This window comes from Tamandua tetradactyla, chromosome 26 (assembly GCF_023851605.1).
Source record: "Tamandua tetradactyla isolate mTamTet1 chromosome 26, mTamTet1.pri, whole genome shotgun sequence".
In the NCBI taxonomy this organism is placed as follows: domain Eukaryota; kingdom Metazoa; phylum Chordata; class Mammalia; order Pilosa; family Myrmecophagidae; genus Tamandua; species Tamandua tetradactyla.
The window spans coordinates 32,193,358-32,265,446 of NC_135352.1; the positions used below are offsets into that span (position 1 = coordinate 32,193,358).

At 36.3% G+C, this 72,089-nt stretch overlaps 1 long non-coding RNA gene across 1 annotated transcript; it reads left to right on the forward strand.

Moving 5' to 3' along the window:
- The first annotated feature begins 36,304 nt into the window (after positions 1-36,304).
- On the forward strand, positions 36,305-49,252 carry LOC143669886 (uncharacterized). The gene is made up of 3 exons (XR_013169107.1): positions 36,305-36,395; positions 39,613-39,665; positions 49,048-49,252. It is a non-coding gene; the product is annotated as an uncharacterized LOC143669886 (long non-coding RNA).
- Positions 49,253-72,089: the final 22,837 nt, after the last annotated feature.

Sequence of the window (72,089 nt, forward strand, 5' to 3'; positions counted from 1 at the left end):
CCTTGGATCAAAACTATGAGAGCACAGAGATCCAGGGATCCATGCAATAAGTGGTATTGATAACCTCCCATCTGAGAAGCAGCCCAGAAACATACAAGAAACTATGAAAGAACTAACCCATTTAAAACAAAGGGGAATAAAAAGCTATTCTCTCCCGGGTGGCCCATGGTGGCTCAGCAGGCAGAGTTCTTGCCTGCCAAGCCAGAGACCCAGGTTCGATTCCCAGTTCCTGCCCATGTAAAAAAATCAGAATATTGAGAATACCCTTAGAACCCAAGTAGACAAATATTCTTCTTTCTTTTTTTGGGGGGGGGGGGAGGAAAATAATTATTTTAAAAAATGGTTTGCATTTTTTGAGACTCGATTCATGGTAATAGACCTGACAAATATATCTTCCTCCTAATTTACATACTAGACCACTGACCTATAAAATATGTGCACAGCAATCGGATGCAGTATGAAAAAAGATTTCACCTATAATTATTTTGGACTTATATTATATCTAAAGAAAAATATGTCTATTTCAAATTAATGATTTACTCAAGATGTAATTTCTGTCCTAATGTACAAGAATAATTAATATCACTTACCTTAATGGATTTAAATGCCAACAATAAGTCAAAGCTATTTCAATATATCATGCATTATTTTTCAACCAATTCATCAAAAGCCTATCCTTTCTTATAATAACCTAGATATACACAGTATGTTGAAAGCAATGGGAACTTTTTAAAAACCCAATCTGTGAAATCTACATAAATTCAAATAATCTTTTAGCTATGAAAAGAATGAAATGAATGTTACATTTTTTCTTTGCTTAATGTGTAATGTGCTCCTCATCTTCTTGTGCCTAAGGGTTTATCAAATTGGAAACTATTATATAAAATCTATGAAGGAAAAGCATTTCTAAAACTAAGAATATATGTAGCCAATTAACAGTAATAATGAAACATGGCTCAACACTGAAATGGTTTTCTTTGATCAGATAGTTAATATTCCTTCTGTCTTTTCTATTTAAATCATATAAATGAGGATTTTATTTAAAACAGATTAAAGGTACATATCCTGCAAAATTTAAAAGATAGATATGTTCAATATTGCAAATCAGTTTTGTAATTGCTACATATAACTAATCTGCAGCATTGTAGTAAACCTTAACAACTGTTCAAAAGTCTCTACAGCAGAGCTCTGAGTCCAGGTCTAAACCAAATGCCATAAAACTCTTTCAAAAGATCATGGACAGGGCCTGAGTTTTCTGTTTTCATCAGATTCTTATACATTGATCTGTTCAGGATCCATTAAATAAGTTGCCATTCCATCAGGAAGGAAAAAGATTCAGCTATATTAGCCCTAATCAAATAAATTGCTGGATATCATCCAGGTGACTTTGATAATACATATCCTCCTCTATTTATTATAATTTGAGTAATGTATCAAATTATATTTTTTTCCATAATGCAACTGGGAAGAGTTCCATAATTTTGAGCCACAAATCAGAGTTCTCAGAGATATCTAGTTGCTGCTGCTTTTCCTCTAACTTTCAAAAGCATGAAGAAAATGCCTTTTGAATTAATCTAACCTTATGATTTTGGGCAATGGAATATGAAAATTCTGCAAACCATGACTAATGAGTGAGGTTTTGATATGTGAAATCTGAAAAAAGCAAACATATTTTATTTAATATCAGATGACATAAAAAATGACAATGAGATAAAATGCCACAAATAAGGCCATCCCTTGAATACATATTTGGAATGGCTGAGGAAAGGGCGATTTTAAAGATTGTTGCCATAATAAATATAAGAAACGTGAATGTGCTTTACACAAAATGATTCTATGTTTTATCAAAGTGAGGCTCTGAATATCAAGCTCCAGAATTAATCAAAGTGGCTACAACACATTTGATCAGAACCAGAAGTCTGACTAAGATAAATTGTTCCAAGAGGAGCTGCTTCCAATTTTAGAACAAAAAATTACAGTCAGCTTAATGAAGGAAGAGGATTATGTGTAGAAAGCTTTGTAACTTCCTTGAAATTTCCGTTTGCTGAAAATATGTCCATCTTCATCCTAGTTTCATGATCATAAAGTTTTATTCTACCTAAACTTCTCATTGGTAAAGTTGGCAATAGTTGGCAGACATGCATCCACAAATACACATGCACACATCTCAGAACAGTAAAGAGACACTCACTAGCTATTACGTGACAACAAAAATAACAATCCCATCATTTGGAGCTGCGATGCAGACAGGATGATAAGGAAATAACCAAATGGCCCCAGCAACTTCCAGCCCAGAAGAATGGAAATGCGTAGAAAAGATCAAGGGAAGTTGCACATCATACTGAACAGTACATTGATACCTATTCTAGAAATGAGACTCTACCTTCCATTCTTGCCCTTCTCTCTCTTCTCTCTTTCCTCCTTCTTCATCATTATTCATAATTTGTGCTCAACAATTCAATAACATTTGTGTAAGTAATAATGGCAATATTTACTAAATATACACCATGAGCCTTATATAAATAATTTGAATTAGCACTAATTAAATGAATTGAATTCATGTTAAAAATATAAAGGGTAGTTCTTTTCTTCCTAGAATAGGTATGACAGGCTCAATAAGTTGGCCACTCTAACATTTCATGCCACATGGAGGGTTGGTATGTTAGACACTAGCACATGACCTGCAGTGTAGGGGGAGGGTAAACAGACAACAGTTTCATGTAATGAGAAGGGCTATGTGAGTGGTGAAAACCAATGCAGTGAGAGCCCAAAAGGAGCTACCAGTGCTGTCTATGAGTAATAAGGCTTCCCAGAGGATGTGACACTTGAGTTTAGTCAGGAAGGGTGAATAGGATCTCTCCACGTGGAGAAGGGGCTGTGTGTGTGTGGGTGGGGGGGGCAGGGAGGGTGGACATTCTGGGAAGATAGAACAATGTATGCAAAATTACAAAGCTGCTAAAGCAAATGACATGCTGTTGAATGGAGAGAGTTTCGTGTGAATTAACATGAAGGTACATGAAGTAGAGGAGTAAGAGATGAGAATGAAAGTGAACATAGAATCCCTGAGAAAATGTTAAAGTACCAAAACAAGAGGTTGGATTTTATCAGTGTAGGAGTGCATAGAGTTTTGAGCCAAGAGATAAGGTGGTTAGATGTATTTTTAGAACAGTAAGTCTGGCAGAAGTGTAGAGTGGGAAATGGTTCAAGGAGAGACAAACACGCAGAGATCAGTTGGGTAAGTCAAAGGGGTGAAGCTGAATCTTGCATGAGGACAGTAAGGTGGTTTGGTATTTTAGCACTAGAAACATATACACAATGTACATTTATCATTGTTTCAAAATTGCAGTGAAATAGCAAATAAGAATGTGTTTTCCATTGCTCTGCTCATCAGACTTATGTTTAAGAATGAAGAGAAATATATGAGGTGAAATTAAAGTTTTTAATTATTTTTATTTGTTTATTTATGCATTTTACAAATAATAGCCTGAAGGAGGTATTCTTCTGGAAAACAATTTGTGGAATATATTTACAAATTAATAGTGTTCTCAAAATTCTTTCATGATTTTAATCCTAGAACCGATATTTAAACAAAGAGAAGCAAAGATGACCTGCCAGTAAAAAATGTATCTCTTTGCAAAAATATGCGGTCTTTGCATAATAAAAAAGAAAGAAGTAAAACTTGTGGGAAACTAGGTTGCTTCTGCTTGATTTCCATGCATTTCTCTACAGCATACATTTCAAATGGGGTGCCATGCTGTGGGGTGGGGGGTGAGGGAAGGAAGCATATGGACTAATTGATGACGGTTTTAGAACATGAGTAAATATTATGAGTGTAACTTATGGCTAGAAGACTATAAAATAGGGCTGGGCATGATCATTTTCGTTGATTACACAACATATATCTTAATATGCTAAGTTCTTTTTTATGGTGACTCATTTAAGGCACCACAAATTATTAGCAATATTATTCTGGAAAATATATCTCACAATTTCTGCAGATCAGGATGTTTCACACTGTGACACATAGTAAATATCTATTAGAGAGCATTTTCAGCAACTCTGTGCATAATTAATAGGATGGGGAGCTGTGTTAAACCCACACTACCTGTCAACAGTTGGGCAAACTGATATATTTTTATTTGTTTATTTACTGTAAATCCATGTTCCCCTAAATTCTGCTTATACTATGCAGCATCATTAGGCATATTCACTGTATAATCATTATTTTTGGATTGGATTCATGACTGGGACAAGAGCAATGTCAAAATAAAAATAACCTTTGAATACCAAAAACTTGCAAATTGGCCTTTTATCAGAGGAGTAGAGCTAGAGCACTCTTAATTCCTGGGTGGATAACAAGGTTAAGTATTTCCCCTTTCCCCTTTATCCTGTACCCTTAGTGATAGCTGCCAGATACTACGACAGAATTACTGCCTCACAAGAGCGAATTTTGGTTTCATAATAGTATTAGCTATGATTCATTGAGTCCCTGCCATTTATCAAGCACTTGACACAGAGTACATATAATTTATAAACACTTTTAAAAACAACCCTGAAGTAGGTATTTTTATACCGTTTTAAAGTTGAGTAAACTGAAACACAGAAAGGTTAAGGTTCAAGGTCACAGAGAGCGAGAATCAGGACTTAAAATCCATCATCATCTTCCCACTTTGTCAATTGCAGCTCTGAAATGCCTAAAACACTTACATAGGACTGGCTATTCTTATATTTTTTACGTCTACAATTCTTGGAATCCCTCAGGAAGAACTGTGTGGTTTTCTCAAAACACCTTTCTTGCACTAGTGGTTGAACATCTTGCCTCTGCCCTCAATAATGATGACTAGAAACAAAAAAATACATAAGGACTTGAGGGACTTTAGTGAGTGTCTAATCCTTTCCATTTTTCCCAAATGAGAAAATGGAAGCCCAGAGAGAAAGCCGTTTATCCAAAGTGTTAGGCAAATTAGAGGCAGAGCTGGCACTTAAGATACCAAAACTTACTCCAGGTCCATTCTCTCCTTCTGCATGCCTAGTAGCATTTTTCTAATATTAAGGTTCACATGAAAAAACTTGAGTATTCAGTGAGCATTCATTGAGTGCATGGTATTTATTGGGCTGTATGTAAATATCTGTGATACAGAGATATAGAAGAAAGAGCTCTTGGCTTCAAGGAGCTCAAATTTAACAAATAAACACAATCTGGTAAATAATGCCATGTGTCTGATATGGACACAGAGGATCACCAGATGTTTGATAGCAGAGGTGACACGCAGGTTAATTTCAAAAAAAAAGAACAGCAGTTAGGCATGTGAATAGGAGAGCTCATTACAGGAAGAAGTTATACAGGGGTTGAGCTGAAGATAATCAATGGATCCAGATCCCTGGTAGACTTGGGCTGAGATTACTGTGCTATATCCAGAAGACAGGTGAAGGGATTGCCTTAATGTATGATGGATTCCTCCTCCACTATGCTATAAAGAGAGCAAGGAAATTAGGAAAGAAGAGGTAGATCTGAAAATGGATGTGTAAGGAAGAAATAGGGGAAGTGAGTATGCAGTTGAAGAAATTCTTTCTTATGGCCCATTCCAAATAGGCATAACTACAGTTAAAAAAAAAAACAAAAAGTGCTGTTTTACTATACTGTAGTAGATTTTTCAAACATATAGGTCATTTCTTTTCCAACCTACTCAACAGGCTTATGATAATAAAAGCATCCAGTTACATCCTCTTTAATATAAATAGCAACTTTAAAATAAAAACATTAAAATATTTTAATGAATAGTCTGAAACAATAATGTTATCACTTTTCAGAGAAATAGATATGGGGAGACTAGGGTCTACTTGGATGATATTTGGCTCATTTATGCTAAATGTATATAACGTGTATATATTGCTGGATTAGGTAGAGGCAGAGAGAGAAAGAAAGAGACAATTCCTTTTTCTCAGCAAACACGTAATGTCCTAGAGAAAAAGATTCAAGAGGACTAATCAAGGTGTGATTGGATAGTCGATATAATAGAAGAGTTCTGAACAGGGGAATGACAATAAAGAAACTAGAAAGTTAATCTAGTGGTGATGAGTAGAAGGGGTTAAAAGAGATAAAATCTGAAACTAGAGGTGTCCTTAGAAGGCCATTGTAATGATCTCGGCATAACAAGAAGAACAGATTTCTACCAGGAACTACTCTGGCCTCTATTTAACAAACTTATTTTTTGTCTTATTTGCCAACTACAGGTCTTAATTCAACCCTTAATAAATGTGTTTTTATTTCGAAAGTGCCCTTGGCATATATAGGTTGCCAGTAAGAAGATGCATGAGAAAGTAATCTACCTTTGCAACTTTATAAAACCATCTGAATCATTCATTCATTCATTGGTACATTTGTTCAACAAACATTGATTTCCATTCAAATATGTATCTGACACTGGGGAAATAAGAACAAATAAGAGATCATTATACCTGACATCTAAGAAGTTTACACACTATGATCTGCTCAAAGAACACCTAAACGGAAAAAATTATGTGAATGAAAGCCCATGAGGGTTGGGAGAAAGGAAAAGAAGGGATGGCCGTGAAAGACATTAAATAATAAAAGAGAGAGCATTAGTTTCAGAAACTGTCACTGACAAAAAGTCTCCCAAAGCAAAAGAATGAAAATTTATTAAAAATATAGCAACACGACACGAAAGAATAGCTTGAGAAAACTCAACAGAGAGATCATTTCTCCTTCTTTCTTCTCTTCAGAATCTATCCCATCTATTCTCCTTCATTTTGTTCCCTCATCAGAGAGAAACGATTGTACTGATCCAGTGTGTAACATCTGGCTTTACAGCTCCCCTAAGGGGCAAGAAGAAATACGCAAAGGGGTAGAGTGACAAGATTTGTACCCTTGGCTTTTGAATAGCAACATGATTTCCCCAGACAGAGGAGGTGACCATCAATAACAGAGGTAAGTAAACAGTATCCAATCAATTTATTTAAGTACCTGGCTAGGTGTCAGTTAAATTTCTGAAAAGAAAATGATAGGGAATAACTTTTACAATTTGAGACATTAAAAGTCAGGACATAAAATTCAATCTCCTGCACCCTGTCTGAAATTAACATTCTATTGACCTTACATTCCCTCTTTATAAAAGAAGTACACAAAAAAAATTGTATTCAATAACAGAAACAGAGTGGCACTGCTGTTTTAGTTTGCTACCTGTTGGAATACAATATACCAGAAATGGAATGGCTCTTAAAAGGGGGAATTTAATAAATTGCTAGTTTACAGTTTTAAGGCCCAATTAAAACAAGTCTATAGAAATGTCCAATCTAAGGTATCCAGGGAAAGATATCTTGGTTCAAGAAGGCCAATGAAGTTCAGGGTTCCTCTCTCATCTGGAAGAGCACATGGCCAGCACAGCGTCATTTGCTAGGCTTCTCTCCTGACTTCCTGTTTCATGAAGCTACCTGGGAGCTGTTTTCCTTCTTTATCTCCAAAGTGCTGGCTGTTGGAGTCTACTTCATGGTGCTGCAGCATTCTCTGCTCTCTCTGAATCTCTTGCTTTCTCCAAAATGTTTCCTTTTTTTTATAGGATTCCAATAAACAAATCAAGACCCACGCCAATGGGTGGAGACACGTCTCCACCTAATCCGGTTTAACAACCACTCTTAATCGAGTCACATCTCCAGGGAGATGATCTAATTACTGTCTCAAACATACAATACTGAATAGGGATTAGAAGAAATGGCTGCCTTTACAAAATGGGATTGAGATTAAAGCATGGCTTTTCTAGGGTACATGCATCCTTTCAAACCGGCACACACTACTTTACAGGGATGTTCATTTTCTTATGTTTCACGGTTTCCCAATGAAAAGCATCGCATTTCTCCGCACATATTGACCACAAGCCCACTTCCAGGGCCTTGCAGAATCCTGGAATTCTGTGAGCTGGAATGCCACTCCATTTCTCACTGTTTCTGCTTCGAGTTACTGTTCATGCCATACCTGCAAATTATGGCGTTTTCTTCAAAACACCATCCCCTTTGTGAAACATCATGGCATACTGATATATTTATTTCTGTCATACAAATCCAGATCAGAAAATTATGACATTATTGTATGTATCCAGTATAAAATCACAACCACAACCACATGTCTATAGACACAAAACAAACTGCATGACTGTTTCTGAGTTTTTCAGTTAATATTCATTTGCTACTTGTTCGTTCATTTTATCATCTGCTGGCTTTTGCTAGCAGGCAAGTGGGAGTAAGTGCCAATGGTTTAAAAAGACGGTACAGAAAAAAATAAACTGGGGAAATGCTGCACATTTTCTTAATTTTATTTGAAGAGTCAGGAGGAGATCACCACTTTCCTTCTTTCAACATCTTGGTACAAGTAACAGACCAAAGGCACAGCATTGAAGGGCCATTCCATAAAATACAAGAACTATTCCCTTGTCCTTTGTATCCTCTTCCCTGGTAGGCAAGTCCACAGCATTCACACTTCTCTATAATTCATTTTCTTTATTACATCACATATTTTCTAAATAGCTCCTCAATTGAAAAGAGCAAAGCTTGTGAGTCTAGGCTCTAGACTTACAGTGTCAGTTGGTGGAAACTGACCTCCAAAACCAATAATGTGATATTTTTAATTTTACATTAGTTCATTTGTGTTATGGGGTTAGTGGGCAGAAAACATCATTTATCTTGACATCAGGCCTAGCCTCCTTCTTGGAATATTTCAACAAGTTTCAGTGTTCTCCTTTGGTCACTATCTACAAGTATCTCATTAAAATTGATTAAAGGTCCCAGTCCATGCACCTCCCAAAAAACAAACAAACAACCAAAACAAACCAAAAAAAAATAATGAATAAACAAACAAAGCAAAGAAATTCAACAAATGGTGATGCAATAATGGGATATTCACATGGAAAAATAATGAAATGTGACCCCACCATACAGCATACAAAAAACAAACAAACAAAAATTGATTAAGGGATCCCTGAAAGGTTTCAGTTGAGCTTTACTACATTTCATAGGGAAGATGACCATAATGGCTTTTGTGATATTCATGGATTTGGGAATTCTCTAAGGCACCAGATCCCATGCCTTAGTTTTAGTTTCAAAAGTCTTACTTTCTGTATCACATTTGTTCCCTTTAAACTGCATTCATCCATACATGCAGCCTATACTAGTTTTGTAAAATGTAGAGCCTAGAAGGGTCTTTTTAATGCTGGATCACTGCTGGATGGGAGACTACTGTTTTACCAAATATACGTAATTTGCTAAAAAATTTGCATTCTATTCATAAACATGTATGACAAGATTGTGTAATACTGAATCCCTGCTCCCTATTCTCATCAGGATTCTTAAATTATAATGAGTTTTTTCTCCCGACAGTCACAACAAAGTGCTGACAATATCGTATTTAGTTTGCATGATCTGTATGCAGCCCTTTGATGCTTAAGCATTACTTTGGTAACTGTTGCAAAGTATCAAAAGAGATTTGCAAATGAAGGGTGATTTTTCCCAACTGTTCGTCATGCATCACATAAAATACATTTTCCACCTAGCAGTGGTTGAATTGGTAATACGATGATAATGCAAGTGGTAAAATACAATGCAGCAATGATAAGTGCAAATGATTATACTAACTTCTAACATTTGAGAAGTGGTTCATTCGATTTCAGTGACTATGCTCTATTTCTCTACATTTAAATTCAAATTTTATTTACTTAGAGACTCATTGGTTCATCAGTCAAGTCACCTGGACTAGAGAACACATCTGTGAGCACAAAGCTCTTATCTCAAATGTAGACGTATTTGTTGTCTCTAGGGATTAATTCAATATTCATTATAGGTATAAAGACACATTTATTGATAATATATATTCTGGAATATGATAGCAATAATTAGGAGGAGAGGAAAGAGCTAACCTGTGTACAATGTCATTGGCCAAGGCTTTCGCTAAGCATGTTAAATGGTTTGGCAGATTTGGACCTAAAAGACTATTAAATAAATTTATCTCCATTTTCAAAAGAGGACCTGGAGACATAGATATGTCAAACAATTTGAATAGTCAAAGAGCTACCAAATGGTAGAACAATTCTTAACTACCATAAATATTGCCTCCCTAGAGATGCTTAGAATTTTTTTTAGAACTTTCACTAAAACAAAAGTATATCATATTCCAAACAAGAAACAGATACATAGCTTTTTCTTGATCAAATCAGCCCCTCAAACATATGTATAAATGTATAGCCTCGTGTATTTTCAGATACGTACATGTGCCCATAACCTGATAAGAGATTTTTATATACTTAAGTTTATTTTCACCTCTACCTTTCTTCTAAGTCTTTTCCAAATCAACCATAAGTCTTTCCTTTTTGAAGTCTAAGATAGAAAAACTACTAAGAATTTAAACAGAAATGTATATAATGGGAAATCCAATATGCATTATTTATTTCTGTGTATGTGGTTATATATTGTTTTTCACTGTTGCACTTATTCCTTTAATGTCAGTATTAACTAATGATTTCAGGTCTTTTAAAAAAATTCCTTGAAGTCACCAAATCTTTTTTTTTTTCTAATGTTTTTGATATTTATCCAGGTGTAACATATTAAATCACTGGTATGCTAATATCTTATTTTGCTAGGCTAGCTCTCTATCCTAGAGAACCCAGGATATGGGTTCTGGAGTACGATCAGAAACTTGCTACTTCATCATTAACTGTGTGATCTTGGTCAAGGAGATGATTACTTAACATCCACGTTTCAGTTTCTTCCTCTATAAAATGAGGTTAGCACTATAACCCACCTCTGGTGTCTTCTGTGAGGTGTATATTAAAATAAACACAGCAATCAGAGCAGTGTTTGGCACCGAACAAACACTTTTGGAGTGTTAGCTTAAAAAACATTTACACCAATAATTGCTACTATTATTGCACCATTTTCTATGCTATTTTAAACCCACCCCTTCCTCTAGCTCCCTGAATCTTCCTCTCATCCCTCAGTCACAACAGCTGGCCTCACGTTCTCCAAAGTGCCGGAGAAAATCAAGGTCACTGGGAAAAGAACTTTCAACTTCTCATCGAAACCCTTTCAAGTTAATATTCAGCCACTAATGGACCTTATCTCTTTCTGTCTGTCCATCATGAAGGAGGGTTCTTCTATTGTGCATTTACTTTTGCTCTTAAACCTAATTTTAAAAGAAAATGCATCGAGCGGGGTTGCAAGGGGAGCTCAGTGGTGGAATTCTCCCCTCCCATGTGGGACACCCAGGCTCGGTTCCCGGCCCCTGCACTTCCCACAGAAACAAACAAAACTAACAGATCAACAAAAAACAAACAAAAATTCAACAAATGGTGCTGCAATAATGAATACTTACATGGAAAAATAATGAAATGTCACCCCGCCATACAGCATACAAAAAAGAAAGAGAAAAAAAAAAACAAAGGAAATACACACACTGAAAAAAACCTCTTTTGTAAATTATTGCCTCGTTTGTTCCTCTTCTCTTTACAGCCACGGTTTACTCAAAAGAGAACCAGGATCTCTTCTTTCTTCCTGTGTCTACACTTTTGATTCACTCCTTGGGCTGCTATCATCTGACCTCCTCTCCTGCCACTGCTGTAAACTGTTCAGTGGATAGCTTCATCATGTCTTAATTCTTCATATTTTATAGGCAGATTTTATTATTTGTCATAGTGACCTCTTGGTTTATGTAACATGGTTTGACCATGTCTTTCTTTTTGAAGCACACAATTCTCACTCCCAAGACCCCATGGCTACAGTATCGTTTTTCTCATTCCATCTCTTTTACCTAACACTCTTTCTCACCTCATTTCATATATTGATATTTTCAATATTCTCTCCTCCCCATTCTCTTTTCAATTTTACACTCTGTATGATTTTAATTTACTTTTGAGCTGAGGTTCTAGAAGTCTTCCCTGATCCTGACCCATCTATTCAATTATACGTACTCTTATATCCATCTGCTGAGTTTTATAACAGTGCTCTCCCACCTCCACGCATAACAGTGCACTCCCGCCTCCACGTATAACAGTGCACTCCCGCCTCCATGCATAACAGTGCACTCCCACCTCCATGCATAACACTACACTCCCACCTCCATGCATAACAGTGCACTCCCACCTCCACGTATAACAGTGCACTCCCACCTCCATGCATAACAGTGCACTCCCACCTCCACGTATAACAGTGCACTCCCACCTCCATGCATAAGAGTGCACTCCCACCTCCACGTATAACAGTGCACTCCCACCTCCATGCATAACAGTGCACTCCCACCTCCACGTAAAACAGTGCACTCCCACCTCCACGTAAAACAGTGCACTCCCACCTCCACGTATAATAGTGCACTCCCACCTCCACGTAAAACAGTGCACTCCCACCTCCACGTATAACAGTGCACTCCCACCTCCACATATAACAGTGCACTCCCGCATCCATGCCTACCATCACCACTGACAGAGGCACAATGATATAATGAAAGGACCAAAGGATTGGGAATTCAGAACTGAATATGATCTATGTTGCATGTAGTATCTTGTTCCAGATTCTTATCCTCTCTGGGCCTCAGATTGTTGGGTTTTGTTGGGTTGTTTTTAAAAATCACTGTAATTGGACATAATGACTCCAAATGATTAAGGGTTTGATGAGGATTAAATGATATAATCTTTTAAAAAGGGCCACAAAACAGTGTTCAGAACTTAGTAAATAATCGGTAAATATGTTTCCTTCCACTTAGAATTAGCTTTTGTAAATTCTTGTCTAGACTGAAACAATGCCTTCATAATTAGCCTCTTTACCTCTACTCCCCCTTCCTTAAACTGTCTTCCTGCTCCAGCTAGATATATTTCTAAACACAAATTTTACCATGCCACTGTTTGCTCCATGGTTCCTCATGGATTAGGCTAATGCTCTTCAACTCCAACTCATGGTCTTTCATGACTTCTTTACTAGCATCTTGTCCTGCTAGATCTCTGCTAACGTTAGCCCTCAAAATTACCTGTTGATGCCTGAAAGCTCCACGTTCCTGTAGGCTACTGTGCTTATGGAACTCTTCTCTCCTCACTAAGCCCCTCATGTCCATATGGTGTTATATACATGGACCAAAGATGTCCCCTATATTGTTTCCTTCTTCAGAGCAGTTTAGGACCATTAGCACCAAAACCTACTGGTACCAAACTCAAATTCTCACATGTTAAATTGTTTGAAATATAGCCCAAATAATGATATTTTAAACACATTTAGCACCAGCCTGCTCTGCATAGCCAGTGAAACTACACCCAACATCTGCTAGCCTTAGAGTAGACAAACCCTGGAGCTATAAAGACGCAAACCGTTGTAATTCTTCATAGCTCTCTGATCCAGAGACTCTCCATTATGCAACCGAGGGCCATCGTCTAGACATGTCCCTCTTCCCTGGGAGTTCCCTTGCCCTGCTCCCCTTCCAGATATCACCTCCTACTGCTGCTTCTGGAAGATCCTTTGTGAGAGGGACTTCCTGCTCTTGCTCACCTGTGCAAGTACCAACCAAAGAAAGCTCATCCCATGCTACTGCCATCTCATGGTCAAGTTTTTTCTTGACCAACCATAAATCATGGAATTTACCTCTCCTAGCAAAGGTCTTGCAATTTTTGTAAGAGTAAGCCCAGGTGTGTCTCCTTTCTGAAGTTTTTCTTGAAATGACAGAACTACTTCTGCTATATTGTGACCCCATTCTACTCTGCACACCCTCAATTTTAGTTCATATATCATCGGATCGTCATTGTTCATATATCATCATGGGCTATCAGTCCCAGGGAGTTAGCTTATCACATCTACCGTTCTCATCCTTGAAAGAAAGTAGACATGACCTAAATATTTGCTGAATGAATTACGAGAAGAATAAGTGATCGTATCCAGCCCTACTACACTGCAATTTTATGATATATTTAACTTTGTACTTTTTTTTTGCATTACTTAGCACATGGAAGGATCTCAGAAAAATAGCCAACATTTATTGTGCATTTCATTATGCACAAGGTGTGATTCTAAGTACCTCACAGCATTCATTTAAGTCATTCACTAACTTTGTTAAGTATATGGCATCAGTGTCCTTGTTTTTAAGATGAGGAAAAACAATCCATAGATAACTTAATAGATTCACTTATGTCAGACGTCTTGGATTGGAATGCTGCCACTTGACTCCAGAGTCTGGATTTTCACACATTGCACAATATTTCAACATGACTTTAGAAAGCATACAGTTTTCAAAAGAAGCAAATGTTTAAAAATCTATGACTATATATATATAGTCATAGATATATGTTATGAATTCATGTATATATATGTTATGATGTATCCCAGAAATAATTTTGAAAGGAAAACATATTCTGAGCATCTAAGAAATTTTTCAGTTCCAAATTAAATAATTTGGGTTATCTCACCAATTTTAAATTCTTCCTTTTACATAAAGCCTCTAAGGAATCAAATAGTTGGGAATATATTAACTGCAGGATTTAAATTAACTGTGTAGTTTAACACAAAGAAATTAATTGAAAAAGTTTTAAGAAAATCTTGTTCTTCTCCAATAAATGCTGCTACCTGGGGGCAAAGACTAGCTGGAGGGTTTATCAAGAATAAAGTTTTTCTAAACTAATCTGGGATTTGCTGTAAATAATATATGCACCTACCATGTTAACCTTTCATTTTCTTTAAAATTCTATACAAATATAATGAATCTTCTCATTAAATTTCTCTAGAATAATACTCTCATACCATATTACTTTTAAAAAAGCTTCTTCTTTTAAAAACTTTATAGGGGAATATATTTCTTTGATGCACATTTATATAACAGTAAAATCTTGTTACAGGGAACTTAACTTTTTGTCAAATGTGAGTTACACTCTAAATGGTATTTACAAACACAGCTCTAAGATCATTCTATAACTCTCCAAAGAGAAATCTCTGTATTACATTTACTTCAAAAACAGAACAAAATAAACAAAAAAACTTTGCCTTATTTATGAAAACATAAAATAGAAAACAAAAAAGTTTGTTCAATTAACAAAAGAAAAATAATCAACATATGCTCTTGGTCTGGTAGATATTTACATAAGAAAAGCAATTCCATGTACTTTAATAAGTATTTCTTCCAAGATCTATATTTCTTTGTGGACATTTGGAAAACAATATAATCTGGCCTTTTAATAGACCAGTGCTTTAAATCTAAAATTTAACTCATAATTATCTTAGTTCAGCACTATGGGAAACATAATTTAAGACATCATTCCTCATCTCAACATTTCCAAATTTCAATTCATTTATTTACTAAGTTTCCAAGAGAAAATTATTTGCACGAACCTAATGATTAAGAACCATGAACGATATAATTTTGAAGCTGAAGTAATCAACGTATCATTTAAAAGAATGTCATTTCCAGGACTGAGTTAGTGTACCATGGCAATAGTTACCAATTCACAAATCGATACATCATGGCAAATGACTTTAAAGGGCTTCTTCAGAAATCTATTTATGTCATGATAACCAATTTAAATATTTACTCAATACCTTTTACAAGCCAGGAACTGCACTAAGGGCTCGGGTAGAGAACCACAGGAAATTACATTTTTGCGAAAGGAGACAGTCCCCTCACACTCGTTTTTGTTTCAATCTAGACAATGAAATCTAATAAATCTCCTAAAGAATGTAATTATAACTTAACTGCTTCAATTGAAATAGGTTAATGGATTTGTTAGCTAGCAAAATAAAGGGTGATAAATACGGTTAGGGCCAGAATCAGCCTATGCCTACTAATTTAGATGTTTTTCAGGACCCAGGGATCCTATGTCTGATGTTCATACGAGCAGCTAAGAAAATTTGGTCTTTCCTTGCTAGTACCAACATCTCAAGTGCAAATTTAGTTGGCGCCTTTTTACTGACTAAATATCTATAACAAGTTTTCTGTATTAACAATTTATTAGCAATTGTAGACATGTACCTTATCCCAAGAGACTCAGACAAACCTAGGAATTTTGCAAACTTTCTTAACCTGAACAAATCTCCAGTTGGTCTCTCAGAGATAAATTGTGATTTATACCAGATTATCTTCTCTTGTCTGAAAGTTTCCCTGAGTCATAGTCTACCTACCTTTCACTAGAGTCTGTTAGCATCTCTCAGTGGGCTGCCACGTTGCCTCTGTGAGTTAACTATTGAAGCAGGTCCTTTGGCTGACCTCAAGATCTCACTCCTCACTATTAACTGAACAAGGAGGAAGGAAAATCCCCTTTGGGTGACCCCAATTTCTGTTTGCATAATTAAGATGAGGGATCCATTCAGGTCAATTATTAAACATTTGTTCTTCTGTACAAGACTAAATCCCACGTGCTGTGAAAGAATGATAGATGTATACAACTATCTAGAAATGGATAGTTCCCAAATTTCATTGAACCACTTTTTAGTTTCACACTTACTCGGGCAGCAGAGGTATTTTTTCCATAGACTCGGGCAAGTGTATGATTAATCTATTAATTAATAGAAATGCCAGACAAAGCAAAGAAACAAACAATAGTTGGAAGCAATTACTCATTTAAAAATATATTTCCAGATTATTATTTACTAATGTAAACGGAAGCAAAAGAGTTTCTGTGTATCAGCGATCTTGAGGGTGGCAGCAGGAGAGGGCTGTTTGATGTGGGAGTCTAAAAAAGCCAGGATCTTTGGTTAACCTATTCCTTATATTTATTCTCAATATGTGAACACAGCGATTCCTGGTAAGATGTACCTTAGATCATTTTACTTTATCTTCTCAAAACTCTCCATTGGCTTCCCATCTTATTCCTACATGATCTGGCCCTCATCTCGTTTTTGATTCCGTCTCTCCCCAGCTCACACACTATAATCACATGGGTCTCTTCACTGCTGTTCCCTCTACCTAAAAAAAATGCTTTGCTTAAGACTTCCATGTGGCTCAATCCTACAGAACTTTACGGTACTTATTCTTACTTTTTCTCTATGGGATTTATTACCACTTTACATATCACCTAACTTAGTTATTTATTTTTGTTTTCTCTTCCTCCACTAAAATATAAGCTCCATAAGGACAGAGATTTTTGCCTGTTTGATTCATTAATGTATCCACAGCCAAGCACATGGTTAAAAAATATAAAACATTTGTTCAATTGTATATTGTGAATATACAATTTAATTTTTGCAAAAAATTCACTTTTGTCAAGCTCAGCCAAAAGCTGCCATTGTTAGTTCTTTCCATCTTCCTTACTGTGAAGTTTTGTACTCATAGCTTCAACTTGTATATGGGTCTTCCAGGCATTGCGTCTATATCCTAGGAGTGAGGATGACCAATGGGCAGGGGTAGAAGCAAGGAACCCAGTTCAAGACTAATGTAATCATCTGGATAGATGATGGTGGCTTAAATTGGATGATAAAGCAATGGAGGTGGTAAGTATTGGTGGGAATCTGGATGAATGTTGAACTGTGAGCTAAAGGATATTCTGAAGGATCACGCACATCTGGATTGCAATAAAAAGAGGAAAGTAAAGGTAAACACCAAAACTACTTACCCGAGGAAGTAGAATAATGGAGTTGCAAGTTACTGGGATGAGGAAGATCCTTGGGGAACAGGCTGTGACCAGAGGGTTGGATTTAAATATAGTAAATGTGAGAGACCTATTAGAATAGAAATGTCACGTAAGCATTTGGATATACAGGTCTTAGAATAGAGGTGAACATTTGGAGGTTTAAGCACATTGATGGCATTTAAAACTGAAAGATTGGAATGAATATAATAGGAAAGAAAAGTAGTCACTTCAATATTTAGAGAATGGAGAACTGAGAGAAACCCACAAAGGATATTAAAAGGAGCAGCCAGAGTAGTAAAGGAAGAGTTCTGTATCCTGGAAACCAAAGGAAAGTGTCTCAAGAAGCAGAGAGTGATCAGCTCTGTCGAGCCCCGCTGCGAATCAAGTTAAGATGATTTAACCATGAGGATGTCAGTGATGACCTGTAAGTTAAGTGGTAAGGGTGAGAGCTTGATTGGAGTGGATTCGAGAGAGAAGAAAAGCAGATAAAGTGCAGACCAGTTTTTCAGACAATTCTGAAGAGTCTGACTAAAAACAAAGGAGGAAAATCATGTCTGGATGAAGATGTGGGATGACAGAAGTTTAACAATATTTCTTGTTTGTTTTTTAAGATAGGAAAAATAACAGCATATTTATAAAAACATGATGATACTGTAAGGCCTGGCCCGGTAGCCTCTGGCTGGAAGGCGCCCACCTGAACTAAAATTAGTGCACATCCACGCATACAGCTGTTCAAACTCAGCCAATCAGGACCTGGTCAGACAAACAAAGGACCCTCACTGCACACAGCCCATACCTATGCCCACTGCACATGGCCCGTACCTATGCCCACTGCACACGGCCCGTACCTATGCCCACTGCACATGCCTGTAGCTATGCCCACTGCACACGGTCCGTACCTATGCTCACTGCACATGGCCCGTACCTATGCTCACTGCACACGGCCCGTACCTATGCCTACTGCACACGGCCCGTACCTATGCCCACTGCACAGGGCCCGTACCTATGCCCACTGCACACGGCCTGTAGCTATGCCCACTGCACACGGCCTGTACCTATGCCCCCTGCACACGGCCTGTAGCTATGCCCACTGCACACGGCCCGTAGCTATGCCCCCAGCCCTAAAGCGCACGGAATCTCCCAACCTACCACAGGAGGCCCCGTAGGCATCGTCAGCACCCCCACTAGCTAGCCTATATCTAGCCCCACTGCTCCTAGGGGGGCGCGACTTCCCCGGCCCACACCCTGAGCACCCCGACCCAGGAACCTCGCCCCGGGACAATAAACTTTTTTTAAACTCGGACTCAGTTCCTCTGATTTTTCAGTCGGCTACCATTGAAAAACATAACAGATAGCTTTTAGAGAAAGGAGAAGTGTTAGAGCCACGCTGTTAAGCAGGCAGGAAGGGATAAGGTTTAATAGAGTGTAGAGGAGTGGGCCTCTGCTGGGGAGACAGGGGGTTTGCCCATTGTAACTGGATGAGAGCAGAGCGTACAGGAACAGGGGCTTGTACATGGGTAGGTGCACGAGTGGGAGCTGCTTCTAATTGCTCTTGGATTCTCAATAAATCAGGACGCAACGTCATCAGCTGAGAACGAAAGTTGGCAGGAAGTGTTGGAGATTCGAAAAGGAGGGACAAGAAATGATGTAGTCATTTATGAAAGTGGGAAGTTGATAAATGAGATATGTCATATGAATTCTGAAGAGCATCCAGAGCCCACCTGATGTAATAATCCTGATTTCTTCTTTTAAAAAAGAGGGATTAACATTGCTGCATGTCTGTTGTAGAGGTACAGGCATAGAGAAGTGCTGAATTTAACCTGGAGGTTTATCCCAGCAGAGGTTCTGGGAAGTATGAAAAGGGCATGGGAGTTGGTAGTTCAAGCAATAGAATGATTATAACGACTTACCAAGTTCTTTCTAGCTGGGTAAGGAGAAAGAACAGGTCATGGGTTAGGGAGGGTGGAGAAGAGTGAATGAATGCTATCTTTAAAAGAATGCATGTTCCCCCAAAGTTAGAGCACTGCTGGCATATAGGTGGCATACTGAAGCGTGAAATACTAGAAACTGAAACGACTGAATGGTTATCATTTTGGTAACAACAAAGTCACGGCATGAATATGTGACTGAGATGAGGTCAAGGTAGTGAAACAGTTGGGGTATATCATCTACACTGATGTTGAAATCACCAAGAATTCCAACTGGAGAGAATTATACTGATGATAAGCCAGAAACTAAATTCTTCAAAAATGAGGAGTGAGGAGGGCAAGGCTCTGACGACACAGGGCCAACCAGGACCTCCCTTGGGCGTTGGAATTGTGCTGTATCCTGTTTGTTGTTTTGATGACAAGAAAGTAGTTTTGGCAGGACTCATCACTCTGCCAAATAACTGGTAGTAAGGAAGAAGGGGAGTGGACATTGTTTAAGCAACTCACAATATGCTCCATAATTACCAGTTCTATGAGCTCAAAATGGAAATTAAGTGTTTCACAAACTACATTCTAAGGAATTTAGAATTAAGGTCTAACAGTTCCTTAAGTCTTCCATCAAAAAAGGATTCCATGATCCTCAGGGTAAGGAAATCCTGGGTTAATAAAATTTAGATTGGTATGTTTATATCAGTACTTCACACAGTTTTTAATATTTTAATGGGCAGTATGAATCACTAAAAGAGAGATTCAGTATATAGTAGTTTCCAAACTTTATTGACCATTTCATAGTTTTATTCAAGAACACTTATTTGCATCCATTATACACTAGCTTTCCTGAAAACATAGATTGAAACGGGCAGTTTAAGATCACATCTAGTGATATGATCAAGAGCATGGAGTGGGGCGGTTTGGGTATGCCTATTAGTTGCTAGTGGGTTTATAAATCAGTATGAAAATTTCTGAGGGAACATTTGATCAAATAAAGTATATACCTTAAAAATATCATCATAGTCTATGATACAGAATTTTAAAAGGAATTATGGTCATGTGCAAAGTTTGGTTATAAATATGTTAGTATCAGCATGTAGTGAAAATTATTAGAAATAAAGTGAATGCATAGAACAAATGGTTGTTTAAATTAATTATGGTGAATCCACATGATGGGAATCTATGAAGCTATTTAACACGTTGTAGTTTAAAACATCTAATTATTTCTAAATGTATTGATAAATAAACAAAGGCAGGTTATAAATGATATTTATAGCATAGGACCAATGTTTGCTTTTAAAAATGTGTATGTGATTTGATGAACCAGGAAAAAAAGACCCACAAGATATATATCAAAGACAGTTATTTCTGCACAATAGAATTAAAGGTAAATTTTTGTCCTTATTTTTTATTGTACATCCATTATTTCCAAAATGTACAATTAATATGTATTAATTGTACAACATATGATATTTAGAGAATGCTTAAATTGTGTGTGTGTAATTTTTGTTGATTTTTCCCCTGCAAACAATGCTCAAATTTATTGCTTTAATCAGTATTTCAAAGACTGAGTTGGCATTTGGGGGACAAATCAAATGATAGGTAATTTTCTTTCTGTATTATTTACGAATGTAATAGGATATATATAAAAATTGTTAATCATGGCATAATGTTACTTCAAAACATCTTCCAAAGATACTTTTAGTACAATGTACTAATGCTATTAACTTTTATTTTTAATAATTCACTTGTATCAATGACTTTTGGTGTAACTGTCAATTTTGAACACTAATAGGAATATTTCCTGGCAATTCTAGTTATTACAGTTTTGAAATGTCTTATGCCAAAGCAAAACTGTTTCCTTACTCAGTAGTCATTTCCTACGAAAGAGCATAAAACCTTCAATTGTTCAGAAGCATCCATTCAGATCACGTATACTTTCCGTATTTTAATAGAGAAGCTAAATATTAGGATGATCTGGCCAAGAAATGTATATATAAAAATAAGATCAGATTTTTATCTAGTAGATATAAAAATCTGATCTTATTTTTATAATAAAGGAAAACAATTATATGAGATTTATTATGGTACATTTTCAACTGGAGTTTCATAGAGAAACAATTTGAGTTTCTCTGAAAACTCCCACACAAGATGCTTCCTGCCAAATATAGATAAAAGAAGTGCTCTATGATCCATACATGCACCCAAATGTTGGACGTACAATCAGATAAATGGGCACGGTATTTTTATCCCTAAGGTCTTAATTGAAATTTAAAGGGATTTCCATTCCAAGGGAAATGAGTAATTGAAAAACTTGGGCAATCTCATGCTTCTCTATACATGCATATGATGCTATACATGTATATAACATCATTAGGCATATTTAATTGCTTAAGCTCCTTCAGCATTAGAGTGCTAAGTAGAATTCTGAGATCATAATATCTTAGCTTTTTAGAGTTGAAGAAACTGAAGTCTAGCGAGATTCTGGAACCGTTCAAAGTTATACAACTAGTTATGGTCTAGAATCTAGGTCTCCTTATTGGTAGTCTGGTAACTTTTATTTTTTACTGCCTGAGCTAAATGTTTACTGCAAAGAAATGACATAGATACCCATTCAAAAGGTGGGCAGCAGTCATGCCTTTGATTTCATTTGACTTGCCTCTATGGTAGTGAAAAAATAATAACATGGAATGGAACCTCTTTAAACTGTTAGTTTTCTGACCTTCAAGAAAAAAGCATATTATGAATATATATATATATACATATGACATTTTGGACCCCAAATTCTAAATAACTGTTTTCCAGATCAACCATCTCCATGAGTCTTATAGCTCAATTCACATAATTAGCAATAATATACACATAGTATTCAAAGATATCTAAGAGCTTTCGTTTGAAAAATGTATATGCTACAAAATTTTCAGTCTCTTAAGATGTGATTAATTCACTCTAAACTCTGCAAATTATCCAGATAAATGAGGACACATAGACACTACTTCCAGTTATAAATCCACTAATCAAATTCCATGCAATGACCAGAATGATCTTTCTACAGTGCACGTCTAACCATGTCATTCTTCTATTTTCAAAGTTCTGGATTTTCCTATTGCTCCTGGATAAAATCCACAATGTTTAGCATAAACTATTCGGTCCTTTATGATCTTGCTTTTACCTGCCTGCTGGACTCATCTTTAGTCCCTGCCTCTTTTCAATCTCACCTCATAATTCCACAGCATTGTATTTCTGAAAGACCCATCAGCTATTTCCCTTGAGCACAATGCGAAGGTTACCACCCCATACCACAAAAGGATAGTGTTCTGTTTACTCCCTTCCCTCTGACCCTAGACTCCAGGTTCCTTATTGGTAAGAAACAAGTGGCAGCTGTCTTTGCATCTACAAGACTTTGCATAGTGTCTCACAATAATTGGAACTCTTGAAAACTGTAAAAAAGCAAATCAAATCCAAACAAAACAAAAGTGAGTGAACTGGGGTGACAAACTATCTGACTGATTCTTTGAATGTCTGCTTATTTTGTCAGGTAAATTTGTGTAATCTGGAACCTAGAAATCCCAAATTCTTCAGCATATTAAGGCATGACGATAAATGCAAGTACGTTTAGTCATGTCACTAGGTAACATGCGGATCACTAATTTGCAGACCCCAAATTTTATTATACAAAACAATCATCTATGCTTCCAGCTAAAATGCTAACCTTCCCAAGGCTACCCAAGATTATGATGCAGTTTGGTGGATTCACTATTGCAAAAGAAAAAAAAAAGATCATTTCTTGCTTTCTGTGATATCCCATATTCCTTCAAAGTCTCCTCTTCAAGCACCTAAATGCTAGATAAATGCAGATCCACTGTTTTAAGCATTTAAAATTTTAAATTTAAAAGGCATTTCTTCAACTACACCTATCGTCCCAATTAAAACATTGTTTGACAATGTATAGAAAAAATAAATAGCATTTTCTTTTCCCCAGGCTTGATGTATTGCTTTTGCAGGGCATCATCCTATTGTTTGCCAATGCAGTTACGTCAGTCAAAATGATCACACTTGCTGTGCATATAAAGGGATCCATTGTCAGCTGATCCACATTCATTTTACACAAATAACCACATATTATTGATGTTTGGATTTATTTCAGATATACAGAGAGGCGGATGTAGAAGCGAAGTGAAATAAAGTACCTCACCTGACTTACTTTTCTTTCTCCCTTCCTCCCCCTTCTCTCCCCCTTCTTTCATTGCTTGCTCGCTTTCATTCTTCTCTGCTTTCTTTCTTTGCATCTCTATGATTTCAAAGTATTCAAGCTGTTCAGGTTATTAAACAGTGAATCTGACTGACTTAAAAATACAGAAATATGCCACACAGACTCTTCTAGAAAGCTCTTTAAGAGCTTCTATTATCTGCTGAAGAACTAATGCACTCCCTTAATTGTGCCTGCTGGGTGATCAGGCACTGCCGACAGAGGAATTCAGGCCCACACAGAAATGCAAGGCTGTGAAAAGGACATTTGCTCAGCAAGAGAGGTTGCAGAAGCCCTTTGACAAATGAGACAAAGCAAGTCAAGTAATAATAGAAGGGCCTTTTGAACATTCTCAGTAATTTGGTTATAACTAACTCTAGAGTGCATTAGCAGAACATTCTTAATCAGACCCTACTTTTCCATTAGGGAGACTAATTACAGTGTGTCTTTTGTTGGTGGATTTATTTTTCCTCCATAAAAATCCTTACCAAACATAAACTGATTTGTTTGAATTTCTCTTTGTCCATGTCTCTGTTTCCTGAGACGGCCTGGTGTGGCACATTAGACCCTGAACACACAGAGGGCACCGTTCACTAAATGATCCCTGTACTGTTGGCAAATGATTAAACCAAATCCACATTAATGGGAGATCAGCTCCCATCCCTCAAACGTAGTGTCTCTTGTAAAATCTTGTTTTTACAAGACTGGTTGAATTTCACTATCTTAATTCATTTTCTTTTAGAAAAATTACTTTCAATCTAAGTGATTTATTTTCCTTTTGCTGAATATATCTGTTGTTAGGGCAGTGATCTGCTGTAAAAGCCATCTATATTATGCGGTTGCCCAAGGGACAGAGGTATTTACTTCATGTCTGGGTGACTAAAATCACAGTTAACCCAACATGTGTATATATATATATATATATATATATATATATATATATATATATATATATATATATATATATTATTTTTTCTTTTGTTGAAACACATTCCTCCTAAAAGGCATAGTAAGCACTGCCTTGCAAGTGTGAGTTCATCAGTTTGACTTGCCTTTTCCAACAAAGCAGTATCAATGGGTTTCCAGTTGTATGTGAATCATTAATGTAATAACAATGCTTAAATTTAGAACCAGCAAATGTAAACAAAGAGTTTTGGGGATAACAGCATAGGAAGCAAAGTAAGCAATAGAAATTTGAATACTTATTATCTGCATTACTTCCCTATGGCTATTGCAAAAATCAATTTTTCAATAAATATTCAGTGAGTATATAGCATGATTGTCTGTTAGAAACACAGTTGTAAAGAAGCAGCCTTGGAGTCAAGATTTGTGTAGCTCACATTGTATAGAGAAGAAGGTGCTGTTAATGAAGTGTGATAAAAGTTGTGGATTTTTATTCTGAGGAATTTTAAATTGGTCAAAATGCTATTGTATTTTTCCTTTGTTAACCAAAAAATAGTCAAAAATCAGCAAATTTATATGGTTTGGCCTAATTACAAAATGTAAATAATCTTTGTGAAAACATATTATGTTTTGAGAATCTTGTAAACTGCAAAATGTTTATAGCAATTTAGTATTACTATGGCCTTAGAATACTTTTAAAACATATTTTGAAAATGAAACTAGTAAAATCCTATCATGCCATATGTCTGCTCCATTTTAAAATGTAAAAGGTAATGTCTTCTCTATCGTTTGTTTTTTCATTAATTAGACATTTGAGAAATTTTAGGAAAACAAATTATGCTGCTCCTTACACGATCACATTCTCTTTTTGCATTTGCTCCTTTGGGATTCTTAATTTATTGTTTTGCATTCCTGATACTGCTACCAATGTTTTCATAATTTGATAGAAAACGATTTCCCTTTCTGTTCTGTATTGTCTTTTTTCATTTGGTGGTATACTGTAAAGCAACTTTTTATACTGAAGATAAAGTTAATATATACCTTGTACAGCCCAAATTATTGGCAGAATGCAATAATTGTACCTTATTGAGCTCCTGCTGTATGTCATCCTTTAACTACATCATTTAACTCTTGGAATACTGCTAGATGGTTTTATTGGCTCAATATTCTCATTAGAAAATTTTAGAATTCAGTCTCTATCTTTCAGTTCACTGTGTATGTAGGTAAATGTGCATATTCATCTATACCCACATTTTCATTCATTCAGTCACTCATTTAGGATATATTTATTATACATCTGGCTTAAATACTGAGGGTACAGTGGTGCACAAAATAATTGTCCTCATTTGAATTTACATTCTAGTGGCAGTGTAGTTCACAAAAGGATTTAAGTAGCACAAAGCTAGGCTACCTACAGACAACAGTAATAAATTAAAGATGAAATGATAAATTGAAAAAGGAAAAAGCCTGGATTTTACAAAGACATCAGGAATAAAACTGAAGTATAATTCCATTAGACTCTACATACTTTTTAGATGGTCATTTATTTTAATTCAAACCATATGCCATAACCCTTGTGCTTAGTATGTAATAGATGTATAAATAACATATTAGTGGTGATATTAATGAATTTTAATTATGATGATAATTATTATCATTGTTCTTACTACATATGAAGCCCATATCTGGCTCTTCCAGATTTCCAAAATTCAGTGCAAAGAGATAAGTCTCTTAAGTTAACCATTAAAAAAAATTCCATATGGTAAGGGCAATAACTTCTCTAGTAAAGAGCAAAAACATATTCCCAGTCTAAGACTACACTAAACTTTCTCCCACTGTTCAAAGGAAAGAAAAGAGTAGTTGATTAAATCCATGGCATCACTGTTGCCTTAGACTCCAAGGTGATTTAATGTTTTTCATAACACCCCTCACAAATGCTGAAAGATACCAAGTGACTACAACCATATGGGAGAATATCATAAAATGAGTTCTGTCACTCAGCTCCCTAAGTTGTTTGAGAAGTAGATTTTACTGTATTTCAGATTGTATGGACTGCATTGTTTTTAAGAAAATATCTCTGAAATATAGTGCTCTTGACTCAGAAATTAATAAATATACATGAGTTCAAGAGTATAACGAGAAGTTAGGATTTAAGGGATGATTACGGTTGCTGAATCATTTTATAGATATTCTTTTTTGCTTTCTGGTGTATTGGAGTAGACAGAGAGAAATAGAAATTTTTTAACTGTAATCCAACTGTCTTGATCTTTGATAATGATTTGAAAGCCTTTATCTTCTGCCCCAGAAATTGTAAAACCTTGTGACTTGTACTCATTTACCCAGTTTTTCGACTTTGGAGTCTTATGATCTCAAAATGATTCCTTATGATCATTTAGTCTTATGATCACTAAACATCCCTAATGTTTATTATCGAAGGGTCTTGGGTCAGCCCAGAACTAACCCACCCCAAGCCCAAAATTATCTTGATAACCAAAGCTGTATCTAACCAAATTTGACCTACCTGACATAGGCAGTAGGTTAGACTTTAACCTACAAGTCACCTATACCTCATTATAATACTATAAATCACATCCATCATCATATTAAGGCTGCCATTTTCTTGCATACATTCTGACTAAGCATATAATCAATCAGTGAATGTTCAATAATTAGGTCACCCCTTATTACATCAGCTGGAGACATTGTGCTCATTATCCTAAATCTGCCAATCTTTTAATATTATAAAACTTTCAGAATTGCTGCAGTTAGGGAGTCAGAATCTTGGATGGTTAGGCCATATAATCTCCTGCTTCTTGCCTAGCAAAAAACTTTCTTTGAAACCCTGGTGTCTCAGGAATTGTTCATTGAGACATCAGGCAAGAATCTACCACCTTGTCTGGTAACAACAGTATAGTTAATAAAAGATATATAAATGGGTAGTAGTTCTTTTATACTGGTGGCTGGGTAGAGATCCCCATAATTTAATAGATCATCTAACTGGGCCATGACCAACCTTCCTGTATTACCCACATTTTTCATGACTAAAGAGAGAACTTTGAACGCCTGTAGGATAAGAAGGCCAAAAATCTCCTTAAAAATATTATTTTAAATTCATGACTAGGGCGGGCCATGGTGGCTCAGCAGGTAAGAGTGCTTGCCTGCCATGCCCGAGAACCCGGGTTCGATTCCCGGTGCCTGCCCATGTTAAAAAAAAAAAAAAAAATCATGACTAATAAATAATTGAACCTGAACTTCAAGTCAGGGCTATCAGATTCCCAAACTAACTCTGTTTACCATCTCAATGTATAGAAATCTGCATTAGGAAAACAAATGTGAAACTAAGTAGGTTTAATTGGATTTGATGATATTTAGTATGCTTTTTTTGTTTTTTTTTTTCCTTAGGAGTATAATTTCTAACATTCAAAACATAATCTTTTCACAAGAGGATGAATCACTTAGTAAGAGTTAGAGTTAAGTTGCAGTTACATTGAGGAAGTTGTGAAGTATATCAACAATACCTGACTTACTTAAAACATGCATGCATCAACTGTTATCTAGGGTATTTGAAGTTAAAATTGGTAATAAATGAAATTCTTTTCCTGGTATGAAAATTTATTTAATAGGAATGATATCTACTCCCATTAAGTATTACTTGATGATCTACAATTAGTCCTCAACCTTTGTAAATAAAACCAGGAAAGAATTTTCCATATCTGTAATGATAGAACATATTCAATAGTAAGCATTTGTCAATTATTGATTTTCATTGAAGGCCATAAACATAATTTTCAGATGAGTCTAGATTTACCAGTTTCTAAAACCTAGAAAATTGAAATACCTAATGTATAATTAGGTATTGAAATACCTAATGTATAATTAGATTTCCTTGGAAATCTGGTTAGTTGCTAGTCTGAATAAATATGACTATAAGATGAATATAAATTAAATACAAGTAACACTGGGATAATTAAACTAAATAAGAGACAAGAGTAAATATTATTTGTGTAGAGCAAGAGCAGAAGGACTAGAGCGGACTAAGAAAAAAAGAATGAATGAATGAATGAATGAAAAACAGGCTGTCAGATTTGACCAGTAGGAAAAAGTAAGTACATAATATTTATAGTACATTTAACACAGAATGGCTCTTAATATTGAGAAAAGAAAAACAGGAAGGATGAATAATGGGATGGAAATATATGCATAGAAAAGTTATATTAAATAAAAATAATAAAAGAAAAATAAGCCAGTTTTTGGAAGCCCACCATCATAAAACATACAAAAACATTTTCCTGAAGACTAAGTGCAACTCCATTATTGAGTGCGGAGTGTGTGGCAAGTACTGTAATGCATAAAAACTCAATACTTCTCTGTGGTAGGAATCACATCCTCATTTTATGAATTGGATTACTGAGGCTTAAAATGTCAAGTGGCTAACTCATGGCTACCTAATTTGAGAGTGTGATAGAGGATATTCAAAGTCAAATCTGAACAGCTGCAGAGCCATCCCCCCCGCACATACACATACACACACACACACACACGCACACACACATGCTGTGGTGAGAAAGTACACAAGTTACCAGAAAAGAAGTTTGAGATTTCCAGCCTTGAGCGATTTTTAAATAAGTGAATTGCCACTGGTCTATGAAGCTGTAGATCAGAACTATTTGGTATGAGAATGAAAAACTACCTATTTCCTGACAACTTTTTCAAGCTGACTATTGCACATATTTTGTTTTCCCTGTAACAGCTTGGTTTTAGCAATTTAACTAACCTCTAAGTTATTGCAAAAGTGAATCCTTTTTTCTGGGCAAATGTGCTCAGGATATTTAAATTGGCCACCAAAAGTTATCAAAACTATGCTGCAGGGCTTTGAAAAAATAATTTTATTTGAAAAGAGTCTTTGTAATGCACAAAGTGTATCTTTTATTTCTGGCATACATATTCCCTTTATGATCATGAAGCCATGTTTAATATTTCAGTTCTTTAAGGAACATTCTGTTTTTCAAAATAGAACTGGCTTTATCCTCCTTGTCATGAACAGAATTTTAACTGACAGCCAGTTAAAATAATAAACAAAAGTGGGCCACATTAATACACATTGAAATAGCTATCTCTGTCACAAAGATAATTTTTAAAGGATTTGTTCTACTTGTCAGCATCAACACATAGAAACATTTATATGTAATCACATTAACCCTATATTCACAAAAGAAGTAAGTATTTAATATGATGTGCCTGCACACATAATTGATTACACCATGCTCAAGGGCATATTTTGAATATTTTCTTTTTAAAAACATCTGTTGACACAATATTTTGAAATATAGTTTGGACTCTAATTCATCTCAATGTTTTATTTTATTTTAAATCAAAATGTTTATTTCCCCAGAACCGAACAAGTTGTTTCGCAGAGGGTCTGGTGACAACAGATAGCAACATCAATTTTTATAAAATTCCTGTTTTCCCTTGCACAGTATCATGAAAGAACATAGCATATGCACAGGTAAAGAAGGTGGTGGGGCACGGATGTCTCTAAGATTTCTTCTATGACGAGGGTTTGGATGATATTCCCCAATATACCAAATAAAGTAGGAGGAGCTAGTTTAGAAGGAATAGAGTATGCCCAATTTTGAACATTTATAACTTGAAACACCTAAGGGCTTACCAGATAAAATGGTTTAGTTGACAATTAGAGGTTGGATTATATATTAGACTGAATCTTATATTTTGAATATTTGACCTACAAAACCAGCAATGTCATAAACTGCAACCTAAATATATAGATAGAAATCAGCACACAATTGCGCTATCACTTAGGGAGCCCTGGCAAAGGACTGAAGGAACTTGGGGGTAAGGGAAGCTCTTGCTTGGGTTGCTCCAGTTAGCTTCAGCCTTGTGTGCAGTTGTTCATAAAGAGGGCTCTGAATGCGATGAAGACCTTCATTCACCTGGAACTACATCTTTCTTGAATCCTGTTGCTCGAAGTCAAGTAATTGCTCCTGTTTTTGAACCATGAATTATTTTTTATTAGTAAGTGAAACTGGGGAGGGTAATCCTTTAGACTTGAATCAGCCATTAATAATCAAATAGAATCTGAATTTAAAAATACTTCTGTGGTCTTGGCTGCCATTGAGTCACAGAGAGTGGACAGAGAGGAACAGTATGTCAATCAAGCTTTCAGTGCCTGTCACTGTTTTGAGAAGGTGGGATTTGGTGAGATATTAAAATATCTACATAGGACGATTTTGGTATATCTTTGGGTTGAGGAGGGGTTGGGGGACAGGGTATTGTGGATATTTGATTCTTTCTGAGCTCAGCCCTCCTTCTGGTACACTCAGGAAGTACTCTCTTCTCCAGTCTCAGGGCCAGTTGTTTGGATGGAGCTTCAGCTCATCCTCCTGTCTCCCTCCTCTTCTCCCTTCTCCCTCCTCTCCCCATCTCCCTTTCATGGTGGTCATGGTCACCAAGGTCAGCCCAAGGTCATGACCCAAGTTCAGCCAAGGTGGCAGTTGCAGTGATTAGTTAGGGAAAGAAGTGCAACCCAATTTAGGTCACTGTGAGTTAGGTGGAAGACTTTGGTTCAAACCATTGAGAAAGAATATTTGCTCATGAGGCTTGAACCAAGGGGGATGCAGATTGAGATGGCAGGAACGACACTGTAGGAAAGTCTCCCTGAGTGCCAAGAAATAGAAAGAAACTGGACTCATTGGCATTTTTTAAGTCCCTGCTTCCAGCAAGGCCTGAGACATTTGTTTTCAGTTACATGGCCATAAATTTCTAATCCCGTTTCAAAATTTTCAGAACTTTTTTTTTTAAAAAGAGTCCCAATGAATATATACAGAGAAATGAGCCTGATGAACAGAAGGAGATGGGAAATTCCTAAGATATCACAAATTTGCCATTTCTGGATATGCTCTCAGGGCCCAGAAATACTTCTTGGGAAACTTCAGCATTTTGGGACACAGCTAGCAGACTTTAGCTACTTACCTTATATTGTGCACTGACCTGAAAAATAATAACATCCTAATACTTTAGAGCCAAGAGAAAAGTCATTATGAAATCCTAGGCCCCCTTAGACCATTTCTCAAACTGTACATCTATAAACACTGTAATAGAGAAAAATGCAACTTCTATAGCATTCCAAAAACCCTATCATTTTTCAAAATTTCTTTCTGTAAAACTCTATTCCTTCCTATACATTTTACAAATGTATTCAAAATTTACTTCACCATGAAAATCTTCTTGCCGAGAAAATAAATCATGTTATAGTCTGTGTTTTCAAACACACTGCTTTCTGAAATGCCCCATGATCATTTTCTCCGTTAAAAAATCCTTATCTTGAAGGGATACAGACTGTGCAACAGGAATGGATACAAAAACTCAAAAATGGACAGCACAATACTACCTAATTGTAATGTAATTATGTTAAAACACTGAATGAAGCTGCATCTGAGCTATAGTTTTTTGTTTCTTTTTTTAATATATTTTTTGTATTTTTTATTTTTATTTTTTCTCTATATTATCATTTTATTTCTTTTTCTGTTGTCTTGCTATTTCTTTTTCTAAATCGATGCAAATGTACTAAGAAATGATGATCATACATCTATGTGATGATATTAAGAATTACTGATTGCATATGTAGAATGGAATGATTTCTAAATGTTGTGTTAGTTAATTTTTTTTAATTAATAAAAAAAAAATCTTTATCTTTAGCCTAGTGTAAACACCAGAATCTCATTGAAGTATTGAGTACCATCTTCTCTCAACCCACATCATATGGTATTATCTTTTTCTGTCCACAAATATTAATTAAATACTTATTAGTGAGTCAGAACTGTGTTCATTACCGAGGATTAAGGAGAAAAATGTCTAGATTGCAACCCTGTCTTTAAGGAGTTATAGTCTAGGGACACTTAGCAGTAAGTATATCAACAATTACACTAACTCTGAAAAGTGTTTCCAAGTGCATAATTACAAATGAGAAAAGCGGAAGTAAACAGGAGATGCATGAGAGTCAGCTAAGGAGGTAAGAAGTGGTAGAAGTTTCCAGTGAGCAATAAGGAAGTATAAGGTCATGAAAATACTATGCTCCTGAGAGAAAAAAAAAAGAAAAGAATTTTATCATGAAGGAAATGACTGAAAGGATTTTGAGCCAGGACAACTTGACCAGGTTACATTTTAAACGTTCACTTTGAAATTAGGATAAAGTATGAAAAGGGTAATTTTTCATGCCTACTTGTCCGGGACAGTCCAGAGCTAATGCCTATTGTGTTGGTCTAATTCTAAATAGCCCACACCGCTCTCAGAAATGTCCTGGTTTGTGCAGTAAGTCATGTGGTACTGTAAGAATGGATCAGACTGGAGGAGAAAAAGCTGGAGGAAGCAAGAGAGATGTTGGAAGTCCATTGCTTTGAAGCAAGGAAGGCACGTCCTTAAGTTAGTGGCCAAAGAGATGTAGAAATTACCACAGGCAAATTACATGCACCTAGATTTAGCACTAAATTTATTTTGTTTTGTGTTAGGATTCATTATTTACAGGGCGTTTTGTTTTCTACATCCAATCTCAAATTCCTTCAGGGCAAGGATTATATCTTCAAGTTCTGTATTTCTTTAGAGGCTAGCAATATCTTGAACAGATGGCACATTGAATAAGTATATTTTGACTTGAATTAATAAAACCTGACCAACATATTTTATAAGCAGATTAACTGATGAAGTCTTTACAGGGTCTTTAGTAATCATGTGAAATGGAATTTTATCCACCTGAATAAGTGATAGGTGGCAGTGAATAGCTTCAATCCTTTCTACCCAGTTCTATCAGATGGCTTCATTATATTGGGTATTGATTGAGGTCTCTATTACTTAAAAATAACCCAGAATCCTGGGTGGCAGGGGGGCACTGGACTTGACAAACAGAGTCTCAACAAAAGTTTTTGAGTTAAGACTAAATTCTCCATTTTTGTATAGTTGGCATAGATAATTCTTTGTTGCTCCTTGCTCTGTGCTTCCATACCATGCCATACAGTCTTTTTACTATAGTTTACTACATTGTATTTAATGACTTGGCTATGTGTCCTTAAGCTGCTCTAGATAAGAACTACAGTTCATATGTCAGTATATTCCTATTGCCTAGAAGAATTTCTGGCATGTGATAAGTATCGAGATAGATTTTGTTTCCTCCGAAAACATCAATATTTAAGTAATTATCTTCAAAGAAATGGTGCCCTGCACTGAACCATCTAAATAAAACTCACTCATTTAAAACACTATCAAAGTGAGGGGATATTTAGGATGGCAAATGTGTTATGTATAAAAATAAGTGAGCATCTAATAAGGCAATCCATCTTATACAATCCATATTATAATAAGTAGATCCCCATGAGATGCCATAATTAACATGATATAAACTTACAGTTGTTCAATTTAAGCTATCTCTCAAATTAAATTGTTTTATGGTTTCTTGGGAAATTGCTGCCTAAATTTTATCAGCAAATTAACTATGATTCCATACATGGAATCCATCATTAAACTGCAAATTTGCTGCTACAGAGTCAATATTTTCTGTCTTTGTTCACGATCATGATTTCTCTTACCATGAAATACACACAACTGAACAATGTGTATTCCAGGACAGGCTTAACTGACAATGCTAAGAGCATAATCACTGAGCAGATATCCTCAGTGTGAATCAGGCTGACACCTACCCTTACATTCTATGATGACATTTATTTTCTGTCTGATTTTTCCAGAACTCAATAAAAATTAGTTATGCCAAAAACTTCCTGATGGATCTACAATACTCTCATATTTTGACCTACTTTTCCCCAGCAGCCCCAAAAGGTCCTGACCTCTATTATCAAAATCTCAATACAGATGGAAGCTCTGATGAGATTCTAATTAAGTGAAAACCTTTCTGTAATTATACATGTTCACTACTTAATGAGAATCTTTCTATAGTTGGAAATTTATTTGGACACTTTAAGATTTCACAAACTGTTGCTGTGCTGTTCCAATTCAAACATTTTTCATGTGTGAAGGGGCAAAGTTCTCTCCCCCACAAATGTATTACTAACAAGGGAAATTTTTCCTTTAATTAAGTATGCTATATTGTTGAATGATGACTTATGAAACTTATTTTCACTCTTCTTTTTCTCCTGTTAACACACGGCCAAAATATGTGCCCTATGAAGTACATGAATTGAAAACATTTGGCTAAGAGTGAAGTGCTCACTGGTGTCCAAATAAATTTAATATTGTCATTTGAAAAATCTTAGGCAAATTTGATCTTGGAAAGAGCCACAAAATTCCTTAACTCACTTGGGAATATTGGGGAGAGCGGCAAAAGAGAGAAAGAAGAGGAGACACCATGGCCACATATCTTAATTGGCTGGTGATTGGACCCGGAGGTGGGGAGAGAGGGAGCTTGAGAAATTCAGTTTACTTTCTCCAGAGATCCTGCTTTCTTGTCATTTCCTCTCTTATGTCTTGGATCATTTCACATAAAATCAGTCTTCTTAATACTGTGCTCTAGCTCCCTCCTTCTCAATTCCCTGGAGAAATCACACCCCTGCCAGCCATGTGCACCCACAGGAAACCTAGATTTATTTACGAGTAGAAGATGCCACACTGTGAACCAGAGAGTGACAAGGGACAAAACCAGATGCTGGAAATAAAACTGGCTGCGTGATCCCCACCAAGTGACTGGGCAGTGTCTGAAGAAGCGTCTTTTCCATTCTTTCAGAAATGTATTTAGGACTTTTGTTTGTTGACCTGTCATTGTTTCAAATCAGTTCTTTCTTTCCGAGTTAGGAGGATGTCCAAACACTTTCTATCTATTTAGAGAACCAAACATTAGATTTAGGAGAAACTCGAGAAAATTTGGAATAAAGACTCTGAGACCTACAGTGATTTGCTTCAAATCTCAAAGGTCACTGTCCTAGGTCAGTATGACGAGGAATTCATGAAATCCAGCTTGGCTGTGTCAAGGAGTCTATGTGGTACTAGGGGAAGCTTGTTGGCATAAAGTACTACTCAACGCTGGGCTTTGTGTTGTGTAGATGCGGACATTATACTCGTCTTAGGTGGAATAAAATGTAGGTAGACAGACATGTTTTTGTAGCTTTCTAGCAAATGTAAACACTGATAACTTTTAGGAAACAAATCTCAATTTCTAGCAAAAAAAATACTATCTGAAGATGAAACCATATTTAAATCATTTCAGAAATTGTCTATTGAAATTTAAAATAAAATAAAAAGTTTTATTCATAATATCACACAAAGTATTTGGGAGAATCAATAAGGAAATGAGATAGGCAAAAATCTCCTTCATGAAATCAAATAAGAAAAATTAGACAAACTAAAGATATCATTAGTGATGCCAAAGGTATAGGATGTAGGCATCGTGCCGAGCTGTGTAGGGTTTTACTTTTCATGTGTTGCAAATCTTGTAACAATTTAATGTGTACGGTTCACCTTCCCAATCCATTTTTCAGTAACTTGAGAACAAGGGAACGTGTTCAATTTCTTTTACATCTCCCATGGAGTCAGGGACAGAGTGATGTGAGCAGAGTACTCCTTCACTTTGGGGTTAGCATAGTAATTAAAAAGTAACTTTTTTACAATATTTTGTCGCAGAATTCAACCGTGGGAAGAAGTAAATGGCTCTCTAGTAGCAGCAAGTGTTTTCTTCATATATTTTTCAATCCATCCAAGATTTCTTATGTTTAAAAGGTATATAGATTATTTGACTTTTCTAAATGCAAATAGATATTGCCCTATTGCCGTTTCTGAACATTTTCAAATAAAATAAGTAATAAAAAAAGTAGTATACCTATTATCTACATAAAGAGTATTTAAACAAACCACTTACATGCTTTACCTTTTCAATTTGTTTTCTTCAATGGCCATTATTTACTCCAGGAGAAAGTTCAAATTTATGGAACATATCATTTATTTATGAAAGAATAAATCTTTTAAATCTGATAAAAATTACAAGGTTATGAAGTATATTAAGCTCCTCTAACAGGTGACTTAACTTCTACACTTTCTGACATTTTCAGCAATAACATTTTACTTTAAATGTCAACTATACATAAATTCAATCTCGTCACAGACACTGAGATGCTCAAAAGTTCTCAATTTTAGATAGGGGTGGGGGGCAGGCCAAAGAAAGGAAAGAATAACTTTAAAAGCCTGTATGTGAAAATGCCTTAAAATGTTCATCTCTTCTTTAAGTTAAAAAAAAAGCCAACCTGAAACGTGGAAATAAATTATGCAATGCATCATAAATTTTGAATTGCCCATCATAATTGTTGTACAATGTTTCAGAACAATGTCATTGAGAAGGAAACTTCAAATACCAATTCTTGCTGTGTTTACACTTTAATTCCTTTGTATTGTAAAGAAAAAGGACACTGTAAATTTAAATTAAAGCAATCAATATTTTAGAAGTGAGATAATTCCTGAGAGGTTCAAATAAGCACATTTACTTTTTATTTCATAAGGTTTAAAGTCTAATATTTTATTGTAAGAGCTTATAAGAGTTCATGTCTATTCTTCTGTCTAATAGAAATAGAACAATTTTATGCATTTTCAGTTACTATAAAGCACTGATGCTGTTTGGGGCATAAATGCTATGATCTGTTTTAAATTAACTTTAATTTTCAGTGTAGCATACATAAAATGATATCTTTAAGATTTTTTTTGAATCTTAAAAAAATACAGATGATTTAAATAATAGTAGTAAATCAAGCAGGGGGTAATATTATGTGTTTATTCCCAAGGTTACTTCTTGTCAATGTGTGCAGTTTCTCAGGCTCATATTTCGTTACCTTTCTGATGAGTTGCTGAAATAGATCTATATTTCTATTCTCTTTTTTCCCTGCTGGGGGCAATGTCCCTCCATTACTATTTAGAAACTACTCAGAGAAACAGAATGTTCTTTTAAGCAACAGTCTCAGTTACTAAAATAAAATGGGGGCAGCAAGCCAAATATATGCCCTAATAAAACATTTTAACAATTGCAAACGTGTAAAGTTTTATAGCTTATTTCTACAACCTGCATAGTAAATTTTTTAAAAAATGATTCAATAATGAATAGAAATGAATTCTTTTTTCCCACTTGAACGATAATTTTATGTAGAAAGTGTTTATTACTAAAATCCTTAGAGCTCTCTAAAACTAGCTATACATTTTCTTCTTGATACTTCTTACAGGATAATCAACTCACAAGTTGAAGGGATGAAAGACAATAAATAAGGAATAGATTGAAAAGAATAATCTTATTTAGCCACAAAGAATATTATAACAATCTATGCAGACATATTCTTATTCCATAAATGGAAACTCATATTTTACATTTAATTTCAATTATATTCTTTAAAATGCATTTTTCAATGCTTATAAATATTTGAGAATATTTTATAGTGATAAAAGTACAACCAAGTTGCAAATCATCAATTAACCAGAATTCAAATAGCAAGAAGATAATTTTTCTCTTTCTACATTATACTTTCCCTGACAATTTTGGGGTGGGGGACTCTGGCTCCTTTTAGCCTCACTAAAATGCCTATTTCTTGAATTATTTACATGCTCACTGGTGGTCCATATTGTATTTCTTCTCACTGTATTCACAGTTGTCCTTTACACACAGGGACTCTTCAAGCACAATGACTGAGGCATATTTATTTATTTTCCTCCCATGATTTCCCCTGCTTGCAGATGTGGGAGTTGACATTTCAAGCATTTAAAAAATATTTTTCAACAGAAATATATGAAACAATAATTTCCATATTAAAGTTTATGTAAGTGTCATTTCATTTAATAACAATAAAGGAATACTCCAAATAATTAGGGATTTCTTGTATACACATTTGAGATTTAATATTACAACTTCGCTTTTCTTAACACTCACACAGTATGTGGTTAGGGAGAAGGAGGTGACAATGAGATGATACTCTTCCAGACTATGAAATAAGGGGAGTTAGGTTATCTTCTCAGAATCAATTAGAACTAACACACCCACTCATAGTCATGATATCATAAATTTGCAAAATATACTTAAAGATAGAAGGAATAGCAGGAGAGAACAAGAATTGACAATATGAATATCACTATTACTACTAATAATGGTAACAATGACAATAAGAAATGGTTGGGCAGGTTGGTCATCATGACCAAAAAAAAGCAGGAATAAGTGAGCCATCTGGAAATAGTATCTGTCACCCATAGTATCTGTCACCCATGGTATCTATCACCTATGGTATCTGTCGCCCATGGTATCTGTCACCCATGGTATCTATCACCCATAGTATCTGTCACCCATAGTATCTGTCACCCATGGTATCTATCACCCATGGTATCTATCACCCATGGTATTATCACCCATAGTATCTGTCGCCCATGGTATCTGTCACCCATGGTATCTATCACCCATAGTATCTGTCACCCATAGTATCTGTCGCCCATGGTATCTGTCACCCATGGTATCTATCACCCATAGCATCTGTCACCCATGGTATCTATCACCCATGGTGTCTATCACCCATAGTGTCAATCACCCACTTTATAGTAGGGATTATAATTGGCTGATCTGGATGGACTAGATGGTCCCCCCAAGAAGTTAGAGTCTTGATTGAAGAAGAGATACTGGTCAGTTAAAGGGGAATATTTGGCTAGTGGGATCTGAGGAACCTTATCTTTACTTTTAGAACATTCAAACAAAGTCTCAAAATCTGAATGCAAGAGTGTATGAGGAATACTTTGGCAGTGTCCATCCAAATGCTCTCTAAGGAAATGCCTGCTCTTGCAAATAAACTTGAGTCTTTAAGTGACTATGACAATAATTTGGAGCTATTAAGTATTAGGACAATCCAATTACTCTAATACGATGCTGAACAAGCAACCATCTGATTTACAAAACTGTTTTTCTGTATTATTGTACCTACAGGGAAAAAAATGCACTTTTCATACATATAGGAATATTCTGGTATGTGTGATAGGGTAAGTGAAAATCAGTCATTTATTATTCTGGTTTATCTATCAATCTTTTATAAACTTTAGATTATAAGAGCACAGCTTTGAGCGAAAGGACCAATCTTACTGTGGTGATGTAATCACGGTTTTCAGCTTCTATTGTGAGGAATGTATCCCGATAAAATAATTTTTCATAAGTTTAACCATTATTTAAGAAATATGAGAGCTGTGTTCCATTTCACTTAAGTATGAATAGAGTCGTTAATAAAACCTACCAATTGTGTCTGGATTTGCTCAAGGCTGGAGATAAATGACTGGCGGAAACTGTGTTCATGATTGATCTCTTAGCTGGTCCTAATCTAGTTCTTCATTTCCATTTCCCGGTAAGCCTTCTCCTGGACCTTCCATCAGCAACTCTATTTCAACACATTCAACAGAAACCAAAATGGACCCTTCAAAATCTGGCACTTGCTGTAATTGTTAATTACACATCATTTTTGCAGCTTCTCAGGTTTAAAATCAGAGACATCTTTTAGCCCTGTGCTCAGAAGATCATGAGCTTTGGAAGACAGAGTGAGCAGACTCTGTTGTGGTTGTAGGCAATGCATAGACCCAGCCTCCAGGTCTCTGTCTATAAAATGGGGATATGACACATAACTTGCAGTAGTGATGTAAGGACAAAAATGTGATGATGCCTCCATAAAGCCGAGGGCAGCTCTGGCTTATAAGGAAGGCTCAATAAATACCTAGTCAAAGAATTGGGTCTGTTACCATCTTGATGAATTGGGGAAGGATATCTGTGCCATAATTAAGCCAGGAAGATAGCTGACTTTTTTGCTCAATTTCCAAAGAAAGAAATTGTGAAAATGCTGTGAAATGGTACCTCCTAAGCAACAGGATTTCCAATGTAAAAGTGGTGTTAAGTCGGGTATCAGTCTCTGTAGAATTGAGAACCCTGTTGGCTGCGTATTTATCTCTAGGTGCAATGAAACAAATTTAAACTGTCACTGTTACTAAACAATAACTTTCCATATATAAAAAAGATTTTGAATTTGACGAATGGTACATATATATCAACCTGTTATTACCCCACCCTAAATATTATTTTAGATATATTGAAATAGTCTCATAACATGTCCTAGCTGAAAAAAATCTTAAATACAAACCTAATTTCTCCTTTCACAGTTGAGGTTAATGTGAACTAGTGGAGTTAGGTGCAGTTTGCAAGGCCATTACTGGCTAATGACTGGCTCTGTTCCCTCCAAAGTCATGATACCACTCTGTCTCCTAAACATCACTCTGAATGTCAATAATCATGATTCTCAAATTTCTCCCCACTAAATTTTATTCTAAGCTCCACTGAATTTTTTTTTACTTCTAAATATAATGCAATAATATACTGTATACATTTAGCATATTAAAATAATATAGTATATTTTAAGGTACAAAATAACAGACATGGAATTCCTACTTTTACAACCTCATTGGTCACTTTATCTTGTCTGCACCAAACATAATTTTTTTTAACTCCAAGTTTACTTAGTAAAGTTTTTGTTATACATATTTTGTTATTAATTTAATTTTCCATGAAACATGCAACAGATAATGCTGCATATAATACTTTAAATGTGCTCAGAGATCTCAGAGGTTATCAGTTTTTGAGTAGGATATAGGTAAGTTTGATAATAAAACAATGGCAGATTTCTATTCGTATCATCTCCCTCCCTGTTCCTGCTTAAGTTGTAATAATATTAGAAATGTTGTGTGTATATTAGGATTTTCCCCCTTTCACACAGAAAGCAAGACACGCTGAATTGAATATAGATTTAAAGAAAGCAATTTTGGAACGAACTGCATCCAAAAGTAGAAAAGGCAAATGTAAGTATCATCGATCAGTTCTTTCAGGTCTTAAAATGTAATTATTATAAAGTTAGAAGCTAGAATACCAATTGCAGGAGCCGAGTGGGGGTGGACAAGGAGGAATTGATGCTTAATCAGTACAGAGTTTCTGCTAGGGGTGATGGAAACGTTTGGGCAATGGATGGTTGTGGTAGTAGCACAACATTGTGATTGCATGTAATTAACATTACTGAATTGTATATTTGAAAGTGGTTAAAATGGGAGCTCTTAGGCTGTGTATGTTACTAGGATAAAAACAACAAAAATATCGTGGAACTGTTCGAGGCAGTGTGAACCCTAATGCAAACTATGGACTTAACAGTATAATTACAGTAATACTGCTTGATCAGTTGTAACAAACGGGCCACACTAATGCACCCAAGGAACACTGGGTGTGGAGATGGGTTCTACGGGAACTCTGTACTTTCTGCACGATTTTTTCTGTAAACCTACAACTGCTATAAAAAAAGATGAATAAAAGAGAAACAAAAGAGAAAAAACTAATTATTGCTTCTTTATTAAAACACGTTATTAGCCCTTTTAAATCTTCTTGCCTTGAGATACTTTAGTCCTTTTTGGTTCTTGTCATTAAGACAAATGTTTTGATGTAACATTTTGATTTTTCGTATCTAAAAACACCTCTCTATTTTTTTTTTCTTTATATGCTGCAATATCTTCTCATCTGTCAGGGATTTTGAGATTAAGTAAACTTTCATGACAGTCAGCCAGACACTCTCATTTTCCACACGAGAAAGATGAGACCCAGAGGGTTAAGTTAATTAGTGGCAGAATTAGGAATAGAATGTAGGTTAAATGATCAGCGCAGCACTCTTCGCGTATGCCATGATGACCGGGTATGTATTTTTTCTATCACTCTATTTATTCCTGGAAAGGTTTTTATTCACTGAATATTTTATTTCTTTTTGTTCAACCTTAAGCCATTCCATGAGGAAACCCTTGACAAGAAACACACACGCATACACATACATAACAAAGTCTAACAATGGCAGCTACAAAAAAGACACACGCTCAAACTACTGTGCTGAACTTGAAAGTAAAAACTCAAAATAATGATGCTAGTTCATCAGGCGGAACCATCAATAACACATTCAACATACCTCCATGGTTTTGTTTATTCTATCCTCTCCATCTAGAAAGCTTTCCCTACAGTACTTATTCAATTTCTATCCATTATTTGAGACCAAGATCAAATATTATCTTCTCAAATAAACTTGTTTTGTGTTGTGTGAAATGATTGCTTCTGTATTTTTACAGCATGTCATTCCTTACCACTTACTTAATGGCACCTACGCATGTCTTACACACACTATAAGGCATTTTAGTTGAATTAGTATGACTTTTTCCCTTTCCTTTCATTGACCTTTAGGCTCACTGAGGACAGGAATTCAGTCTTATATACCATCTCCCATCATAGTTTAGCCTGCTGCTTTGTGCCCTACAATACCTCCTCGGAATCCACCTCTATACGCTGAAGAGAGGTAATTTTGAGCACTTGCGGCTCTACCCTAAGTTCCCCCACCCGCCACCCACCCCCAACCCTGGGACTACTGACGCATACTAAGCCCTGCCAGAATGTTAAAGCTGCTGGAAGCATCCTTCAACCAATGATGATGCGAGCTGATGGGCAAACTTTCCAGTGCTTCTGAGCTTGGTTGCAATTCCTCTGAGCTATAACCTACTTTTTCTGGCAAAGTTCCCATTAAGACTGGGCTCCAGTTGCTCACATGACAACTTGCTTGATCATTCTTGAGCTACCTTCTCTTCCAGTCTCAGTTCTTCATTCCCGCACTGCTTTTTTCTGGGTCACAGATCACCTCCAAAATAAGCCACTTTTACTGAAGTTCTTATTTCAATGGTTTCTTCCAAGTAAGCCAGTTCAGCAGAGTATCTTTTGTCTATGATTTATTTCAGATTAAAAATTTGAGGCTATTTCTATCTTAAATGTTTTTTAAATATCATTTTGGCCTCAATAAGTTTTCTTTATATTCACATTCCATAAAATTCTGCATATCCTCACATGTTTCTTACCCAAGTTTGAACCCCAGTTGGCTCTTTACATGACATCTATCCTGACCCCATAGATTGTTTTGTTTACATGATCTGAAGATCATATGTATTGGCAAATCCCAAATCTGGCAATACTATGGTCAAAACAGAAATTTTACAAGATGAAACATGACGTAAAGAATATACTAATACTGTAAAATCTGATTCCTGAAGAGAAAAATTTTTGACCCTGGTGGCCAGCTATCGAAATTACTTTTTTGTGGCTATTGTAAATCTCGTTTGGAAAAACATTTAACAAAGGTGTAACCATGCATTTTAGGGGAATTTCTTTTGTTGATTCAAGGGAAAGTTTATCTTCCAGCTGCAAATTGTAGTTAGCTTATCAGACTAGGTTAAAAAATGCTTTGGTGCATAATCTTTTAAATTTTATAAATACGGCATGTAAGATTTTCTTTCCAGTTGGAAAAAAATAAATGCATGTCCCGCAACTAACCCCATATGCTAAGGTCTTATCCATTTGTAGACAAGAGATGTACTTCTTATGCCATTCATTCATTCATTCAAAAACATAAGTTCATGCCTAATATCCCTGAAACTCTGCTAATGGGGTAGCAGAGATGGTCTGTTTTAAAAAACTAGAATTTTATAATCAAGTAGGTTTAAAAATGAACTTTCTGTATTACCTAAGTGCAACATAAGTACAAACATCAGATCTGATTTATTTTAGAAATATTACGAGAAAATTTATGAAACTTGAATAAATAGAGCTTTTAGGTAAAAGTCTGAAATGTTACTGAGATAGCTGCTCATAGATTACAAAAAGATTTTGCCATTACAGAGAGTTTATAACATGAGAATTTTATACATTGGATATTTATTAAAAGAATAACAGAACTTCATATTTATTTTGCACTGAAACATTAATTGCAACAGATTTATGAATGACCCAATTCTGTTTTAAGTTTTAGCAATAAAAACTTTATTGCAACACTTGTTATGAGAAATGTGACATAAAATTTTAAAAAGCAATTCTCAAATACTGTTTTTAGTATCTCTGCCTTGAAAGTATTTTTTTCCCATGATTAGCAAGCCTATGTAATTTTAAGTACTTCTCCAGTTCATGTTAAATTGTATGTTTAATAATTTAGGTAAGTACAAAAAAAAAAAAAAAAAGCCAAGATAAGAATTCAGAAAAAATTATCTATTCCTCCTACTTCCCAAAAGATTCATGAATCTATTTTTTTAAAAAAAATGGTTATACTTTTTACCATCCCAGGGTCCATTCAAAGTATGTTAAAGCACTGAATCTGTAATGTATAGGACTACAGTGCTTCATATCTTAAAAAATATTACTTGCTTTCTTAATTTAAACTCATATTGCCTTTTTTTATAAACAGATAATTCTTAACTAAAACTAAAGTGATCTAAGTTAGAAAATTCTAAAATCACATCTGCCACTGCACTAACCCAGAAAAAAAAATAGCATGAAAGATAATATCTGAATTTTGAATAATCCAATAAACTTATTTGGTTAATTTTACTGAAGAAAAAACATAGTTTAATGGAAATACTGACTTAGAAAAATCTTAATATATGAATACCTATATTTATGTATATAGTATCCTTTAATGGTAACAAAATAGTCTAAGTGGATTGGAAGAGATACAAATAATGCTAATGTGTAAATAAAGCAAGTTAACAAAAGACGAGTCCCCTCAAGGTAGAAGTCCTGTATATATTCTGTGTTTCTCCAGAGTCTCTGTGTCAGGAGTTAGCCACACCAGATGTCACTCAATCAGTGCTGGTTAAAGAACTTTTATGCAAACACAAGTAGCTAATGGAGAGGGAATAGACTCATAATGGGAGGCAGTATGTAAAATTCTCCATAAACCAAAATGTTTCATTAATTTGAAACTTTATCTAAAAAGAAGCATGCCTGTAAGTCCTGACATGACAGTCATAATATAAATGTGATTTTGTGTACCATTTTTACCCCCAGAAACCTAATAAAAGTTAGACATTTACTCATTTAGAGGAGGTTAGTATTTTAAAATTATAGATCTAGATATCTACTGTTTATTTTTTTAGACCTTTGCCCGTGGTAGAACAAAAAATAAAGGGACTTCAGAAACACATTTAAATAAACTACTTTTATTTATGTAGGAGGGAGGAGGCAAAGGGACATCTAAGAGGAAAAAATGGATTGATTGATGTCTGCTGCTACTCTATGCAGCTAGCTATACCATCTCAAGTTTATACCTTTACAACTGGATAAACACATTCCCTGAGCCATTTCTGCTCATTTGCTACTGGGTCCCAAAGATACAGATGTTTTTACAGACAGGAAAATGGACTCAGAGAGAAAGAAGTATCTTGCCGGTTTGTATAAAGCCTCTACACAACAGGCACAAGAATCTAGAGTCACTTTTCCCTCACATGCCACTTCTCAATAAAGCAGGAATATGCTTAGAAATAAACATTTGCATTTGTGTATGTACACACATGCATGCCTGTAAGTCAATTACTTTGTTCTTGGACAAGGCTGGAATCGCCAAGTCCCATAGTGGCTGAAGGGACTGCAAGTTAGCGTAGGATACAGACATGAGAAAAATTCTGCCTACTGAAGAAGAGCTAAGCAGATAAGAGGAATCCTGCTCTGTGTTCTTTCTGTAAATTGGATCTTATTTCTGAGCTTCGAATTAAAGCAACAAGCAACGCTGAAGAGTCTCCAGTCTGTAACAACAGATCTGATGCAAGCTGCAGTTGTCTCTTTCCAATGTTGATAAGCTATTTTCATGCTGATGTTTTCTGCTATAACTACCCAACATTGCTGAAACAACTCCCATTTGTTATCTTCTCTGCCCCGAAACTGACTTCACTCCAACTTATCCTCTGATTACTTTATTATGAAATCTTGTTTGATATGTAATGTGTCAAAAATATTCCTTTGAAAGCTGTGACAATTTCATTCCTTTTCAAAATTTATTCTACTGCTCCTGATTAATGCAAATTTCTATTATTTTCCCTTATTTTACTCTTTTTTATCTAGTCCATTTTAAAGTGCATAAAAATTTTACTAAAACAGTACTTTTCTGTTTTTTTTTCTCTTCACCTTGTCCTTTCTCCTCTAGTTTTTTCTCCCCCTCCTCCTTTTCCTTGTTTGTTCTTCTCTGTCTTCTTTTTCCTCTCTGAAGTTGTCCTTTTCATCATCAATATTTTCACTTCCATCACCTCATCTATCTATCCACCATCTATTTATCCATCTTGTATTATGTGCTGAATTCCCTGCCAAAATTTTACATATAATACCTCATTTAATGCTCACAAAAAATTATGTAGATAAAAAATGATATCATTGTACAGAGGAAGCCCAGATGCTGGGATTAGTATTGTACTCATTTTTACATAGACAAATACAGACAATGTGATTTCTCTGGCTCATTCAAGCACTTTGATTCATCATTTTTATTCAGCAACATCCTCTAAAACTGTATCCTTCAAAGATTCATTAAATTTATCTTCTTGCAGAGATTGTTACCTGAGCTCCTATTCTTGCTAACACCTAATTTTTACCATTTCACTTGTCCATAATGTTAATTTTGACACTTGTTTGTATTCTTCCACATAGCCTGAATACTTTTCCTCATCTGTAAGTATTGGAGCACTTACAAACCAGAGACTATTACTAAATTTCCATATAATCCTAAGTGCCAAGAGAAGTGATTACTCATAGTAGCTGTTCAATACATGCACGTTGGGAAACCAGTAGGCTTATCACAATTCCCAAATACAATCATTACACAGTTAACTAGCTTAATAATTATCCATTTCATTAAAGACTTCCGTTGCAGTTTTTCTATCACTAGAGGAAACTTTGCATTTCTCTATCAACAGTATACGTCATTAATTTGTCTTAAATCCAAATCCTGATTAAAAATTCTCCCCTCAAGAAATTGTTCAAATATTATTTTCTTGGTATAATTATTTTATTTCCATATGCTCTTTATTCTGTGTGCAAACTATAGAATGCTTTTCATATGTAACCTCCCTCTCCTCTTTATACATTTTGCTCATGAAAAATACTGCAAATTTTTAAGACAAATTTTATCTATTGGGCTTTTATCTCTGGACAACCAAAAACTTCAACTGAGTATGTACCATATATAATAAGCTGTGTTTCTGTGGGGAAAAAGATACATAAGATCTAGAACTTATCCTGAAGGACTATATGCTCTATTCTAGAATATAAAGCAGTACATGGATTGGTAGAAGCAAAGTTTAAGAATAACAGGTGCCTGCAATGACATATAAGGGCTCTAGGATTATTTAGCATGCTCTGGACTAGGCAGGTACCAGAAAGGTTACATGGAACAGGAACAATTTTGGGGGAGCCCTGAAAACTTTCCAAAATCCTATCAATCTGGTAATCTATTTTTAAAAAGATAGGTGACAGCTTATTAGAATATCATAATTACGTGAAACCCTGAGATTTTGTGGGTTTATACAGGTTGGTGTCATGCCCTGATACATCCCAGAGTAATTTGGGTAGATAATAAAAAATGTATTTGCAAGGCTTTCTTGAGGTACTGGGGAAAAATGTGGAAATATTAAACTTCCCACCTGGGGAAATCTTGATATTCTCGAAAGCATTCGAGACTACCAATTTAATAGGCCACACCCTCCATTTTAGGGCTTGCATTATAATGATATCCCTTTTCAATTTTTAATGTATTAGAATAGCCAAAAGCAAATACCTGAAACTGTTGTAATCCAGTAGCCTTGATTCTTGAAGAAAAAGTATGCAGCTTTTATGGTGTGACCATATGATTGGGTTAACCTGTGGCGGACATTCTCTTTAACCAGTGTATGGACAGATGAGTAAGAAGATAAGGGCAAAAATAGTGAATTAATGGAGGACAGTATAAGGGGCATGGGATGTTTTGGGTGTTCTTTTTTATTTTATTTTTTATTCTTATTTTTATTTTGGGGTAGCAATGACAATGTTTAAAAATTGATTGCAGTGATGTCTGCACAGCTGTATGATTCTCCTGTGTACCACCGATTGCATACTTTGGATGATTATATGGTATGTGACTATGTCTGAATGAAATTGCATAACAAATAGATAAGAAATGTTAAGCACATAATGATATGCTTTTTTCAATTGGACTTCGGATTTTGAAGGCCAATCAATTTTAACCTAGGGTATTTAGCAATTCTGTATATATGTAATCTCCTTTTTTTGTAATATATATACATATATATATTTTTTTCATTTTAGAATTGTTTCATAAGTGTAACAGAGGCCAAATAAATTTGCAAGTACTTGCAGGGCAGGAACTGCACTGTATAATTATTGTATATCCCTCATGTGTTAGTTAGATTCAGTTGTCAACTTGGCCAGGTGAGCATACCTAGTTCTGTTGCTGCGGACACAAGCCAATGGTATGTGAACCTCATCTGTTGCTAATTACATCTTCAGTCGGCTAAGAGGCGTGTCTGCTGCAATGAGTGACCTTTGACTTAATTGGCTGGTGCTTAAATGAGAGAACACAGTATAGCACAGCCTAGCAGCTCGGCATTCCTCATCTCAGCACTAGCAGCTCAGCCCAGGCCTTTGGAGATGCAGAAAGAAGTCACTCCGGGGAAAGTTGTTGGAACCCAGGGGCCTGGAGAGAAGACCAGCAGAGACCATCTTGTGCCTTCCACGTAAGAAAGAACCTCAGTGGAAAGTTAGCTGCCTTTTCTCTGAAGAACCAACAAAATAAATCCCCTTTTATTAAAAGCCAATCCGTCTCTGGTGTGTTGCATTCCGTCAGCTAGCAAACTAGAATACCTCATAATACCAAGAACCTGCTAAGCATATGAGTAGTTTGCCTCGAAGTGTGATTCATGAAACACCTGCATCAGAACTATTGAATGTGCTGTTAAAAATCTAGAATACTAGGCCTAGTTCCAGATCACTTAATTCAGAAGGAATTATAATCCCTCACAAGAACCCCATATGCTTCCAAGGAAACCTGAAGGCACAAATGTGTGCTAAGTACACATTTACTGACTGATGCAAATCAATGATATTGCTTGAATTTTCAAAGCCATCATTTTGATCTATTAGATCTGCATCAAATTGAGCATTTTCAAGATCACTTCTGTTCAGAAGGATTTACGAAGTTGTACTAGAAAGGCAGTCCCCAAATTTAAAGTATATACTTGTAGGCAAAAATTGTGAGACCAAGCAGGACACCAGGGGAAAAAAGCGAATAAAGAAAAGACTGATGTTACGCGACATGCTACAACTCAGCTCGTTCCCAGGCCCCAGCCTAGAAAGCACTGTGAAGGAATACATGTGATTTCATAAAATCCTGAGAATTGTCAATAACCTTTTTTCTCCAATTGGGAGAGTTGTGGGCAGAGTAATAAGTATGCAGCCTTGGGAAGGTTTAGAAAAATGTTTTGGGAGAGGAAATCCTTGTGCACCCCCCTAGGATGTTGGCACAGATGAGAAAAGAACTACTAAGGTTCCCAGGATATGATGTTATTAGGAAAAGGAGATTAGCCAGAAGCCAGCACAGTGGGGCATGCTCCCGAGCAGATGGAGAGGGGCTGGGTGAAGTCATCAGCTGTATCTGGAAGAGAAAACAGAATCTAAGTGTCTTCCGGCCAGGACCGATTTCAGCTCAGCTCAGATCTCCTTTCCAAACTTATGTGCCCAGGGACGGGAGGGGATGACTAAAAAACAGTAAAAGACCTCATATCAAAACTGGGCTTGGGAAAACAAACGGTTACACAAAAATCAGTAAACAAGCACCTCCTCTCTGCTGCAGCAAACGGATGGTCTGCCCACAGTTGCTCTTACCCATAAATAAGAGCACAACAGGGCGGGCCACGGTGGCTCAGCAGGCAGGAATGCCTGCCGGCAATGCCAGAGGACCCAGGTTCGATTCTTGGTTCCTGCCCATGTTAAAAAAAAGATAAAAGAACACAACATACTATAGACAAAACAGAAGGTGACAGAGTAGGAATAAATGAAGGAATTAAGAAGAAAGATGGCAAAGAGGGAGAATAGAATACAGGAATAAAACATGAAAAAAAAAAAGAGATGAAGAACCTATTCTGGAAGTAGAGACTAAGAAAGACGCTACCTAGGTGAGCTTCAAGAACCAAAGAGTTTAATAGGAATATGAATTTAATACGGAAGTGCTAAATGATAAGATGGCAAAACAGAGGATGAAAAGGAGATTGCAAAGCCCAGATAAGAAGCAAATAAAACCATTAGATATCTAAATGAATCAAGACAGTGGGTCTCATTGGAACTACCTCAGAAGCTTTAAAAAGACTGGTTTTTGGCTTCCTTGTTAAAGCTCTAACATAAAGATAACTGGTGCCCCTGAGGTGGAGACAATAAAAGAGGGTAAAAAATGGCAATCAAAAATATAATAAATGAACATTTTCATGCAATAAAGGAAAAAGTTTATCAATAGATCAAAATTGCACATTACACTTGGAGAATTTTACATAGAAAAATCAGCATCAAAAAAGCTACCAAGTAAACTGTTCAACTTTAAGATTTAGTAAATAAATAAATTTTAGGCAACCATGAAGAGAAAACAAGTCATCCACAAGGGGTGAGGGTTACAGGAAAAAAAAAATCAAGCTGATATTAGAGTTAGTTTACCACTCACTATAGCATTTCAGTAGAGAAAACTATGAAACAGTTTATAAAGTTCAAAAGCATGTTGCAATATGCTAGCCAGTAAAATTAGGGAGAACAGCAAATTAGTCTCTTTGAAACATAAAAAGAAAGCACACCAAGGAAATGTAGCACCTGTGAATTTGACTTGAAAAACTCAAATTTCACACATGAAATCAAGATGACTAATTCAAGCTAATAATAAGCAAGAGTCCCATTTCTATAGAAAATAATACTTAGACCTCAAATAGGAACAATAGAAAAAGTTACAGATGCAGAAATGTATGTTTTTGCTTTTTTTTTACTTTATAGGTAAGAATGAGGCGATAAAGCATCTCCTTATCACATAGCTTCTAGACCTCTGAATATCCTGTTCACTTTAATATGAATCCATCATTTTCCCCACTTTCTAGAAGTGGGATCATGAAATTTTTTCTATAAAGGTTTAGAGGATAAATATTTTAAGCTTTGCAAATCATAAGTCTCTGTCTACTCAACTCCACTGTTGCAACAAAAAGCAGTCACAGACAACATGCACAACTACGTTAAAGCACAACTTTATTTATAGGCACTGAAATTTGAATTTATATGCTTTTTTTTTTATTAGCATGGACAGTCTCTGGGAATTGAACCTGGATCTTTGGCATGGCAGGTGAGAACTCTGTCACTGAGCCACCATTGCCAGCCCTATATACTTTTAATATATCACAAAATATTATATTTTTTATTTTTCTCCATCATTTAAAAATGATAAAACCATTCTTAGTTGATGGGTCTTACCAAAACAGGAGATGGTTCAAATTTGGCCCTTGAGCTGTGTGCTAACCGCTCTCTAGACAGAGTTCCTATCTTTGGCATAATTTACATTTTGGGCTGGATAATTTTTTTTTTTTTATGTGGGAACCAGTCCTCTGCATTGTGGTTATGTTTAGCAACAAGTCTGGCTTCTAGTCATTAGATGGCCAGTAGCACCTTCTAGATTCTGCCAAATGTGCCTTGGTTGAGGACCTCTGTTGGTGACTTTAAATCCAATGAGCACAGTGAATAAGGTTCCAGATGTAACTTTATCGATTGGAAATTCAGAGGGACCTTTCACTCTATCTGGACACTATACTTCATTAAAGTATCTTATAATCACTTTAGCTGCCTTTTTAACATTCAGATAAATCTAAGACAAATAAATCCCCAGTTTGTTTTTTAACTTGAACTGCTGTCAAGCTGCTCCTCCAAACCATGCTGTTTATTATGATGTTCCATTTGCATTGTCTTCTTATGCATATTGTCATTAATTAAAACAGAGTAAGTAGCATCATTTAAAATGTGAAAGCAATGTATACAGATGTCTGCTTTGCAAAATCATTCATAAAGTCTCCATTGTGAGAAGAGAAAGTCCTATTAATATTACTTTGAGATGCCAATCTATAAGAAACAACGTGGTTTAGGCATTATAGGTCTAAATGTTAGTGGTTTTCTGATATATGCACAAGAATGATTTTGAGCAGGACTTCCTCTGTTTGATGCAATAAAAAAAGTAAACACATGAAGAGAATTCCATTTCTTGTGAGAAAATTTAATCTAAAATACTTGGTAAAATGTAAAGCTAAAAAAGTAGCATGTGTGTGCCTGAGTATGCACGTGAGTGAGCTCTTCATGGATATAACAGACTTCTAGGTGGAAATATTAGCACTAAATATGTGCTGATTGATTGGCATTATATGTATATTGCAATGTTAACAATTAGCTTGACCTTCCCTTTTCTGATGTTTATATCATTACATATAAACTGTATTTTAAGTGGGGTTTCAGTTCAAATCTTGACTATAATCCAGACATTTGTGCACAGAAAAATAGCTTAATTAATGCATTAAATTAGTACTCATTAAGAACTAATTATGTTCTGGGCATGTGATTGGTATGAAAGACCATAGTAAAGAATATAGACAATTTGCTATTTTATGGAACTTATAATCTAGTAGCAGAGGTAGAAATGGTGATGCCACATACCAGTCTTCTAATTTAGGCTCAGTACTGAAGTTTACTTAAAGATGGCAGCTACTTTCTCCTCTTCCTCTTGCACTTACTTCATGATTGTCACTTTCCATTTTCATTTCATGTACCAAAATAAAATGCTCTCACTTTTTCCTTCTTTCTTCCCCAGATACTGGATGTATATTAGTTCTTATATTAGGTGATCAAGGGATTAGCAGTTATTTAGGGCTACCTGAAGTTCTTCATGGCCTACTGATGAGAATAGCAATATGAATATAGCAAAAATCAATGGAAAAAAATTCCAATCAATATTATGTGGATGTTGCTATATGCCAGTTTAAGAACATACAAGAAGCATATTTGCTTTTCAAATAGTCCTCAGTGTCATGGTAACTTTCGGAAACCGTTCCGCAGGCATAACTTCTTCTCCAGGGTTAGCTTACATCTGTGTGTTTATTCTCTCTAATTTACAGAATCCCAGAACATTCCTCAGTAATTCTTCAGAATTTTGCAGTAATTGAAATCAACATGGAGTCTGCTAGATGAGGGAACCGACACACAACCAGGAAAATGTAACAGCAAATAAATTAAGAAACATGGTTCAATGGACAGTGAAAATCGGTGATGAGGAAATGGACCATTTTTGCCTCAGAGATTTTTCACTGCTCAGTGAGTCACGTTCACCTGCTTATGTGTGTTCACTTTGCATTTTTTCCACATTAGTAAGTCTTTCGGTGTTAATTATAATCACCTGCTATTCACCGCCATGCGGCAACTCAACTGTGGTTGCCTTGGTGGGTACAAGATTCCAGTTTTCAAAATGCTGGTGAATTTCAGTAAATTATTGTATACCAGCATTTCTGTAAAATTAACACATTTAACATGGAGAAAACTTTTAGAAATGCTAAACATATTTTAATAATCTTACTGTACCAGATTGATTTAGTAGTTGCTTTCAGAACATTTTCATGTAGTGCCCTTCTCTCACGTCACTATTTTAAAGTAGTAAATATCTTACCTTCATTTTCTAGAATTACGTATGGCACAGTTCCCCTTCACATGCATTTGTTTCAGGATGGAACATTTACTCCAATATGGCACTTATTATACCACCAATTGGCTTTAGAAGACATGGTCCAGCTGTAACATTATACCTTGGTAGATTCTGTAAAAGTTCTTCAAAGTACAGGAAATTTATTTGATAATTGTTTGCAAAAAACAAAACAATAAAGTGAGAACACAAACTCCTCAGAATCCCTATCATGTAGTGTGAGAAAAAGAATGGTGAGGAAAGAGTTGCTAAAACGTTCAATGAATTTTGAAAATATTTGTACACAACCCATTAAGATCCTCATTTAGAGATTTCTTAGTGATCCAGATATCTATGCTGATCTTGGACTCAGAAATTATCATCAACAGGCACAGTAGTAGGGGAAAACATCCATTATAAGACAGCCAGGGTTATATTTATCTTTCAACGAGAAATGGATAACAGCTCCCCAGCTCTTGGCGTTACATGGGAAGGTGCTGTTATTGCAAAACAACCAAGAGCAGCCTTAGGGAAGAAACTCAGGGTGAAATACCAGGTCCACTTTTAAGTTAGGAAAACTCCAGCTTCATAGAATTTCCTCCAAGCTGTCTTAAGAATCTTTCTTACCCTAGGGCCTCAGCGTCAGCCTTGTGTGAAGTAGACTTTCATAAATAGTAAACCCAAGACTACAACTGAGTTTAGAATCAAGACTTCTCCCCCTCATATTTTACACAATGTGACATTTATTTTGACTCTCATTTGGGATGAGCAGACATTCTAAGGTACGTAAATCAATGAGCTGAACATGTTATTTTATTCTTTCTCCATTCCTATTTGTAAAGGATGATTTTGAGATCACAAACATAAGAAGCCAGATTTGTGATTTTGTCCTGTTTTCCTAAATTTTAGGTTCATTTTTAAAGGCAAGCATATAACAATAAATAACTTTTAGCATTTGGAATGAATGTCTTCATAAATTCATCAAGCATTTATTGATTTCCAAAGTGTTGGCAGTATGGATATGACTCATATTTGTTTAAAAATGCTCTTTGCCAGAAGAAAAAAAAAAGCTCTTTGCCATTGTTTAGCCTATGCTCTATTTCAGAAAAGGTAAAAAGAATTTGGAAGCATAGGGGACGTTTTTAATAAGTGACTCAGATCATTATACAAAATGTCAGAGAATAAAGTGCTCACTCTGAATCTGGAAAGGATTTATTGCCCACTGAGAAGTTAAGGTTGAAGAATAGTATTTAGAGCAACAGAGAGTTTGAAGAAGGACATTCCAGGCATTGCAAATATTTATTAAGATACTTGCAAGATGCTCGGAAGGTGTGTTGGTAACCCTAGTTGAGAAAGTGTGGGCCTGAGTCTTGAATGGCCTGCATGGACAGTTATCCCAGGCTCAGTGGGTGTCTCAGGGATCCGGGACCCATCTCAGAGCAGAGAGCAGAGGTGGGTGGCCATGTAGAGTGACGATGAGGACTGACCATTCCCACTGAGAGATGCCCCCAGCATAGCTTCCTCCTGGGTACCACAGGAGAAGGAGGCACATGGCAAAGGTGATGCACTCCAGAGGAAGCCACAGGAATGCATTTAAATGGGCAAGGATGGATTCCCTCCCAGCCTCTGGAATCTTCCATCACAGTGTAGGCTTTGGAGGAATTATGCAAATATCCTTATTTTTATGCCATTGTCTTGGGCTAAAATAAATAAGATGGCAACTGATTTGCCCAGAAGATAAGCTTAAGCAAGTAGCAATTTGGAAGAAGGAAACATGCAAACAGTCACATACGCTAATAGTTCATTTGACTTCCGTGTGATCTATTCCAGTGCTGTCCAACAGAACTCCCTGCAGTGATGGAACTGCTCTGTGTCTGGGCTGTCAGATACATATGTGGTTCTTGAACACTTCAATGGTGCCTGGTGTGACTGAAGAGTCAACTGAAATTTAACTTAAATAACCACATGTAGCTGCCATATTGGACAGCATTGGACTTTTGAACTGTTACCACCCTGCTTACTGTGCCATGCTGTTGGCCAGAAAGAGAGACACATATTCCCCCCTCCAGGGGAGGGGTCTCACTGCATGGAGGGTGCCAAGGGCATAGCAATGCCTGCCACCAGTAACAGCACTCCTAGGCTCCCAAGCCACTCATAGTATGCAGGTATTGGGGGTCACCAGCAAGAGGAAGATTCACAGAGGCACTGGATGGAAAAACATTTCATTTACTTAAAGAAGAGACAGAGCAAGCCCAGCTTTGCTAGTGGGCATTGCACCCCGCCCCCCCCAAATCCCCATAGCTCACACACACGGGTACAATAAAATGAACATGATTTAGCCAGACTGTATCCAGCAAGAGTTTACATACTCTCGTGACAATAGGGGAAGAAATGTGCCAGTACGCCCTCATCTGCTAGGGACTGTATTTTCTGTGCACTCACGAGAAGGGAGCCAGCCCACATTCACCAACCATCCTTCTAAGAACCCAGCTGACACACGTCCTAGCACAAGGTTTATTTGTGGGTCACATGGAAAAGCAGTGGGCTCTGTTCAAACTGTCCCCTCCCACAGACAACACAGGTGTAGCCAGTTGGGTGTTTTAGAAGTTAATCTGGAGTAGACACGAAGGGTGAGCTTTATTACTTCTTGTCTGAAGAACCAGTCTGTCCCCAGAGTCATGTATTTAGAAAGGGTTACTATTAACACCCCAATTTTTTATCTTGGGGGGTGGTGCTTACTCATAATTCCAAAGTTTTTATCCTAGCAGATAGAAGACAGGCAGAGCATTCTATGAACCACTGGTTTATAGCAATCCGTAGAAGACTGCTTTAAATTAAAAACAAACTTGAGAAGTAGGTTGAAGGTTTAAAAGGAGTAAGAAAAGACAAAATCACTTTAAATGAATCTTCAACAAAGTGTATTATTTTAGCAATTTAGAAGATGTAATTATTAAAGAAAAGGTATTTATCAAACATCTGCAACAGAATTGGAAAAAAAAATAGGTGAACGGACTTAGTAATCTAATAAATAAATAAGAACAATAGCTAACATTTATTATTGAGGTCTCTGTAGGTTAGAACTATTACTTTTCAGGTACAAAATTAAAGCAAAGAGAAATGAATAACTATCCCAGAGTCAAACAGCTTGTCCCAAGGTAAAATCGCTTGGTGGCACTACCCCCAGAGCCTGTTTTAACAACTATGAATTTCATCTAATGAATTACATCTTATTCTCCTCTACCTCACATGCTAGTCCACGTGGTTCTTGCATTACCACTCATGTAATTCATATGAAACATATTACACTAAAAGATGGAGCTATTCGATTAGAGCTCTGCTTGAATAAACAGTAGATTCATCTAATATTTTTGCTTTCAGATGCTCCTAAGTAGTAATTCAAACCTGAGAATATGATGCATCAAAAGTTTTCAGGGATTCCAGTACAGGATTGTTTTTATTAATAGGCAGTTGTAAACATAGCATTGAATTGAGTATTAGGAAACCTGGGCCTTAGTACTGAATGTATTGCTATGGGCAAATATTTTCTCCAGGTTGGGTCTGAGATTCGTTATGTGTAAAATGAAATGGTGATCTTTAAGGTTCATTCAAACCTATACAAGGATACGTCCAACACTATGACGTGCCCCTCCTGACTCCAATACAATTATGTGATTCTAACAATGTTATATATTTGGTAGGCTTTTTAAAATACTGACCATACTTAAGGAATAAAACTGTAAAAGGGAAAGAAAGAGAATCCCCACTTCCTGCTAAATGATCATCATACCCTTCAAATGAGCTGGGATGTTGCTTCAGAATCTTCTCAGCAGAGAGGTCCAGGCAGCTACTACAAGTTTATCAGAATTGGTCTGTGAGATAAGAGTGTTTTCTCTCCATTTTGGAAGATATCTTAAATCAACACTTTAGAATTGTTCAACTTAGAATGGTTCAGAAGATATTGACCACTTTTATCAGTCACTGTAAATCAAACAGGGAGATCTAGTGATAATTAAGGCTGCTTCTGTTCTGAAGGAACTTGTGCTGGTTTGAAAGTGTTAGGTACCCCAGAAAAGCCATGTTTATTTAACCCTAATCCAATCTTGTTGCGGGCAGACCTATTGTTTAGGGTGTAAACTTTTGGTGAGATTTTTCCATGGAGCTGTTCCCCTTCTCTTTCTAGGTGGGTCTTAATGAGTTTACTGGAATCCTTAAAAGAGCTCACAGACAGAGAAAGAGCTCAGAGCTGACATAGAGAGCAGACAGATGCACAGACATCTGGAGATGCTAATTGTAGAGGTGAAGAGATGAAACCTGCAGTTGCTCTGACAAGTTAAATGAGGACCCACAGATGCTTAGGGAGAAAGTCACTGGAATCAGAGCTGTTTGAAACCAGAAGAGAGGACAGCAGACCTTGTCATGTGCCTTCCCCTGTGTCAGAGGAACCCTGGATGACATCCGCCTTTTGTCCTGAGTCAAGGTGTCTTTCTCTGGATGCCTTAGTTTGGACATTTTCATGGCCTTAGAACTGTAAATTTGTAACCTAATAAATCTCCTTTGTAAAAGCTAATCCATTTCTGGTATATTGCATTCTGGCAGCAATAGCAAGTTGAAACCGAACTTAAATTCAACTATGGGAGAAGACGTGTAAATAATTACACATGTTCTAGTGTTCCAAATGCTATAATATTGGTATTTATAATGAGCAGAGATGGCCCAAAGAAAAGATACATCAAATATGCTTGGAAAGAGACTTCACAGAAGAGATAAAATATGAAATGAGAAAGAGTTCATTAACTGGACTAAAAGAAGAAATCATTTCAAACAGATACAATAGAGACAAATAAAGCAGAAAGGTGGACAGTTTGGTAGGGCTAGTATAGGGCTGACAAAATATGTGAAGCCAGAAAAAAAAACTAGACAAAAATACTAGAAAGACTTCTGTGCCAGCAGAGAAGTAATTCTACTTTAGGAAATTACTTGTAAATCAGCATTTTTAGATGCCAAGGAGGTGACATAATCCCTTTTTTATTTATAAAATGTATTCTGGCTGGAATCATGGAGAAATATAATTTAGAGGATCATAAGAACAGAGGCCAGGAGTCAGGTAGAGGGTACTGTAATTGCCTAGGGAGGAGATACATAGAGTATGACCTAGGGCAGATATAGTAAGGTTGAAGAGGAAAGATGGGTTTGAGAAGCACTCAATTGACCTAGGTAGACTGTGATGCGTAGGTTCTGGGGTCAACTTGGTCAAACAATTATGCCCAGTTGTCTGGTCAGGAAAGCACTGGCCTGACCACCTGTGGCAGGTTGATAAGCCAGAAGGCTGGGGTATTAAGCCATCAGTCAGTTGATTGAATCTGTGGTTGATTACATCTGCAATCAACTAAGGCGCATCTCCCACAACAAGATAATCCAATCCATTGAAGGCTTTTAAGGAGGAAGAGAGACTCTCCCTGCTTTTTCAGCCAGTAGGCTTCCCCTGTGGAGTTCGTCCAGACCTTTCATTAGAGCTGCCAGCTTCACAGCCTGCTCTATGGATCTGGGGCTTTTCCATTCCTGTGGTTGTGTGAGACACCTTTATAAATCTCATATGTACAGATCCCTCCTGTTGGTTCTGTTTCTCTAGAGAACCCTTACTAACAATGGACCTAGGGAATGAGACGGAAAGATAGAATACAGTTTCCATCATGAGGGACAGAGTGGGTGGTAGTACAATGAACCTAGACAGAGAATAAAGTAGAAAGAAAATGTGTACCATCCAGGGTAAGGAGGAGATGCGTGCCGAACTCAGTTTTGAACATGACAACTTTAAGATATCTGAAAACTATCTTAAAAATTTCAGGGGAAAATAGCACTTCAAAAAGGAAAGGCTGTTAATGAGGAATCATAAAAAAGGGGGGGAAATCTATTTGGGAATTAGTAAACATTCATCACTGATTCCTGCCAGCGCTGATTCTTTAGGAGTTGTGGGTGCTAGAGGTACATGTATATAGGACGTTTCGTGATGAAAGCAACAGAGATCTGACTCAAACTAGCTTTTTGAATGGGGACATTTATGATATTACATGGCAGGAATCCAAAGGTAGTGCAGGTCAATTCAGATTTTGAATGTAAGTAGGGATTTTCTGTTTCAGCTTTGCCATCTTCAACAGTCCTTATCCTAAGATGCTTTCCCCATGGATTGAAAATAGACAGGTACAAGCTTCCTTAATATTTACATTCCAGAAGGAGATAGATTGAAACCCTACACGTTAGCTTGTACTATTAGCAGGGTCGTTCTGTTTGTAAATAAATTTAGTTATTTATCAGCCTTGGATAAATCACAAAAAAACAGAGAAAATCCAGGTGCTGTCAGACAGAATACTTGTGTTAGTTAGATTCAGTTGTCAACTTGGCCAGGTGAGCATACCTAGTCTTGTTGCTGCGGACATAAGCCAATGGATGTGAACCTCATCTGTTGCTAATTACATCTGCAGTCGGCTAGGAGGCGTGTCTGCTGCAATGAGTGACCTTTGACTTAATTGGCTGGTGCTTAAATGAGAGAACGCAAGGTAGCACAGCTAAGCAGCTCGGCATTCCTCATCTCAGCACTAGCAGCTCAGCCCAGGCCTTTGGAGATGCAGAAAGAAGTCACCCTGGGGAAAGTTGTTGGAACCCAGGGGCCTGGAGAGAAGACCAGCAGAGACCATCTTGTGCCTTCCAAGTAAGAAAGAACCTCAGTGGAAAGTTAACTGCCTTTCCTCTGAAGAACCAACAAAATAAATCCCCTTTTATTAAAAGCCAATCCGTCTCTGGTGTGTTGCATTCCTGCAGCTAGCAAACTAGAACAATACTCTTCTGAGACTGGGTGGATAATTGAACAAAACTAGGGCTCTGTCAGAAAACAAGTGAGGCGGGGGGAGGGGGACAGTATGTCAGTAGACTGCCCAAAGTGTCCATCGTAAGCTATCAAAGGGAGAAGAAACAGACCAGTAGCTAAAGGGGATGGATATACAATCAACTTGATAATAGTTTGGTTTTGCCTTTTGTGCTGTCTCCTGTTATTGTTTTGTGCACATTGAGAATGTTTCCATGCTGGAAGAATGCATTATGTGCAATGGAATATTGTGGCAGAATTCTCGTCTGCCATGCTAGAGACCCAGGTTCAATTCCCAGAGCCTGTCCATGCCAAAAAAACAAATAGAGATGAGACATAAAAACAAAGGAATGCATTATGGATGGTGAGGTCAAGAACAGAGAAGAGTGAAATGAAGCCTCAGAGATGACAGAGGTAATGGGTTTCCTAGCCCAGGTGAAAGGGTATCACAGAGGCCAATGTAGGAGGAGTAGGTGGGTGTATTAACGTGCTTAGGGTTTGGGGACAAGTTGAGGATGAAGTTGAGAAAGTTTTCATTCCAGATGGTCTTCATTTTTTTCAGTGAAATAGAAGGGCACAGAAGTCATTCAGAAAGAGTGCTGGCCTAGTGAGCGCTGAGCAGGAGTTTGCAAGAGAAGTTCCCCTTTCGCTTCCACTTGCAATCCTTTCTTCCATTCTAAGTCACCTGGCCAGGGTGATGACTTCCACCCTCTCCAGGCGCTCTTTGGGCCACCCTGTGTCGCAGTGGGGCTCTAGGGCCACTTTGGTGCTATTAGTTTTAATCCCTTGCCCTTCGCTGTCCACTTTGGAGCCTTCTCACTACCCTCAGTTCCTGCCCTGTTAATCTCTTTCCCTCTGGTGCTTTCTGCTCACATCCATATTTCTCCACTGGCTTTTGTCATGCCCTTCAACCCCACTGTCTGAGAGAAAGCTGAATATCCCATTTGAAGTCGATGAAAATAATCTTATTTTGTCCAACATAGCTTGCTGCAGGGGAAAAATGTAACCAAAATGCCATCAGAATTTAACTTTTCTCATTTTTTTTCGGTCATTACTATATTATTGTTTAGGGCTTAGAAAATGCTATGTTTACACGAAAGTGGTAAGACATTTATTTCTACAAATTAAAATGAAAAGGTCAAAATGAGATTTAATTCCAAAGTAACATATTTATTAATATGACATTAGGAAATTATCTAATGTTTTTATTTACCTAATCACTTCCTAACTTTGGATTTATACAAGACTAATGGCAATCTGTGACAATAAATCCCTCATTTGCCTAGAGTATTTATTTGCCAACAGAACAGTAAAATAGTGGTCCATTTTCCAGGGGTCTTTTATTTGTGCACATACTATTATTCAATATGACATTAAAGAAGCAGCTTGATTTTTTTCAGTTTCAAAAAATGGTTTTGAAATGAACAGAGGACTATGTTTTGGAGCAGTCCATGCCTGTTTTCTTTATATGGGAAACACACGTAGACTTATTCTCTGTTTGGCAGTAGCATGACCTACATAAATTGTGTGTGGCTGTGATTCTCTCATTTTTCCTGGCGAGGGGGAAAAATTTCTCCTACCCCATTGCCCTCCTGCTGCCACAAAGGGGAAAAAATGATCACAGGAGTTTGGGATATAATTTTTGTTGAGCTTGTTTTTTCCCTCACCTTAGGTGACCAGATCGATAGACAGCCCGGCAACTGAGGAAAAAAAAAAAAAAATCAGATGACTGGAATACAGCCAGAGTCAGTTTTTCTAGTGCAGTGAAGGTCTCTTCTGATATTACAAATTTAAAATAAATGGAATATAGGGGACACGCATATGTCAATACATTTAAACAGGAAAATGCAGATATTAAAATGATTCATAATACTCATGCCAGGACTGCTCTTCCAAATGAAATCCAATGTAATGAAACAGACGTTCCAAGGCCACGCGTGGTTTTCCACCTTTAAAAGTCACATGGCTTTATGGAAACGAATTCATATATGATAAACATCATGTACTCAGTGTTTCTCCAAATGGACCGTGAAGTAAGGTAGCTGCCCTCATGCGTCATCTTTCCTTGGGTAACTCATGTGCCCTAGGATGGAAATGAAAGTCCAACCTGGAAACCAGTGATGCAGCAGAGACAGTTTTCTTTCCCTGTATGCACAAGGGACATAGTTCATGAAAGCTGACTAGTTTGCAGAAAGGATAAGAGGAATAATACAGCCAAACTTCTTCCCCGTTCCAGGAAATGTATCCATGCATTCAGGTGTCTATTTATTCAAGACTATTTGCTAAATCCCAACCCTGGATAAGAGAGCTTAGAAATCAGAAAAATCACTAAATCTCAGGAAGGTGAGAGACTTCAAAGCTAATTTCTTTAACACAGAATATGCTTCCATTCTTATTCATTTGACTTTCACCTATTTTTAAAAAACTCATTTAATTATTTACCTTTTCTGGGAAGCCTTACTCGATACCACTCCTCTCCCCAGCCCACCCCCCTCCCCCCCCAGAAAAACCAGGATTATACCTATAGTTCTGCACATAGGGACAGTCCATAAATTGCAACAATTTCTTAATAAAATGGCAATCATTTTCCTCCTGTTTGCTTCAGTTCACAGGGATTAAAAATGCCAGGGAAAGAAAATGTGGCATTCGCACATTTTCACATTGAAATTATTCAAAAATTTAACTTCAATCAACTTTAGATATGGATAAGAAAAAGATAGACAATTTAATTTAAAAGTAATTGAATACCTGGTAAAAAGCATAAGATACTGAATTTAAGAATTCAAAAACAGGGTCTAACTTCACAAACACAGGAAATTGTATGCCTATGCTTTTTTTTGTTTTTATTGAGAAACCTTCACACACATACGTTGTACACATGATATACAATCAATGGCTCACAATTCTTATAATGGGAAATACAATGTTTTTTATATTACCATAAAAGTAAGGCAGAAGCAAAAATAATTAACAGTACACAGGCAGATGTATACATAACATCTGACTTGATATGTCGTTAAATAGAAAAGGAACTCATTTTTTAATTTTGCTCATATTTAATATTGAAAGCTCATCTATATATGTGCATAATATATATGGACATATTATATGCTACATAATATATACATATGTATATAATAATGATAAATAGGTCCATTCCAAATATATCTATTTAAAATTTACATCTAATGTTTTTTTAATGCTCTTAAGTGGACAGTTAAAACATTTTTCTGTTGGTATGAAAAATGATTTTAAGACTATCTCCACAATGTGCATTCATCAGACAATTTAAAATGTTGTTAATAAGCAGTTAAAGTATCTTTGGTATTCAGACATTGGATCTATTTGCTGAAGATATATCTGCCTTAATGTCTTGGGAGTGTGCATTAAATCTACTTCATTCTTATTCCAGGAACTATGCCAAAATCCTTTTTCCAAAGGGGGAAAAACAGAAGGCATAAATATTGTCTTGAAACACAAGCAAATGTATAATTTTGCTGAGACACAAAAGAACAGTTTTATAAAAATTAAGGCTAACTTCTTAATCTTTAGCAATTTAGACATCTAGCTTTAGCCCATTAAGATGGTAATTCTTTATCATAGATTAATATTTCATGCATGTCTGATTTTTTGACAAAATATAAAATAATGAAATTTTTGGCCAAAAACACCTACTATGGTTACACATATATAAATAAACATTACTAGATTTTCATCACATAAATAATGTGAAAAACAACACATGCTCATAGGAATTTTTAAATTTTATTCCCAATTGAATATTCTAAAATTAAATCACGTAAGTAAAAAGGAACATTTCACAGTGTTACCATCTTCAGGAAAAAAAAATCATGTTCCAATGACTTGAAACATAGGGCTAAATATTTATTCATTTTAATGCTACAATGGAAAATGTTAGTCTCAGTGTAACGAACAACTATTATTTCTTTATTTCAAATGTGATTTATTAAAAATGCATTCATTGCCTGAAGGCCTTTGGGGACACAGATAGAAACACAAAAATACATGAATTAAATTAAATTCATTTCAACATTAAAAAAAATAAGTTGACACAAAGCTTACACCAAAAAGATATATATGTATATATTATATAAAATTTAATTATGTAGCTTGTTCATTCTTGATCTCTCCTGAGAGTGTTAGGACAATTTACCTATTTTTTATTTTGAATATGTTTGGTTGAGGAGTGTTGAATAAGAACTTTAATCTATGCAAGTAATAAAGCAATTATTAGCTTAGATCCAACCTAAAAGCAATGACAGAAATTTTCTTATACCCAGAAAAGTTTTCAGGAGCCTTATACTATAGGGAAAAGCTCCAGACATGTAACTGTTTTCTTTGCACACAGGTAACAATTATTCCTCTTCTCTTTACTATCTGGTTTTTAGTTCATTGTGGATTGTAGTAACAAACTAAAAATATGTGACATCTACAGAAAGGGAAAGTATAAGTAGAAGTTGCTTTGCGTTTTTTTTAAGGTTTCATCAGATCCCTTCTACCCAAATATCTCCTCTGGTAGTTTTTCATGGCCCTTAAATTTCCAAATGTCTAAAAAACAAACACAGAAGGAACTGTCTGAAATCAGTAGTTGCGGATTGTGTAAAACATATAAGAAAAGAGGGAAGATGGTGAGCTAGACTTTTCCATTAGCAAAATTGTATAGATGGATTTATTAGGTTAGCTAACTTTCATGCTGGGAAATAGAAATCAGCATCCTGAGGGAACTGGGTTGTGATGGCAGACCTGTGAAGAATGAACCCTCAGCAAACTGATGGTGGTTCTTCATTGGAGGTTTCTAACAGAAAATGGTGGGAGAAGTTACCTAAAGTCGGGGTGGGGGGGCGCGGTAAACAAGGTGCACCAGAAGGAAAAAAAAAAACTATTCAAGAAAATTTCCTCCTCCTTCCCAATTTTGCTTATGCTAACCCTGATCTATTACCACATTGGTCCGTTTGGAAAGTTTTTAACTGATCTTCATGCAAGAAAAGTTGCATGGTTATGATTAGGAAATACTAATGTTAATCTGACAGCAAATCATCCAATTATCATAGATCATGAAATGATGACCCTCAGATGATTGGCTGGGTCTACAGAGAGGAACCTTTTGTTGGAGATAACAAAAAAAGTCTAGAATTTCCCCCAAATGTGACTGTGATACAGGAGATAATGAAGATTAGGTTAGATTTAGAATAATTAAATAATATAGAAACTCAGAGTTTATAGAAAGAACTAAGATCATTGTGATAGGCAAAAAAAAAATGGCCACCCAGAGAAGAGAAGGTGCTGTGAAGATGGAGGCAGATATTAGCGTGATGGTGTACACAAGGAAAGTTTGTGTTGTGGCAACCACAAAGCCAATAGAAGCTGGAAGAGCAGGGATCAGATTCTACCCTCACAGCCACTCAGGGAGTGCCACCTCCCAACACATTGATTTCAGCCCTATGGAATGATTTCAGATGTCTGTCCTCCAGAACTGTGAGAGAATAAATTTCTTTTTATATAAGTGTGCTGGTTTGGAAAGATTTATGTACCCTAGAAAAAGCCATGTCTTAAACCTGATCCCATTTTGTGGAGGCAGCCATTTCTTCTAATCCCTTTTTAGTACTGTATATTGGAAACTTTAATTAGATCATCTCCCTGGAGCTGTGACTCAATCAAGAGTGGTTGTTAAACTGGATTAGGTGGAGACATGTCTCCATCCATTCTAAGCGGGTGTTGATTAGTTTACTGGACTCCTATAAAAGAGGAGACATTTCAGAGAAAAGGAGATTCTGAGAGAGTAGAACAATATAGCCATGAGAAGCAGAGAGGCCACCAGCCAGTGACCTTTGAAGATGAAGAAGGAAGATGCCTCCTAGAGAGCTTCGTGAAACAGGAAGCCAGGAGAGAAAGCTAGCAGATGATGCCGTGTTTGCCATGTGTCCTTCCAGCCAAGAGAGAAACCCTGGCCGTGTTCTCCATGTGCCTTTCCACTTGAGAAACCCTGGACTTCATCAGCCTTCTTGAATCAGGGTATCTTTCCTTGGATGCCTTAGATTTGACATTTCTATAGACTTGCTTTAACTGGGACATTTCCATGGCCTAAAAACTGTTAACTTGCAACTTATTAAACTCCCCTTTCTAAAAGTCACTCCATTTCTGGTACACTGCATTCTGGTAGCTAGAAAACTAGAACAATAAGTCACCAGATTTGTGGTAATTTGTTACAGCAACCACAGGAAGGTAAAAGAGTCATTGATTCAAGGAATCTGTCCTATGCTCAAATGCCTTCTACAACATCTCTACAAAGTTGTCATTCAGCATATACCTGAATGCTTTGATGGTTGATGAAAGGCTAGATGATTGAATTCCTCTCCAGATATTCTCTAATTTCACAGTTTACTGCTTGCCCATGGCATACTTTGCTAATCCACACCAGCCATCTTGATGATCCTCAAACTTCATGCCTCAGGGCCTTTGTACTTGCCCATCCTTCTGCGTTTACTTCCATCTCTGTGTGGCTTGCTCCCTCCCTCCCTTCAGGTCTCTGCTCAAATACTTATTACTGATGCTCCTTCTTGGAATTCTTGGTACACCCACCCCATTCTCCTGTTTCATTTTTTCCTAGAGCACATATTGCTATGGACCATATTATATATTTACTTGTTTCCTTACTTTAGGACTTTATATGTTGGTTGATAACCCCATGCCTTAACAGTTGCTAATACATCATCAGTGCTCAGTAAATATTTACTGGATGAAGGAATGGAAGGCATCATCACCCAACAGTACAAGTCAGAAGCCTAGGTGCATCTTGTGATGTCTCCCATCTTCAAATGCCCACATCTAAGCAGTAACGAGACCCACTGATTGTACTTCCATAAGAGTAATCTATCCACATCTCTCCACTCTCACGTACTCTGTCAGAGCACTATCGCCTAATGCCTGATTAAGACAGGAGCTTCCAACTGACCTGCTTATTCAGATTTAACTTCAGTACATGTGTTTGTAATTATGCAGCTGAGATTTACCTATAAAATAGAGTCTGGTTCTCCCCTTCCTTGCTTAAAATTTTGCAATGCTTTTAATTTCTCCCAGATAAAATTCAAACACTTAAGAGCTCCCTTTTTGTTTTTATTTTGTTAGCCTCATTTCCCCCAGATTTCTTTGTAATTTCAAAATATCTGATGAGTGACACTTTCTTTTTAACCTTCCTGAACTGCATTAGGTGCTCTGGCTAGGGACCTTACTAAAACACACTGTATTTTCTTTCCCTTCTAACTTTTTATATTGCATTATATTTTCCTGTTTATAACTTTGCCGCTAACCTAGGGCTGTAAAAACTCTGTAGTCAAAGACCATGTTTGTTGTGGGTCATTGCTGGACCTCCAGAGCTTAGCACGAAATAAATAATACTACTTTCAATACTACTTGAAAGAAGGAAGGAATTCAACCCTGAATTTCAGTATATCAAGTGAACCTTGGATTAGGCACTTTGATGTGGCTTTAGCAATGGGATTCATTTGCCTAGAGTCTTGAATTTGTGAGCAGCAGTCTTCAAATATTGATGTCTGGATTACATATATGTGTAGTTATATAGATTTCACAAGCATTCGTTCATCAGCAATTCTGTATTGAGAAACCATACATGTCAAGGAGTCTTCTGGTGTGAAAGAGAAGTGACGGACGATATAAGGGCGGCTCCATTCATTGAGTTACCGCACTACTTTGGGAGACAGACAATGAACAGGCACATATACAAACAGACACGATCATTTTTGTTAGCAATAGCTGCTATTAAAAACTAAAGCAAAACTAAACTAAAACAGGGTGCTATGATAGACAGTATCTGGGAAGGTACTGTTGATATAGATTGGTCAGGAAAGTCTTCTCCTCCCTAATGAAAGGCTGATCTTTAGCTGAGTGATAATATAGATCCCAACATGTGAATTTCTAGGGGCAAAATTCTTCTTAGAGGAAGACCTGGGTGGGCATAAATGGTGTGACTGGAAAGCTGAGAGAGATGAGGAAAGGGCCTGGATTCTGTTTGTCTCTGTAGTCATTGTGAGGGAGAGGATGATATTTCAAGTTCAATGGCAAACCACTGGAGCAATCACCACTTATACAACCAAAGTTCATGTGGACAAAAGTGCACTATCTCTCAAAACCCATACACTGATTGCTGTGCACATATTTAATACCGCTTGTTTAGAAACACAAATCATTGTAATTAGGAGGCTAGTGATAATACTGCACTCGCCCCTTCCTTTTACTTATTTCTTTCTCTTCTTTTATTCAGCAAGCTCCAAAGTAACTAGCCTGGAGGGAGATAAAGTGATGAATAACCTCATTCAGCTCAAAGAAACAACAACAAAAAATCCCCAGTTGAACGGTTCATTGCAAAAGGCAAAATGGTCATTGTTTAGTGGATGAGGTCTCCTCTCTGTAGTATCCAGGCAATGACTAATGATTTTCTTCCAAAGCTCCCACTTTTAAAAGAATGAATAAGCCCCAAAGGCCTCAGAGAGATAAGTATTACTTTCCTCCTGGTAGCTCAGCCAGTGACTGAGATGGAAAAAGAAACTAGAAAATATTTCAAAGCCAAGACCTATAACTGTGATAGTAGATACTGCACTTCCATACTCCTAAATCGTTTGGTACCTAAACGGTTTTTATGCCCTTCTGTGTATTTTCCACATTATCCATAAACTCGCTCATCTGAGGAGGGCTTCCTTAGGAAATATTTCTGGGTGGCCTGACATCAGCATTATTGCATTCCCTGTGCTTCCCAGAGAAAAACTATCCCTGTGGCTCAACCCAGTGCTTGGAGACTGATGTGAAATTTGATACATAACACACGTGAAATTATACATGTAAAATTTTAGCAGCCTTAGTATTTATTTGCATAGTTTTATGTTCCAGGGACGACTTCTAGGGGAAAAAAAAACAATCATAACAACAAGCTGCGACAAAATAATTACTTGCTTTTTGGAAGCAAACCAGCACTTTGAATGCTAATGTAGGTTTCAATGCATTGCTTTCGTTCTCTAATCTCTATTAGGAAAAATGTCATGGGTTAATATATTTGTGCCCCACTGAGAATTAAAGAGGAAACAAAATGCTTAGCGTTTATAATGAGGGCATGCATTAATGCAGGAAGGTCATGCCAGATCACGTATAATAGATATGGCAGCATTGTTTTCCACGGTAGCCAAAGGGGACTCGACTCAATGATGGGCAGTGTTTTGAGAAATATTTATTTTTTATGTGAAAAAGAAATACAGCTAGAGCATTCTGGTTGATGGAAACCATAAATAAGATTCCCTCACAAAGGATTAGAAAGCACAAATACTCTTCTCACAAGCTGTATCACCTCTAAGTTCAAGGACCGGGTGAAGAGATTGCAATATTTTGTGATGGCAGCAGAATACATTGCCCACTTTCATATGTTGGAATTGGCTTTTACTTCTTGGGAGTACTAAAAGTGAACCGAACATTGTTCTGGAGGTTTTTTAAAAAAGCTATAAAGAGGCAAAAACCTTAAATGGAACAAACCTCAATATGTTTTAACTCATCAGCTAAAAATTAAGATGGGGAGTTTTTAAATTAATCTTATTCACAGGTTCAAAGTGTGATGGGTTCTGTGCTGGTTTGAAAGGATTTATGTACCCCAGAAAAACCCTATCTTAACCATAATCCAATCTTGTAGAGGCAGTTATTTCTTTTAAACTCTATTTATGTTAGATGCTTGATTAGGTTGTCTCCACAGAGATGTGACTCACCCAATTGTGGGTATTAACTTATGAATAGAGGGAGATGTGACTCCACCCATTCCAGGTGGGTCTTGATCAGTTTACTGGAATCCTTAAAAGAAGAAACGTTTTTGGAGAAAGCTTCAGAATGACGAGATAGTCACAAGAACGACGAGAGCCAGAGTCCATGCACCAGAGAACTTTGGAGATGAAGAAGGAATGTGGGAGAGCTTCATGGAACAAGAAGCCTGGAGAGACAGTAGCAGACATTGCCATGTTCGCCACGTGCCTTTCCAGCTGAGAGAGAGACTCTGAACTTCATTGGTCATTCTTGAGTGAAGGTTACCTCTTGATGGTGCCTTATTTTGGATGTTTCCATAGACTTGCTTTAATTTGGACAATTTCATGATCTTAGAACTGTAAACTTGCAATTTAATAAATCCCCCCTGTTAAAAGCTGTTCCATTTCTGGTATATCACATTCCGGCAACTGGTATACCAGAACAGGTTCCAAATACATTTTGGGAAAACCAACTTCATTTGTGAATTTTAAAAGCAACAGTTGTAAATAAACATGATCAGCTCTCAGGATAAAAAATAAGCATGTTGTTCTTTAGACATAATTAATATGAATTAGTATTTTATTGGAGTATTTATATAGCATCTCACATGTTAAAAATCCTTTACTATACCTTGTATTATATAATAAAAAGTCCTAGCAAATAGTCTATCATCTATTTAAAGAAAAACAGAGCAGATCTAAAAAGGTAATTTAGTAAAGAAGACTTCCTAATGCCATTAAATATCTAAAACACCAAAATATCAATAGTAATCAAATAAATAAGTAAGGAAATTATATCAGGTGATTTTTTTTTAATAATAAATACATTGATACAGATGAAAAGGAATGGCTAGTTGCAGTACTGCTGAGATTGCTAAGAATTCAAAAATTTCTTATAATAGGTGTGATCATTTCAATGTTGACTACCTTTCTGGAGGGAAATTTGCCAGCACGTATTTAGTGATGCAACATCTAATAATCCACCTTAGAGAAATAATGAGAAAGGGAGGTAAAGACAGGTACAAAAATATATATCACAACACTGTTTATAGTACAGAACATTTGGAAACAACCTAAGGATTCAACAAGAGAAGATTAATTAAGACACTAATGTTAAATTTGTTTAACAACATACTACTCGGTA